Below are 72,089 nucleotides of genomic sequence, written 5' to 3'. Positions count from 1 at the left end.
TTGAGTCTTGGCCGTGGCCCTAAGCACTTTGTCTTCCAGTATTACCACCGGATACACAAATGCCACAGACACATAACTGGGTGAACCTTTTCAGATTGTGACTCAGCTTTGCTAGAGTCCCCAGTTAGTGGTGTCCAGAGCTCTTAAGCACACTCTTTTGCCTTGGATCACGACTTTAACCACTCAGTCTCAAGCTTTTCACTTGGACCTTCATGACACAAGCACATGGTTAGGGACAGCTTGATTTAGCCGCTTAGGCCTGGATTAAATTTCCTTGGGCCCTCCTATCCATTGATGCTCAAAGCCTTGGATCCTTTTTACCCTTGCCTTTTGGTTTTAAGGGCTATTGGCTTTTTCTACTGCTCCTTCTTTTTTTTTTTTTTTTCGCCATTTTTTCCCCTTTTTTTTTTTTTTTTTTTTTTCGCAAGCTTTCTTTTTCACTGCTTTTTCTTGCTTCAAGAATCAATTTCATGATTTTTCAGATCCTCAATAACATTTCTCTTTGTTCATCATTCTTTCAAGAACCAACAATTTTAACACTCATAAACAACAAGATCCAAAGACATATGCACTGTTCATTCATTCATTCAGAAAACAAAAGCATTGTCACCACATCAAAATAATTAAACTAAATTCAATAATAATTTCGAAAATTATGTACTTCTTGTTCTTTTGAATTAAAACATTTTTCTTTTAAGAGAGGTGAAGGACTAATGGAATTTATTTATAGCTTTAAGGCATGGTTACATACTAATGATCATGAAATAAAGACACAAAACATAGATAAACATAATAATTAAAAACCGAAAATAGAAAGAAATAAAGAACAAGGAATGAATCCACCTCTAGTGGCGTCTTCTTCTTGAAGGACCAATGATGTTCTTCAACTCTTCTATGTCCCTTCCTTGCCTTTGTTGCTCCTCCCTCATTGCTCTTTGATCTTCTCTTATTTCTTGAAGAGTGAGGGCGTGCTCATGGTGTTCCACCCTTAGTTGTTCCACATTATGGCTCAAATCTTCCAAGGAGGTGCTAAGTTGCTCCCAATAGTTGTTGGGAGGAAAGTGCATTCCATGAGGCATTTGTTGATGATGCACTTCCTCATGTTCTTCTTGAGGGCCGTGAGGAACTTCCCTTGTTTGCTCCATCCTTTTCTTGGTGATGGGCTTGTCTTCTTCAATGGAGACATCTCCATCTATGATAACTCCAGCTGAATAACATAGATGGCATATAAGGTGGGGGAATGCTAGCCGTGCCATGTATGAAGGTTTGTCAGCTATTTTGTAGAGTTCATTGGCTATGACTTCATGAATCTCTACTTCTTCACCAATCATGATGCTATGAACCATGATGGCCCGATCCATAGTAACTTCAGATCGGTTGCTTGTGGGGATGATGGATCTTTGAATGAACTCCAACCATCCTCTAGCTACAGACTTGAGGTCCAGTCTTCTTAGTTGGACTGGCTTGCCTTTGGAGTCAACTCTCCATTGGGCGCCTTCCACACAAATGTCCCTAAGGACTTGGTTCAACCTTTGATCAAAGTTGACCCTTCTAGTGTAGGGGTGTTCATCACCTTGCATCATAGGCAAATGAAACGCCAATCTCACATTCTCCGGACTAAAATCCAAGTATTTCCCCCTAACCATTGTGAGATAATTCTTTGGGCTTGGGTTCATACTTTGGTCATGGTTTCTAGTGATCCATGCATTGGCATAGAACTCTTGAACCATGAGAATTCCGACTTGTTGCATGGGGTTGGCTAAGACTTCCCAACCTCTTTTTGAATTTCAAGTCGGATTTCCGGATACTCATTCTTCTTGAGTTTGAAAGGGACCTCATGGATCACTTTCTTCTTTGCCACAACATCATAGAAGTGGTCTTGGTGGCTCTTGGAGATGAATCTCTCCTTCTCCCATGACTCGGAAGTGGAAGCTTTTGCCTTCCCTTTTCCTTTTCTTGAGGAAACTCCGGCCTTGGGTGCCATTGATGGTGAATGAAAAATAAAAAGCTTAGGCTTTTTACCACACCAAACTTAAAATTTGCTTGTCCCCAAGCAAAAAGAAAAGAAGAGTAGAAGAAGAAGAAGAAAATATGGAGAGAGGGAGAAGAGAGGGTTCGGTTATGTGGGAGAATGTGGGTTTGTGTTGTGTGAAAATGTAAAAGAAAAGAAGGGTATTTATAGGGAGGGGGGAGGGTATAGGTTCGGCCATGTTGGGTGGGAAAGGGTGGGAAATTGAATTTGAAAGTAGGGGGTAGGTGGGGTGTATGGGGAAGAGGGGTTGATGTGAATGGTGAATGGGGTAATTGGGAAGAGGAATTGAGGTGATAGGTGAAGGTTTTTGGGAAGTGTGACATTGAGAATGAGATTTGGATTAGAAGAGTGTGATTAGGATTAAAAGAAAAGTGGTAGGTGGGGATCCTGTGGGGTCCACAGATCCTAAGGTGAGGATCCTGTGGGGTCCACAGATCCTGAGGTGAAAACAAATACCATTCCTTCACCATATAGGCATGTAACATGCCTTGATGCATCATTCTGGCGTTCAAACGCCCCTTGATGCACGTTCTGGGCGTTAAACGCCCATGTTATGCATGTTTCTGGCGTTGAACGCCAGTTTCATGCTTGTTTCTGGCGTTCAGCGCCAGATTGTCCTCTGTGTGCGCATCCTGGCGTTAAACGCCAGGTTGTTGCTTGTTTTGGGCGTTCAACGCCAGAATGGTGCTCTGTTCTGGCGTTGAACGCCGGCCAGATGCACCTTCTGGGCGTTGAACGCCAGCCCGTGCGTCCCCAGGGTGAAAAATTTTTTTTTTTTTTTCTGTTTTTGACTCTGTTTTTAATTTTTTTGATTTTTTCGTGACTCCTTATGATCATGTACCTAATAAAACACAAAAATAACAAAGAAACAAAATAAAATAAAATTAGATGAATAAAATTGGGTTGCCTCCCAACAAGCGCTTCTTTAATGTCAATAGCTTGACAGTGGCTCTCATGGAGCCACATAGTGATCAGGTCAATTTAGTGTGTAGTGTTCCCAACACCAAACTTAGAGTTTGGATATGGGGTTTGAACACCAAACTTAGAGTTTGGTTGTGGCCTCACAACACCAAACTTAGAGTTTAACTGTGGAGGCTCTTCTTGACTCTGAACTGAGAGAAGCTCTTCATGCTTACTCTCTTTTGTCATAGAGGGATGGCCATGTGCTTGAAACACAAGGTAGTCCCCATTCAATTGAAGGACTAACTCACCTCTGTTGACATCTATCACAGCTCCTGCTGTGGCTAGGAAAGGTCTTCCTAGGATGATGCATTCATCATCTTCCTTCCTAGTATCTAGGATTATGAAATCAGTAGGGATGTAAAGGCCTTCAACCTTTACTAGCACGTCCTCTACTAATCCATAAGCTTGTCTTATGGACTTATCTGTCAATTGTAATGAGAACAAGGCAGGTTGTACCTCAATGATCCCCATCTTCTCCATTACAGAGAGTGGCATAAGATTTATCCCTGACCCCAGATCACATAGAGCTTTTTCAAAGCTCATGGTGCCAATGGTACAAGGTATTAAGAACTTGCCAGGATCTTGTTTCTTTTGAGGTAGAGTTTTCTGAATCCAAGTGTCTAGTTCACTAATGAGTAAGGGAGGTTTACTTTCCCAAGTCTCATTACCAAACAGTTTGGCATTCAGCTTCATGATAGCTCCTAAATATAGAGCAGCTTGCTCTCCAATCACATCTTCATCCTCTTCAGAGGATGAATATTCTTCAGAGCTCATGAATGGCAGAAGGAGATTTAATGGGATCTCTATGGTCTCTAGATGAGCCTCAGATTCCTCTGGATCCTTAATAGGAAACTCCTTCATGCTTGAAGGACGTCCCAGGAGGTCTTTCTCCTTAGGATTTTCGTCCTCCTCCTCCCTAGTGCATTCGGTCACTTTGATTAAATCAATGGCCTTGCACTCTCCTTTTGGATTCTCTTCTGTATTGCTTGGGAGAATACTGGGAGGAGTTTCAATAACTTTCTTACTCAGCTGGCCCACTTGTGCTTCCAGATTTCTAATGGAAGATCTGGTTTCATTCATGAAACTGAAAGTGGCCTTTGACAGATCAGAGACTATGTTGGCTAAATTAGAATTGTTTTGTTCAGAGTTCTCTGTCTGTTGCTGAGAAGATGATGGGTATGGCTTACTATTATTCAGCCTTGCACGTCCACCATTGTTAAAACCTTGATGGGGTTTTTGTTGATCCTTCCAGGAGAAATTTGGATGATTTCTCCATGTTGGGTTATAGGTGTTTCCATAAGGTTCACCTAAGTAATTAACCTCTGCCATGGCAGGGTTTTCAGGATCATAAGCTTCTTCAGAAGCTGCCTCTCTATTACTGTTGGATGCATGTTGCAATCCATTCAGATTCTGAGAGATCATGTTGACCTGTTGAGTCAACACTTTGTTCTGAGCCAATATGGCATTCAGAGCATCAATTTCAAGAACTCCTTTCTTCTGAGGTACCCCATTGTTCATGGAATTCCTCTCAGAAGTATACATGAACTGGTTGTTTGCAACCATGTCAATGAGTTCTTGAGCCTCTTCAGGCGTTTTCTTCAGGTGAATAGATCCACCTGCAGAATGGTCCAATGACATTTTCGAAAATTCAGAGAGACCATAATAGAATATATCTAATATGGTCCATTCAGAAAACATGTCAGATGGACATCTCTTTGTCAGCTGCTTGTATCTTTCCCAAGCTTCATAGAGGGATTCACCATCTTTTTGTTTGAAGGTTTGAACATCCACTCTCAGCTTGCTCAGCTTTTGAGGAGGAAAGAACTTATCTAAGAATGCAGTGACAAGCTTATCCCATGAGTCCAGGCTATCCTTGGGTTGAGAATCCAACCATACTCTAGCTCTGTCTCTTACAGCAAAAGGGAAAAGCAAGAGTCTGTAGACTTCTGGATTAACTCCATTTGTCTTTACAGTGTCACAGATCTGCAAGAACTCAGTTAAAAACTGGTAAGGATCTTCAGATGGAAGTCCATAAAACTTGCAGTTTTGTTGCATTAATGCAACTAGTTGAGGCTTAAGCTCAAAGTTATTGGCTCCAATGGCAGGAATGGAGATGCTTCTTCCATCAAACTTGGATGTTGGCTTTGTGAAGTCACCAAGCATTCTCCTTGCATTATCATTATTATTTTCGGCCATCTCTTCCTCTTGTTCGAAATTTTCTGAAAGGTTGCTTCTGGATTGTTGTAATTTAGCTTCTTTTAATTTTCTCTTCAGAGTCCTTTCAGGTTCTGGATCAACTTCAACAAGAGTGCCTTTGTCCCTGTTCCTGCTCATATGAAAGAAAAGGGAACACAAAAAAAAGAAAGAAGGAATCCTCTATGTCACAGTATAGAGATTCCTTTATGTTAGTAGAAAAAGAAAGGGGTAGAAGAAGAGGAATGGATTCGGATTTTTGATGAAGAGGGGTGAAGAGAAGTGTTAGTAATTAAATAATTAAATAGAAGAGGAAGAGAGAAGAGAAATTTCGAAAATAATTTTGAAAAGGAGTTAGTGATTTTCGAAAATTAGAGATAAAATGTAATTAAAATTAAAACATGAAATAATTAATTAATTAAAAAGAACTTTTTGAAAAAGAGAGAGATATTTTCGAAAATAGAAGAGGAAAAAGTAGTTAGGTGGTTTTGAAAAAGATAAGAAACAAACAAAAAGTTAGTTAGTTGATTGAAAAAGATTTGAAATCAAAATTTAAAAAGATAAGAAGATAGTAAGTTGGATAAGATATTTTAAAATCAAATTTTGAAAAAGATAAAATTTTTGAAAAAGATAAAATTTTTTTTTTTGAAAAAGATAAGATAAAAGATAAAAAGATTTAATTCAGAAAAATTTTGAAATTATTTACTTTACTAACAAGAAACTACAAGATAAGATTCTAGAACTTAAAGATTGAACCTTTCTTAACAAGAAAGTAACAAACTTCAAATTTTTGAACCAATCACATTAATTATTAGTGAATTTTCGAAAATTACATATAAAGATAAGAAAAGAATTTGAAAATATTTGAAAAATATTTTTGAAATTTTCGAAAATAAATAAAAAATTTTGAAAAAGATATAATTTTGAAAAAGATTTTGAAAAGATAAGATTTTTAAAATTGAAATTTTGACTTGACTTGTAAGAAACAACTAATTTTAAAAATCTTTTGACCAAGTCAACCCAAAATTTCGAAATTGTGGAGGGAAATAAGGAAAAAATATTTTTGATTTTTGAATTTTTAAGGAAAAACACAAAAATGACCCAAAACATGGAAATTTTGGATCAAGACACAAGATGCATGCAAGAATGCTATGAATGTCAAGATGAACACCAAGAACACTTTGAAGATCATGATGAACATCAAGAACATATTTTTGAAAAATTTTGATGCAAAGAAAGTATGCAAGACACCAAACTTAGAAATCTTTAATGCATGGAAAATATGAATGCAAAAATGCACATGAAAAACAACAAACAATACAAAACAAGAAATCATCAAGATCAAACAAGAGGACTTATCAAGAACAACTTGAAGATCATGAAGAACACTATGAATGCATGGATTTTCGAAAAAAATGCAAGAAAAATTTTAAAAGCATGCAATTGACACCAAACTTAAAAATTGACTCAAGACTCAAACAAGAAACACAAAATATTTTTTATTTTTATGATTTTCTAATTTTTTTTGGATTTTTATTAATTATTTTCGAAAATAAAGTTTTGAAAAACGAAAAATAAAAGAAAAATTTTTGAAAAAGATTTTTGAAAAGAAAATTACCTAATCTGAGCAACAAGATGAACCGTCAGTTGTCCATACTCGAACAATCCCCGGCAACGGCGCCAAAAACTTGGTGGACGAAATTGTGATCACATGTTCTTTGATTTGATTCATTGTAATTGGATTTTAGAAATTGGCACTGAGTGAAAGCACAACTCCGTTCAACTAACCAGCAAGTGTACTGGGTCGTCCAAGTAATAACCTTACGTGAGTAAGGGTCGAATCCACAGAGATTGTTGGTATGAAGCAAGCTATGGTCACCTTGCAAATCTCAGTTAGGCAGATTAAATCTGTTTATGGTGAGTTCGAATATTAATAATAAAATAAATAATAAAAAGGGATAGAATACTTATGCAGATTCATTGGTAGGAATTTCAGATAAGCGGAATGGAGGTGCTGTAGAGCTCTAGGACGCCTGCTCTCCTATTCCTTCTACCCAATCCTTCTTACTCCTCTCCATGGCAAGCTTTGTATAGGGGTTCACTATCAGCTGTGGCTACTTTCATTCCTCTCGGGGAAATAACCTGCACGGCTGTCACTCGCACAGCTAACCAGTCTGGAGGCATCACCCATGGTTGATAGCTGCATCCCATCCTCGCAGTGAAAGCTAATGCACGCACTCTGTCACAGTGCGGCCAATCACCGGTTGGTTCCCGCTCCTACTGGAATAGAATCCCTCTTTTGCGTTTGTCACTAACGCCCAGCAGGTTAAAGTTTGAAGCACGTCACAGTCATTCATGAACGGAATCCTACTCGGAATACCACAGACAAGGTGAGACTTTCCGGATTCCCAGGATCCTACTCGGAACACCACAGACAAGGTTGGACTTTCCGGATCCAGATGAATGCCGCCATCTATCTAACTTATACCACGAAGATTCTGTTGGGGAATCTAAGAGATACACATTCAAGCTTGTGTTGCATGTAGAACGTAAGTGGTTGTCAATCACGCGCGTTCATGAGTGAGAATGATGGTGAGGGTTATCTAACTCATCATCACTCATCATGTTCTTGAGTACGAATGAATATCTTGGAATATGGATAAAGTGGAGTATTGAATAAAAGAAAATAGAACTTCATTAATCTCTGAGGTACAGCAGAGCTCCACACCCTTGATCTATGGTGTGCAGAAACTCCACCGTTGAAAATACATAAGTGAAAGAAGGTCAGGCATGGCCGAATGGCCAGCCCCCTTAAACGTGATCAATGATCTCCTAAGATGAAGAATAAAACAGAACTGAGACCAAAGATGATTGATACATTAGTAAATCATCCTATTTATAATAAACTAGCTCCTAGGGTTTACATGAGTAAGTAATTGATGCATAAATCCACTTCTGGGGCCCACTTGGTGTATGCTTGGGCTGAGCTTGATCTATCCACGAGCTGAGGCTTCTCTTGGAGTTGAATTTCGAGTTATGATGTGCTTTGGGCGTTCAACTCCGGATTATGACGTTTTTCTGGCGTTTAACTCCAGAAAGGAGCGTGTACTTGGCGTTCAACGCCAGTTTGCGTCGTCATTCTTCGAATAAAGTATGGACTATTATATATTGCTGGAAAGCCCTGGATGTCTACTTTCCAACGCCGTTGAGAGCGCGCCATTTAGAGTTCTGTAGCTCCAGAAAATCCATTTCGAGTGCAGGGAGGTCAGAATCCAACAGCATCAGCAGTCCTTTTGTCAGCCTTTTTCAGAGTTTTGCTCAAATCCCTCAATTTCAGTCAGAATTTACCTGAAATCACAGAAAAACACACAAACTCATAGTAAAGTCCAGAAATGTGAATTTAACATAAAAACTAATGAAAACATCCCTAAAAGTAGCTCAAACTTACTAAAAACTATATAAAAACAATGCCAAAAAGCGTATAAATTATCCGCTCATCAACGTGCCTTGGGAGGATGCCGATGAGAGGCCACCGACTGCAGACTGCAGGAAGATTATTCCTCACAGTAGGAACTTTCTAGATTTGGGCTACAGAGCCCCACCCTTCACTGCTACTGATGAGATAGCCACACCTTTCGCTGGTCCTTCTTCCTCCACAGCTACCCCTGCTACCACTACTGCACCTCCACCTGCCTCAGAGCCAATTTATCACCTAGTGCACCGCTTGTTTCAGCAGCTAGACAGGTGATGCAGGTGGAAATTGTCTCTCAACAAATTTCCTTCGGCAAGTGTACCAAATTTGTCGTCAAGTAAAAACTCACAATAGAGTGAGGTCGAATCCCACAGGGATTGATTGATTAAGCAACTTTAAATAGAAGAATGTTCTAGTTGAGCGAATTCAGAATTTGGGTTGAGATTTGCAGAAAATAAAATGGCGGGAATGTAAATGACGGAAAAAGTAAATGCTAGAATTAAAGGGCTGAAAGTAAATGACTGAAAGTAAATTGCAGAATTGTAAATGGGATGGGGTGTTTGCTCATCAAAGTAAACGCAGAAATTAAAGAGAATGGGTGAGATCAGAATTGGGGAGTTCATTGGGCACAAGAGATGTTGCAATTCTCCGGATCAAGTTCATTTTCATCTCTTCCTCAATCAATGCACTCATTGATCTCCTTGGCAATCTTAATTGATTGAATTACAATTTCTTACAATTCAATCTCTCAAATCTTGATCAATAGCCAATTCCTTGGTCAATTGCTCATGAGAAGAGATGAAGTGTGGTCACTAATTATACCACATGCATTTCCCAAATCAAGTATTGAGAGGATTATAGTCACATATCCATCCAACCCCAATTTGGTCCAGCATGAGAAAGCATTTCTAGCTTGATCTCTTCATTCCTCTTTCAAGGCTCAGAAGAGATCCAAGTTTGAATAGTTTCTTTTCCAAGATAACTACCCAATGGGATGAAGATCGAAAGCTTTCAAGTAAAATCAAGAGAGAAGATAGAAGAAGAATAATGAAAACTAGTATTGATCCATCAAATTACAACAGAGCTCCCTAACCCAATGAAAGGGGTTTAGTTATTTATAGCTCTAGAAAATGAAAACAAAGATGGAGAATACATCATGGAACTAGAAGAGCAGAGAAAGTAAAATACAGAGAGTAGTGTTATTTTCCAACTTCCAGAACTCCTTCATAATTCAAAGCTACTCCTATATATACTACTCTTCTCAGCTTCTAGTTGGTTCTTCAAGTCTTGGGCCTTTGATCTTGAGTTTGAAGCAGTTCTCTTCTTCATTTGGGCTTGGTTTTACTTGCAGAGAGAAAGTGTGAAGTGGGCAGATACTCTAGCTCAGGACGTTAGGGGTGTTAACGTTTAGTGAAAGTATGAGTTCGAGAACGTTAGTGACACTCAACATTGTCACTAACGTTCCAATGCACCCCTTTGCCTCACGTTAAAGCCCCACATTAACTAGGTTAACGTGGCTTCTAACGTGGCCTTGCCAACCTTCGAGAACGTTAGTGACACTCAACATTGTCACTAACGTTCCAATGTGCCCCTATGTCTCACGTTAGAGTCCACGTTAACTAGGTTAACGTGGCTTCTAACGTGGCCTTGCCAACCTTCGAGAACGTTAGTGACACTCAACATTGTCACTAACGTTCCAATGTGCCCCTATGTCTCACGTTAGAGTCCACGTTAACTAGGTTAACGTGGCTTCTAACGTTGCCATTCTTAGCCATCCCCAATGTTAGTGACAATGTTGAGTGTCACTAACGTTGGCTTATCTTTCACTCATCAACGTTAGCTTCCACGTTAACTAAGTTAACGTGGAAGTTAACGTGGCTCCTTGGGGGTTTTGTGGGTGCTTCTAATGTTAGTGACAATGTTGGGTGTCACTAACGTTGTCGACCTCCTTTGCCTCTTACGATAGCTCCCACGTTAACTTGAGTTAACGTGGTACATTTCACCTTAGGCCAACGTTAGTGACAATATTGAGTGTCACTAATGTTGGCTTCCTTCCCCCTTTTAACGTTAGAGGCCACGTTAACTAAGTTAATGTGGACTCTAACGTGGCCACTTATGATCATTGGCCAACGTTAGTGATAATATTAAGTGTCACTAACGTTTGCTCAAAGTCCCTTCTTCACGTTAGAGTTCACGTTAACTTAGTTAACGTGACTCTTAACGTGGACAATGATGGCTTCGAGAGCGTTATTGGCAATCACTTTTCTCATTAACTTTGCAAGTTACCTCCCATTCCACGTTAGTGGTCACGTTAATTAGATTAATGTGACTGCTAAGTGGTTCTTCCTTGCTTTTTTTGGTCCTGAAATCAAGCAATAGAGTGCATCAAAGTTCTAGTCCAAGTCATGGGTAATGCAACATACAATTTGTCACTAAATTCATGCAAAATCCTCATGAAATCATGTAAAATGCACAATGTATGCTTGAATCAAGGTATAAGTGAATATCTACCCAAAACTAGCTTATTTCCTAAGGAAATGCATGAAACTACCCTAAAAACAGTAAAGAAAGGGTCAGCGAAACTGGCCAAGATGCCCTGGCATCAACAAGATGGAGCGCCGCAACCGGCGCCGGTATGAGAGATCTGAGCGTCGCAGCCGGCGATGTTATGAGCACCTGAAGCTGTTGATACGATCTGGCGGCGACATCCCCTCCGAGCCGGACACTCTATCAGAGCCATCTGAGGAGGAGGCAGATAAGCACGAGGAGGAGACCCATCCTCAGAGAGAGGCTGCGTAGGCAGGCTCAGAGCAGACTGCATCCCAGCAGGAGGACCCACCTCAGATTCAGGCTGCAGATCCCGAGATCCCTATACAGTTAGCACCTCCTCTGCAGCAGCCGGATCCTCAGACCACCACCACAGAGACTCCAGCTACCCATCCTTCCAGAGCTGACACTCTTTCACACCTAGCCTGAGTGAGCATCGAGGACGATGCTTTATTTTAAGTGTGGGGAGGTCGACATCTCTGGCATACTATTTTCGTGAACCACTACAGACCCTTCTTTTTTTTATTTTGGCTATTTTTCTGTATTTTTCTCTTTATTTTTTATTTTTATTTTCTGAGTACTTATACATTGCTACTTTCATGTATTTTTACTCTATTTCTGCATTTTGCACTTTAGTTCATATTTTAGCCATTTAGTTTAGTTTGTAGTTCTAACTTATTAGCTATAGAGTATGTGGATTAATTAGTATAGTTTACCCTTTTGGCATATAATAGTTTAATTTGATCAAAATAAAAGGAGTAGACGACGAAATTTAAACAAGATCAAAACAATCCACACACTTTGTATATAAAGTATTACATCATGCAGTTAAGTTAACAACATTTCATCAAGGAGGAACACTAAAACTTTAGCCATCCAATATATTTTACATTGAGAATAATGGGAATTTTTAACTAAACCTCCATGACATATATGAATGATATATGATTTATGAGTTTGAGAACATACAGCCTGTGAGTTTTGAGCTTAATTGTATGGTTACATTTAAACCATAATATTTTATTCCTGTGTATTCCATCCTTCTTTTTTATTCTGGTGTTCTTTGCTTTGTTTCAATCTATATGTCCAAATATAGAATATAGGTACATACCAAGAGAGTGATTGAGGCCTTGTTTGATTTTAACTCACTTATCCCAAATAAAGCCTACCTTTTACATCACCCTTGTCAGCCCCCTTGAGCTTTAATTCCCTTGTCTTATAACCACATTACTAGCCTTAAGCAGAAAAACAAATTAAAAAAAAATTCCAAGTTGAATCCTTGGTTAGCTTAAGATAGAAATTGTGTAATTGTTTAAGTGTGGGAAAAACTTTATGGGAACATGGATGATAGAAACAAAGGTAGAAGAGTTGAAAAGAATAATGATGTTTTGGGAAGCATGCTCATGTAAAATTAAAATAATTAATTACCATGTGCATTTAAAAAAAATGCAAATTAAAGCAAGTGTACATGGAGCAAAAAAAATATAAATAAAATATGAGCATGTAATATCAAAAGTGGGAGAAATATGGGAAAACAGGTAAAGAAGCTTTACTTTAGAAATTATGTATGTTAGGTGAGATCTTAGACTAATTAAGGATTCACTTATTAGCTCACTTAGCCTTATACTTATACCCTTACCTTTACCTTGGCCCCATTACAACCTTAATAAAAGACCTCATGATTCTTGTATGTCTATATTTTATAATTGTTGATTGGTTAGATGAGGAACAAAGTTATAGAAAGTAAGGATAAAAAGAAGAATAGAGTGATTAACCCAATAAACACTGAGTGATTAGAGAGTAAACACAAAATCCAGTGAGGGTTCAATAACTCATCAACATATATCTATGCTTAATTTGTTAATTGTCTTGCAAGTTTATAAAATATTTTTCTTCCCATCTCAAGTGTAAAAGTGCTTTAACATTATCTAAGGTTGGCTATGTATATATGATTCCTTGAGAATGTGAAATGATTTAACTACATGTAAGCCTTATATATGAGTGAATAAAATTAGAATTGCATCATGCATTTAGTTAGTTGCATTTAGATTAGAATTGCATTGCATGGCATTCAACCACTTCAACCTTACTTTTTACCTTTGACATAGCATGGGGACATGCTATTACTTAAGTGTGGGGAGGTTGATAAACCCATATTTTATGATATATTTTGTGCTTAGTTTAAGTGATTTATTCAATCCTTCACCCACTTATTCATATTAATTACATGGTTTTACTTTCCCTTCCTTATTATGTGATGTATGTGAAAAACATGTTTCCTATGCTTTAAGATTAATTATTTTAATTACCTTTATTTCCATTCGATGTCGTGATTAGTGTGTTGAGTAGTTTCAGATCTTCTAAAGCAGGAATGACTTAAAGGATGGAAAAGGAAACATACAAAAATGGAAGGAAAGCGTAAAACGGAGTTTTGGAGAAACTGGCATCCACGCGACTGCATGGACGACGTGACCGCGTGCCAAGCGCGAAGAAGCAGCGACGCGGCCGCATGACTGACACGACCGTGCGCCTAAAGAAGAACACCTATGACGCTACCGCATGACTGACGCGACCGCGCGACAAAGAAAACTCCAATCGACGTGACCGCGTGACCCACGCGGACGCGTGACAGAGGCCACGCACCAGAAATTGCAGAAAATGCTCATAGCGGATTCTGAAGCCCTTTTTGGCCCAAATCCAAGTCCAGAAGGCATAGACCAGAGGTTATGAAGTGTGAGAATGCATCCATTCAGGGGGAGTCTCCGAATTTTTAGTCACTTTCCATGATTTAGGTTTAGTTGGAGGGAGGTTCTCTTCTCTCTCTTTAGGATTAGGATTTAAGACTTCTCTTAGTTTTAGGAGTTACTCTCGATCCCAGGTTCAATGTTCTTTTACTTTATATTTATCTCTTATTCTCAGATACTTTAATGCTTATATTAGTTATGTTGCCTGTTTGGCTTATGCCACATTCATGATGATTTCCTTATTTAATATTCTTTGAGGTATTTCAGTTTAATATTGCCTTCTTTTATTTATGCCATTGATTTTTCCCAATCTGAAGACATTTTCATTCCAGTAGAATTAATTTACTTTTCCCTTTTTGGTCTTGGTTAAGAAATCAGTAACTCAGGAGTTATCTTAGCTCAACATAATTGATAACTGTTATCTTTGCTAATTGAACTGAACTTCAATAATCCCAACCTTTTCTTAGGAAATAAATAGGATTCAAAGGTCAACTAATTAGTCCCTTGACTTTCCTTTGCTTTAGCAAAGGTTAACTAAGTGGAATTAAGATTCAACTTTTATTATTATTGATAAGAATAACTAAGTCTGGACTTCCAATTTCTCATACCTTGCCAAAAGGTTTGCTTTACAGTATTTATTTATTTTAATTGCCATTTAAATTATCTGCCATATTCATTCCTCACTCTCAACCCCAAAATACACTTTTTCATAACCAATAATAAGAACATATCTCCCTGCAATTCCTTGAGAAGACGACCCGAGGTTTAAATACTCGGTTATCAATTTATTTAGGGGTTTGTTACTTGTGACAACCAAAACGTTTGTACGAAGGGATTTCTGTTGGTTCAGAATCTATACTTACAACGCAACTTTATTTCTTTACTAGCAAAAATCCTAACATCAAAATGGCGCCGTTGCTGAGGAATTGCAAATGTGTGCCTTATTATTGGTTATTGTAAATATTTTTCAAATATATATATATATTTTCTTTTACTTGTTTATTTGTTTCTCCTTTATCCCCCTTATTTCTGATAATTACTATGAATTCTCACCCCTCTCGCTTTGAGTTTAGTTCTAACTTTGTTGAAGGAAATAGAAACCATAGCAGGAATATGCATCAAGGTCAGACCAATCAAGGATGGATGGAGCCAAGAGGATTTAATCAACCCTTTAGGCAACAACACTGGTGCGCGAAATTGTGATCACTACACAACTTTGCACAACTAACCAGCAAGTGCACTGGGTCGTCCAAGTAATACCTTGCGTGAGCAAGGGTCGATCCCACGGAGATTGTCGGTATGAAGCAAGCAATGGTCACCTTGTAAATCTTAGTCAGGCAGACTCAAATGGGTATTGTGATATACGAATAAAGCATAAAGATAAAGATAGAGGTACTTATGTAATTCATTGGTAGGAACTTCAGATAAGCGTATGAAGATGCCTTCCCTTCCGTCTCTCTACTTTCCTACTGTCTTCATCCAATCCTTCTTACTCCTTTCCATGGCAAGCTTATGTAGGGTTTCACCGTTGTCAGTGGCTACCTCCCATCCTCTCAGTGAAAATGTTCCTATGCTCTGTCACAGCATATGGCTAATCAACTGTCGGTTCTCGGTCAGGCCGGAATAGAATCCAGTGATTCTTTTGCGTCTGTCACTAACGCCCCGCCTGCTAGGAGTTTGAAGCACGTCACAGTCATTCAATCATTGAATCCTACTCAGAATACCACAGACAAGGTTAGACCTTCCGGATTCTCTTGAATGCCGCCATCAGTTCTTGCCTATACCACGAAGACTCTGATCTCACGGAATGGCTGGCTCGTTTGTCAGGCGAGCACTCGGTTGTCAGGCGATCAACCATGCATCGTGTATCAGGAATCCAAGAGATATTCACTAGAGCCTTGATTGCTTGTAGAACAAAAGTGGTTGTCAGTCACCTTGTTCATAGGTGAGAATGATGATGAGTGTCACGGATCATCACATTCATCAAGTTGAAGAACAAGTGATATCTTGGACAAAGAACAAGCGGAATTGAATAGAAGAACAATAGTAATTGCATTAATACTCGAGGTACAGCAGAGCTCCACACCTTAATCTATGGTGTGTAGAAACTCCACCATTGAAAATACATAAGAACAAGGTCTAGGCATGGCCGAATGGCCAGCCTCCCAATGATCTAAGAACTAGATGTCCAAAGATGAAAATACAATAGTAAGAGGTCCTATTTATAAGAAACTAGTAGCCTAGGGTGTACAGAGATGAGTAAATGACATAAAAATCCACTTCCGGGCCCACTTGGTGTGTGCTTGGGCTGAGCAATGAAGCAATTTCGTGTAGAGACTCTTCTTGGAGTTAAACGCCAGCTTTTATGCTAGTTTGGGCGTTTAACTCCCATTTAGGTGCCAGTTCCGGCGTTTAACGCTGGAATTTCTGAGGGTGACTTTGAACGCCGGTTTGGGCCATCAAATCCTGGGCAAAGTATGGACTATCATATATTGCTGGAAAGCCCAGGATGTCTACTTTCCAACGCCGTTGAGAGCGCGCTAATTGGGCTTCTGTAGCTCCAGAAAATCCACTTCGAGTGCAGGGAGGTCAGAATCCAACAGCATCTGCAGTCCTTTTCAGTCTCTGGATCAGATTTTTGCTCAGGTCCCTCAATTTCAGCCAGAAAATACCTGAAATCACAGAAAAACACACAAACTCATAGTAAAGTCCAGAAAAGTGAATTTTAACTAAAAACTAATAAAAATATACTAAAAACTAACTAGATCATACTAAAAACATACTAAAAACAATGCCAAAAAGGGTACAAATTATCCGCTCATCACAACACCAAACTTAAATTGTTGCTTGTCCCCAAGCAACTGAAAATCAAATAAGATAAAAAGAAGAGAATATACTATAGACTCCAAATTATCAATGAAACTTAGCTCCAAATTAGATGAGCGGGACTAGTAGCTTTTTGCCTCCAAACAGTTTTGGCATCTCACTTTATCCTTTGAAATTCAGAATGATTGGCTTCTTTAGGAACTCAGAATCCAGATAATGTTATTGATTCACCTAGTTAAGTATGATGATTCTTGAACACAGCTACTTATTGAGTCTTGGCCGTGGCCCAAAGCACTCTGTCTTCCAGTATTACCACCGGATACATACATGCCACAGACACATAATTGGGTGAACCTTTTCAGATTGTGACTCAGCTTTGCTAAAGTCCCCAATTAGAGGTGTCCAGGGTTCTTAAGCACACTCTTTTTGCCTTGGATCACAACTTTATTTCTTTCTTTTTCTTTCTTTTTCTCTTTCTCCTCTTTTTTTTCGTTTTTTTTTTTTGTATTCACTGCTTTTTCTTGCTTCAAGAATCATTTTTATGATTTTTCAGATCCTCAGTAACATGTCTCCTTTTTCATCATTCTTTCAAGAGCCAACAATTTTAACATTCATGAACAACAAATTCAAAAGACATATGCACTGTTCAAGCATACATTCAGAAAACAAAAAGTATTGTCACCACATCAAACTAATTAAGCTAGTTTTAAAGATGAATTCAAAATCCTGTACTTCTTGTTCTTTTGTAATAAAAACAGTTTTCATTTAAGAAAGGTGATGGATTCATAGGTCATTCATAACTTTAAGGCATAGACACTAAGACACTAATAAGACACAAACATGGACAAACATAAGCATTAATTTTCGAAAAACAGGAATTAAAGAACAAGGAGATTAAAGAACGGGTCCACCTTAGTGATGGCGGCTCTTTCTTCCTCTTGAAGATCCTATGGAGTGCTTGAGCTCCTCAATGTCTCTTCCTTGTCTTTGTTGCTCCTCTCTCATGATTCTTTGATCTTCTCTAATTTCATGGAGGATGATGGAGTGTTCTTGATGCTCCACCCTTAGTTGTCCCATGTTGGAACTCAGTTCTCCTAGGGAGGTGTTCAGTTGCTCCCAATAGTTTTGTGGAGGAAAGTGCATCCCTTGAGGCATCTCAGGGATCTCATGATGAGTGGGGTCTCTTGTGTGCTCCATCCTTTTCTTAGTGATGGGCTTATCCTCATCAAAGGGGATGTCTCCCTCTATGTCAACTCCAACTGAATAACAGAGGTGACAAATGAGATGAGGAAAGGCTAACCTTGCTAAGGTAGAGGACTTGTCCACCACCTTATAGAGTTCTTGGGCTATAACCTCATGAACTTCCACTTCTTCTTCAATCATGATGCTATGAATCATGATGGCCCGGTCTAGAGTAACTTCGGACCGGTTGCTAGTGGGAATGATTGAGCGTTGGATAAACTCCAACCATCCTCTAGCCACGGGTTTGAGGTCATGCCTTCTCAATTGAACCGGCTTGCCTCTTGAATCTCTCTTCCATTGAGCGCCCTCTTCACAAATGTCTGTGAGGACTTGGTCCAACCTTTGATCAAAGTTGACCCTTCTAGTGTAAGGATGTTCATCTCCTTGCATCATGGGTAAATTGAATGCCAACCTTACACTTTCCGGACTAAAATCCAAGTATTTCCCCCGAACCATAGTGTTCATACCCTGACCGAGCTCTCCAAACTCGGGAAGTTCGCAGAAAGTCCGACCTCGTCCCAAAGGCCCACGCCTAAGGTCGGACCTCGGACAAATAAAGAAGAAGGCCCATCAAAAGGAACGAAGCCCAAAACCTAAAGGCCGAAAAAGGCCTAGGAAAGGCGGTTCCACAAAAGATAGAGATAAGACTCCCAAAGATAAGATAAGATAAGAATATCTTATCTAGGGAAGATCACGACCAACCACTATAAATACACTGGAGCACCCAGGTATAACTCATACTCTAATTCTACTCAATATCTGCTTGGACCCATGCTAACTTAAGCATCGGAGTGTCATTGCAGGTACAACCCCCAGCCGCTCAGCACACCAAGCTCGGGTCACGGAACCCCTACCTCGGGTCTTGCCAGACGACCGAGCTACACGTTTCAGGTAACCCTCGGAACATTGGCGCTGTTGCCGGGGACCCTGGAAGTCATCCCTTTACCATGGCGGACGACCCTCCCAACAATAACCACGCTACATCAGAACAAGAAGAGGAAATTGACACCGGAGAACGACCGGACAGCCCTCTATCACCACGCACTCCAGGAGGAAACAAACAGAATCGCCCAAAGACATCACTTCCACAAAATCCCGAAAAAGAAGAGAGCTCAGAAATTCTAGAAGCAGTACGGGCACAGCAAAACCGACTGAAACAACTCGAAGAGGACATAAAAAAGCAGAAAGAAACTGAACAAGATTTGAGAAGGGAAGCTCGCAAGCGCAGAGAGTTAGAAGAAAAGCTGCGGAAGATAGAGGCCGAGTTGAAAGACCGGACGGAACGCGGCACCACCCCCGAAAACAACCATGATCCCTTCACGCAAGAGATCATGAAGGAGAAGGTACCGCGAAACTTCAAACCACCTGATATGGATCTCTACGACGGCACCACCGACCCAAGTCACCACCTCAGCAACTTCCGAAGCAGAATGTACCTGGTCGACGCCTCCGACGCGATTCGGTGCAAAGCCTTCCCCACCACTCTCACCAAGTCGGCCATGAAGTGGTTCGACAACCTGCCACCAGGATCAATCTCCAGCTTCGAGGACCTAACCAAAAAATTCCTAACAAGGTTCTCTATTCAAAAGGACAAGGCAAAACATGCCCCCAGTCTACTCGGGATCAAACAGGGTAACCAAGAAACTCTCCGAGAATACATGGAGCGATTCAACAAAGCCTGCCTGGACATACAACACTTGCCCACTGAAGCAGCCATCATGGGACTAGCAAACGGCCTAAAAGAAGGACCATTTAGCCAATCCCTATCCAAACGATACCCGACCTCCTTATACGAGGTGCAAGAGCGGGCAGAAAAATATATCAACATGGAGGAAACCTCCCAGCTAAGAGACTCTTCTAGGAAGGAATCAACCTACCCACTCCGAGACCGAGATCGAGAACAGAAAAAGAAAGAAGAGTCCAACTCGGACAAACCACGGAAGTACCATAGCTACACTCCCCTCCGAGTTTCCCTGGTAGACGTCTACAGAGAAGTATGCCACACCGAAAAAATCCCACCGCCCCGACCTTTAAAACACAAGAGAGCGGGGAGAGATCGGTCCGAATACTGTGAATACCACAAGCTCTACGGTCATTCTACTAATGACTGCCACGACCTGAAGAATGTTATAGAAAAGCTAGCCAGAGAAGGAAAACTCGACAGATACATAGCGGAAAAAGGAGAAGAGACCAAAAAGAGAAGGAGGGGAGATAACGAGGATCGGGCCGAACAGACCCTGCGAACCCCTGAAAGGCACATACACATGATAAACGGAGGTTTTGCAGGCGGAGGAACATCCAGATCCTCGCGAAAAAGACACCTCAAAGAGATCTATCATGTCCGAGAAGACAATCCCCTGCCCGAGCTGCCAACCATCTCATTTACCCAAGAAGATGCTCAGGGGATAATACCGGCCACGACGATCCTATGGTGATCACCATTATCCTAGCAAACGCCAACTTACATCGAACCCTGATTGACCAAGGAAGCTCAGCAGATATCCTGTTCAAAGCGGCCTTCGACAAGCTCGGACTTGAAGAAAAAGAGCTAAAGGCCTATCCCTCCGACCTATTTGGGCTAGGGGACACCCCGATCCACCCCTTAGGATACATCTCGCTACACACTACCTTCGGAAGAGGCGAGCAATCTAAAACGTTAAGCATCGACTACATTATAGTCGACGTTACCTCAGCATACAATGCCCTCATTGGGCGACCAACCCTAAACAGACTGGCATCTGTGGTCTCAACCCCACACCTCTGTATGAAGTTCCCTACCGCAAAGGGAATCGCCACCCTAAAAGGCGACCAAAAATTAGCACGGCGATGCTACAACGAAAGTCTAAGCCTAAAAGGGAAAGAAGTCAACACAATAGAACTCGGGCGAGTTCAAACCCGAGAAGACCTTCGGCCACAACCGGAGGGAGAAACCGAAAGGATCCAAATCGGGAACACACCTGAAAAAGTAACAAACATTGGAGCAAACCTCGAAGCAGGCCTAAAGGAGGAACTCATAACCCTCTTAAGGGAGAATTCCGACCTCTTCGCCTGGAAGGCCTCCGACATGCCAGGCATAAGTCCCGACCTGATGTGCCATAAGCTATCAGTATACCCGGGATCCAGACCCGTCCAACAGAGACGCCGGAAGCTCGGACCCGAGCGCATGCAGGCAATAGAAGAACAGGTACAAGCACTGCTAGATGCAGGATTCATTAGGGAAGTAAAATATCCCCTATGGCTCGCAAACGTGGTCCTGGTAAAAAAGCCCAACGGAAAATGGAGGATGTGCGTCGATTACACGGATCTCAATAAAGCCTGCCCCAAAGACCCATATCCACTACCAAACATCGACGCCTTAGTCGACGCAGCCTCAGGCTACAGATATCTCTCCTTCATGGATGCATACTCGGGATACAATCAAATCCCGATGTACGGACCCGACCAAGAAAAGACCTCGTTCATAACCCCAAGGGCAAACTACTGCTACGTAGTAATGCCCTTCGGGCTGAAGAACGCCGGGGCAACCTACCAGAGGCTAATGAACAAAGTATTCTCAGAGCACATCGGGCTACAGCTAGAAGTGTACGTCGACGATATGCTGGTAAAGACACAAGAAGACAGAAACTTGGTTCCTGACCTCACAAGTGTCTTCGGCACCCTCAGGAAACACAACATGAGACTTAACCCGACCAAGTGCACCTTCGCCGCAGAAGCCGGAAAGTTCTTAGGCTTCATGCTGACTCAAAGAGGCATCGAAGCAAACCCGGACAAATGCAAAGCGATACTCAAAATGAAGAGCCCGACGTGTGTCAAAGAAGTACAACAACTAAATGGAAGGCTAGCCGCCCTATCAAGATTCTTGGCAGGATCAGCGATAAAATCACTACCTCTCTACTCACTCCTAAAGAAAGGGAAACCCTTCTCATGGACCCCGGAGTGCGAAAAAGCCTTCCAAGAATTCAAGGAATTCCTCGGGCAGCCACCAATCCTAACCCGACCTTTAAAAGGGGAAGAGCTCGTATTATACCTCTCGGTCGGACATCGGGCAGTTGCTTCAGCATTAATACGAGAAAATGACCAAGGACAACACCCCATATACTTCGTAAGCAAGGCACTACAAGGGGCCGAATTAAACTATCAGAAAATAGAGAAATTCGCCTACGCCCTAGTATTCACGGCTCGGAGGCTCCGTCCCTACTTTCAAGCCCACACCATCAAAGTCTGGACGAACCAACCCATGAGACACATCCTACAAAAAACAGACATGGCAGGACGAATCCTACAATGGGCGGTGGAACTGTCCGAGTTCGACCTCCACTATGAAGCCCGGACTGCCATAAAATCTCAATATCTAGCCGACTTCATCGCAGAATATACTGAGACCCCGGGAACCCCACTCTCGTGGAATCTGTATGTCGACGGGTCCTCAAACAAAACAGGAAGCGGAGCCGGTGTTATACTCGAAAGCGACCAAGGAACACGGATAGAGCTATCCTTAAAATTTGAGTTCCAGGCTTCAAACAACCAAGCCGAATACGAGGCCCTACTAGCAGGACTAAAGCTAGCCGAAGAGGTCGGAGCCCAGAGAATCACGATCTTCAGCGACTCCCAGGTCGTCACATCACAAGTAAATGGAAGTTACCAGGCCAAAGACCCTACTATGAAAAAATACCTGGACCAAACACAGGCACAATTACGACACTTCCCGGAAATACAAATCCAGCACATACCTCGGGAACAAAATGCCCGGGCAGACGCCCTCTCGAAGCTCGCTAGCACCAAGCCCGGAGGCAACAACAGAAGTCTTCTCCAAGAAACCCTACAATCTCCCTCCGTGCTAAGAGAGGAAGAAACGTTAAATATATCCAACCAACAGCAAGGATGGATGACCCCCATACTCAACTACCTGAAGTCAGGAACTCTCCCCATAGAAAGAAAAGAAGCTAAAAGGCTTACAAAGGACGCCCAGAATTATACGCTAATTCACGACGTATTATACAGAAGAGGATTCTCAAACCCCCTCCTTAGGTGCGTTCCGACCTCAGAAACAAAGGGCGTCCTCGAAGAAGTCCACGAAGGCATGTGTAGGAACCATCTCGGAGCTCGGGCACTATCCAAGAAAGTAGTCAGGGCCGGGTTCTACTGGCCGACCTTACAAAGAGACGCGACAGAGTTTGTGAAAATATGCCCCCCTGCCAAAAACACGCCAATTTTCACAAGGCACCGCCCGAAGACCTTATCAGCATCACTGCGCCATGGCCCTTCGCAAAATGGGGACTCGACCTACTCGGCCCGTTTCCACAAGGACCGGGGCAAGTCAAATACCTCATAGTAGGGGTCGACTACTTCACAAAGTGGATCGAAGCCGAACCCTTAGCCACTATTACGGCTCAGAAAAGCCGTAAATTCCCATACAAAAACATCGTCACGAGGTTCGGAGTCCCCTACTCCATCACAACAGACAATGGAACACAGTTCACGGACACAAGTTTTCAGAACTTGGTGGCCGAACTAAAAATCAAACAGCAATTCACATCGGTCGAGCACCCACAAGCCAATGGACAAGCAGAGGCTGCAAATAAAGTCATCTTGGCCGGGTTAAAGCGAAGACTCCAAGAGGCCAAAGGGGCGTGGGCCGACGAACTCCCCCAGGTACTATGGGCATATCGGACAACCCCGCACTCTACAACGGGAGAATCCCCATTCCGGCTAGCTTACGGGATGGAGGCAATGATTCCTATCGAAATAGATGAAGGGTCGCCCAGAGTCATCTTCTACAACGAAAGAGGCAACCCACAGGCACAAAGGGAAGAACTCGACCTCCTCCCCGAGGTCCGAGAAAGAGCCCGAATCCGAGAAGAAGCCTTAAAACGGCGAACGGCCCTCAGATACAATCAAAAGGTAATAAAGCGAAGCTTCTCCAGTCACGACCTGATTCTAATCCGAAATGACATCGGAACACAAAAGTCGGGAGAAGGAAAGCTAGCCGCAAATTGGAAAGGGCCCTACAAGGTAACAGAAGTCTTAGGGACAGGCTACTACAAAATATCCGACCTAGAAGGCAATGAGCTGCCCAGGACCTGGCACGCCTGTAATCTAAGACGGTACTACAGCTAGAAAAACTTAACCCGAGGTGTACTCTTTTTCCCTACAAGGGTTTTTTAATGAGACACCCGGTTAAGTAGGATACCCGACCTAAAGGGTAAACACTTTGTAAATATTCTTTCTTTTAATACTAATCAAATTTCTCTATTTTCTCTTCCTCATGATGAAGCAAATCCTAGAAAGTACCCCACCAAGGCGCATTAATTTATGCTCGGCAAAACGCAAAAAATCATTTGCCAAGAGACCATACAAGGTCGGCAAAGATAAAGCGACGAGGTTCAAATTAATGTGAGAAGTTATAAAGTAACTCTGAAATGGCTCGAAAAGCCAAATAAAAAAGAGGTTACAAAAATAACTTAAAAAGGCCGACCAAACGACGAAGTCGGACCCAACAAAGGGAAAAGTTATAAAGTAACTCTAAAATGGCTCAAAAAGCCAAATAAAAAGAGATTACAGAAATAACTCAAAAGAACCGACCAACGACAAAGTCGGACCTAACAAAAAGGAGGTACTCGAGCACCCGATGTCCGAGAAAAAGCTCGGCCAGAGAAAGAAGCCTTAAAACGGCAAGAACCAGGATTTCGAAAAACGCTTACTAAAAAGTTGCTTTACAAAAAGCAACTAAAAAGTACAAAGCGAAAAGAACGAAATCGAAAGAAGTTTCAAAACGCTAGCTAAAAAGTTGTTATCCGAAAAACAACTAAAAAGCATGAAAGCGGAGACATAAAAAACGCTAGCTAAAAAGTTGTTATCCGAAAAACAACTAAAAAGCACGAAAGCGGAGACATAAAAAACGCTAGCTAAAAAGTTGTTATCCGAAAAACAACTAAAAAGCACGGAAGCGGAAACATAAAGACAAAACGCTAGCTAAAAAGTTGTTATCCGAAAAACAACTAAAAAGCACGAAAGCGGAAACATAAAGTCAAAACGCTAGCTAAAAAGTTGTTATCCGAAAAACAACTAAAAAGCACGAAGGCAGAAACCAAAGGTCAAAACACAAACACCGCATAATAAAGTCACCACAAGTGGCTAAATAAAAGCAAAAGGTGTCCAAAAGTGTTCACAAAAGCCATCCAACAAAAAGCCCACAGGCCGGGCAAACCACTAAAAAGATCACAGAGGATCAAGGTCCTTTCCGGTCTCCGCATCAACAGAAGGCTGCGGAGGGAACATCGAAATCGGGACTGCATCGACAGCACCATCATCCCGGCTTGAAACCTCCACACCAGATCTATCCTCAGCCAAAGGTGAAGTCGGGTTCACAACCGGAACCTCGGGGTCGGACACCGGAGCCTTGTGGTCGGACACCGGAACCTCATCCTCGGCAGGAGCAGGAACAATCTTTCCCTCCACAACAATGTTTTCCGTACTGAATAAGCTCAGATCCAGGTCGGGAGCAAGAACCCGGACCTGATCCCTCAAATTCACAAATATAGCATCCATACCCTTGGCCACATTATCTTCCAGCTCGTAAAAATCATCCCGAGCAGACTGCAACTTCTCCTTCGTCTCCACAAGCTCGGCATACAGCTTAGTATAGTTCTCCGTTGCCACCCTCGCCATCTCCTCAGATGTCTTCGCCGCCGCCACAGCCGCGGTGGCCCTAGTTTTCTCTTCCTCCAAAGAGGCCTCCAGCTCAGTAATCCTGGCAGCCTTCAGTTGACTAATCTTATCAAGCTCGGACCGTGCCTTCTCAAGTCGGGAGCTGGTCGCCCCAAGGGGAGCTTTCTTGAACTCCCGAGCAATAGCGGCATGAAGACTAGCCATCCGAACACAGCTCCGCGCCATATACTGAAAGTGATGCTCCATAGACGCATCATCAGTAGAAATAAAGGTCTAGGGGAGAATGTGCTGCTCAATCCAACCAAGAGCGTCAAAATCCTTATCATTGAAACCGGCAAGCTCTTGAGAGGTCTTCTGTTTCTTGGGGGGAGGACCCGAGGTCGAAGACGGGGAAAGGTGACCGGGTCCGGAGGTCGGAGGATCTTGAGTTATAGCTCGGAACTGAGGAGTCGGAATGGTCTTCGACCGAGTCTGAACACCCACGGTAGTCTTCTGCGGAGAAGATCGGGCAGAAGCATCAGCCTCGATATTCCGAGCAGCCGCAGACTTCTTCGACCGACGAAGGAACTTCATGGAATCAGCCTGAGAAGACATCTCTGCAGAAACAAAAGAAAGGGATTATCACAACAGAAAAACCTCCAAAACGAAGCCAAAATACTAAGATGAAATCTCAAAGAGGTCGGGAACTACCTAACTCGGAACGGAGAAGGCTTGGATCTCCCAACATTTTCTTCGTATCCAAGTGAGGTGCCCGACCCCATAAACTGCTCAACACACCCACAAAAGCCTGCTCCACCTCATCTAGACTCTCAAAAGTATACTTAACCGACACTACATTCTCCTGCCAACAAAGAGGAAAAGAAGGCTCCCCACTCTCATCTAGAAAGAAAGGTCGGACATCTCCAGCAGCCCGGACCTTGAAATAGTAGTTCTTGAAATCATGAAACGACTCATCATACAAGGTACAAAACTTCTTTCCCTGGTTAGCCCTAAAAGAGACCCAGGACACCTTCCCAGCACCCGACCCCGGCTTCGTCAACACGAACAGATAGGAAAAAAGAGAAACAGAAGGGGAGACGCCCAAAAACTGACACAAAAGTTGAAACAGCTTTAAAAACGCCCAAGAATTTGGATGGAGTTGCGTAGGGGCAAGGTTACAAGACCAAAGGACCTCAGACTCCAAGTCGGTAAAAGGAAGTCGTACACCCAGCTTAGAGAAAAAACAATCGTAAGCATAAAAGAATAGCTTCTCGGAACTTTCTAAAGGCGGGAAGCACACTCTCTCCTCGGACTCCGGGGCTACTAGCTCATAATCCCGCTCAGACTCCCTGTTCTCACAAATACTACACTCCCTACGGAACCTAACTAGATACTCAGAATCTACAACAGAAGGGACCCTTAGAGGAACAGGATCTACCCAACCAAGACCACTCGGAATCTTGGTCGACATTGCTTGAAACACCTTTCGAGACATAAAAAATCTTGCCTACAAAGAAGAATACAACAGCAAGCCAAAAATCACATAATAGGCAGACAGCAAAAAACCCATTCAGCAGAAGCAAGAAAACAAAAGTTCTTTTAGAAGAAAAAATGCAGTAACCCGAAAACAAAGTACCAAGAGAAAAGAGCCCCCCCCCCCCACATACAAACAACTAAAACAATGGCGGCGCCTCTTTTCGGGGCAACCCCAGCATAGAAGAAAAAGAAACAAAAGCATATGTGCACAGCGAAAGAAAAGACGAGAAACAAACCTGGAAGAAAGGAAGAAGACGACGAGCTCCGATGCAAGAAGAACGAAAATAGCGGCGCAGAGGAAACCCCGAAAAACAACGCACAGAAAGAATCGGAGAAGAAGAACAGAGAGAAAGAAGGAAGATGCTCGAAAGAGAGGTGGCGAAAAACCCAGAAAAAGGGAAAGGGAACAGAATAAACAAAGAAAATGAGGAAAGGGGCAAATAAATAATACCTTCACAGAGCCCGAACGGAAATCGAGGAGAAACGGTAAAAAGCAATAAATGCTGAAACGGCCATTTTCAAATTTTGAAAAGACGACTATGCCCGAGCTCGACCTCTCAAAAGGACAAACTCGGACAGGGGCACTGTTCATACCCTGACCGAGCTCTCCAAACTCGGGAAGTTCGCAGAAAGTCCGACCTCGTCCCAAAGGCCCACGCCTAAGGTCGGACCTCGGACAAATAAAGAAGAAGGCCCATCAAAAGGAACGAAGCCCAAAACCTAAAGGCCGAAAAAGGCCTAGGAAAGGCGGTTCCACAAAAGATAGAGATAAGACTCCCAAAGATAAGATAAGATAAGAATATCTTATCCAGGGAAGATCACGACCAACCACTATAAATACACTGGAGCACCCAGGTATAACTCATACTCTAATTCTACTCAATATCTGCTTGGACCCATGCTAACTTAAGCATCGGAGTGTCATTGCAGGTACAACCCCCAGCCGCTCAGCACACCAAGCTCGGGTCACGGAACCCCTACCTCGGGTCTTGCCAGACGACCGAGCTACACGTTTCAGGTAACCCTCGGAACACATAGTAAGATAATTCTTTGGATTCGGGTTCCCATTTTGATCATGGTTCTTGGTGATCCATGCATTGGCATAGAACTCTTGAACCATCAAGATTCCGACTTGTTGAATGGGGTTGGTAAGAACTTCCTAACCTCTTCTTCGGATCTCATGTCGAATCTCCAGATATTCACCCTTTTTGAGTGAAAAAGGGACCTCGGGGATCACCTTCTTCAAGGCCACAACTTCATAGAAGTGGTCTTGATGCACCCTTGAGATGAATCTTTCCATCTCCCATGACTCGGAGGTAGAAGCTTTTGCCTTCCCTTTCCTCTTTCTAGAGGTTTCTCCGGCCTTGGATGCCATAAATGGTTATGGAAAAACGAAAAAGCAACGCTTTTACCACACCAAACTTAAAAGGTTTGCTCGTCCTCGAGCAAAAGAAGAAAGAAGAGAGTAGAAGAAGAAGAAATGAGGAAGAAGGGAATGGCTTTGTGTTCGGCCAAAGAGGGGGAGAAGTGGTGTTTAGGTTGTGTGAAAATGAAGGGGTGAAGAAGGGTATATATAGGAGAGGGGGGTCATGGTTCGGTCAAGTGAGGGTGGGTTTGGGTGGGAAAGTGGTTTGAATTTGAATGGTGAGGTAGGTGGGGTTTTATGAAGGATGGATGTGAGTGGTGAAGAGGAAGAAGGGATTTGATAGGTGAAGGGTTTTTAGGGAAGAGGAGTTGAGGTGATTGGTGAATGGGTGAAGAAGAGAGAGAGAGTGGTGGGGTTGGTGGGGATCCTGTGGGGTCCACAGATCCTGTGGTGTCAAGGAAAAGTCATCCCTGCACCAAATGGCATTCAAAATCACGTTTTGAGCCATTTCTGGCGTTAAACGCCGGGCTGGTGCCCATTCCTGGCGTTTAACGCCAGGTTCTTGCCCTTTTCTGGCGTTTAACGCCAGTCTGGTGCCCCTTTCTGGCGTTAAACGCCCAGAATGGTGCCAGACTGGGCGTTAAACGCCCACCTGCTAGCCTTACTGGCGTTTAAACGCCAGTAAGTTCTTCCTCCAGGGTGTGCTATTTTTCTTCCTGTTTTTCATTCTGTTTTTGCTTTTTCAATTGATTTTGTGACTTCTCATGATCATCAACCTACAAAAAACATAAAATAACAAAAGAAAATAGATAAAATATAACATTGGGTTGCCTCCCAACAAGCGCTTCTTTAATGTCAGTAGCTTGACAGATGGCTCTCATGGAGCCTCACATTTTCTCAGAGCAATGTTGGAACCTCCCAACACCAAACTTAGAGTTTGAATGTGGGGTTCAACACCAAACTTAGAGTTTGGTTGTGGCCTCCCAACACCAAACTTAGAGTTTGACTGTGGGGGCTCTGTTTGACTCTGATTTGAGAGAAGCTCTTCATGCTTCCTCTCCATGATGACAGAGGGATATCCTTGAGCCTTAAACACCAAGGATTATTCATTCACTTGAATGATCAACTCTCCTCTATCAACATCAATCACAGCCTTTGCTGTGGCCAGGAAGGGTCTGCCAAGGATGATGGTTTCATCCATGCACTTCCCAGTCTCTAGGATTATGAAATCCGCAGGGATGTAATGGTTTTCAATCTTCACCAAAACATCCTCTACAAGTCCATGAGCTTGTTTTCTTGAGTTGTCTGCCATCTCTAATGAGATTCTTGCAGCTTGCACCTCAAAGATCCCTAGCTTCTCCATTACAGAGAGAGGCATGAGGTTTACACTTGACCCTAAGTCACACAGAGCCTTCTTGAAGGTCATGTTGCCTATGGTACAAGGTATTGAAAACTTCCCAGGATCTTGTCTCTTTTGAGGTAATTTCTGCCTAGACAAGTCATCCAGTTCTTTGGTGAGCAAAGGAGGTTCATTCTCCCAAGTCTCATTTCCAAATAACTTGTCATTTAGCTTCATGATTGCTCCAAGGTATTTAGCAACTTGCTCTTCAGTGACATACTCATCCTCTTCAGAGGAAGAATACTCATCAGAGCTCATGAAAGGCAGAAGTAAGTCCCATGGAATCTCTATGGTCTCATTTTGAGCCTCAGATTCCCATGGTTCCTCATTGGGGAACTCAATGGAGGTCAGTGCACGCCCACTGAGATCTTCCTCAGTGGCGTTCACTTCCTCTCCTTCCTCTCCAAATTCGGCCATGTTGATGGCCTTGCACTCTCCTTTTGGATTTTCTTCTGTGTTGCTTGGGAGAGTACTAGGAGGGAGTTCAGTAACTTTCTTGCTCAGCTGTCCCACTTGTGCCTCCAAATTCCTAATGGAGGACCTTGTTTCAGTCATGAAACTTTGAGTGGTTTTGATTAGATCAGAGACCATAGTTGCTAAGTCAGAGGGGTTCTGCTTAGAATTCTCTGTCTGTTGCTGAGAAGATGATGGAAAAGGCTTGCCATTGCTAAACCTGTTTCTTCCACCATTATTGTTGTTAAAACCTTGTTGAGGTCTTTCTTGATTCTTCCATGAGAAATTTGGGTGATTTCTCCATGAAGAATTATAGGTGTTTCCATAGGGTTTTCCTAGGTAATTCACCTCTTCCATTGAAGGGTTCTCAGGATCATAGGCTTCTTCTTTAGATGAAGCATCCTTAGTACTGCTTGGTGCACTTTGCATTCCAGACAGACTTTGAGAAATCAAATTGACTTGTTGAGTCAATATCTTGTTCTGAGCCAAAATGGCATTCAGAGTATCAATCTCAAGAACTCCTTTCTTCTGATTGGTCCCATTGTTCATAGGATTTCTTTCAGAAGTGTACATGAATTGGTTATTTGCAACCATTTCAATTAGCTCTTGAGCTTCTGTAGGCGTCTTCTTCAAATGAAGAGATCCTCCAGCAGAGCTATCCAAAGACATCTTGGATAGTTCAGAGAGACCATCATAGAAAATACCTATGATGCTCCATTCAGAAAGCATGTCAGAAGGACATTTTCTGATCAATTGTTTGTATCTTTCCCAAGCTTCATAGAGGGATTCTCCATCCTTCTGTCTGAAGGTTTGGACTTCCACTCTAAGCTTACTCAATTTTTGAGGTGGAAAGAACTTTGCCAAAAAGGCATTGACTAGCTTTTCCCATGAGTCCAGGCTTTCTTTAGGTTGTGAGTCTAACCATGTCCTAGCTCTGTCTCTTACAGCAAAAGGGAATAGCATAAGTCTGTAGACCTCAGGGTCTACCCCATTAGTCTTGACAGTGTCACAGATTTGCAAGAATTCAGCTAAAAACTGATGAGGATCTTCCAATGGAAGTCCATGAAACTTGCAATTCTGTTGCATTAGAGAAACTAATTGAGGCTTAAGCTCAAAGTTGTTTGCTCTAATGGCAGGGATAGAGATGCTTCTCCCATAGAAGTCGGGAGTAGGTGCAGTAAAGTCACCCAGCACCTTCCTTGCATTGTTTGCATTGTTGTTGTTTTCGGCTGCCATGGGTTCTTCTTCTTTGAAGATTTCTGTTAGGTCCTCTATAGAGAATTGTGCCTTAGCTTCTCTTAGCTTTCGCTTCAAGGTCCTTTCAGGTTCAGGGTCAGCTTCAACAAGAATGCCTTTGTCTCTGCTCCTGCTCATATGAAAGAGAAGAAAACAAGAAAATGTGGAATCCTCTATGTCACAGTATAGAGATTCCTTGAGGTGTCAGAGGAAAAGAAAAATAGAAGACAGAGGTAGAAAATTCGAACTTATCAAAGAAGATGGAGTTCGAATTTTGCATTAAGGAATAGTGTTAGTCCATAAATAGAAGGATGTGAGAAGAAGGGAAGTAATATTCGAAAATCAAGTGAAATATTTTGAAAAACACTAATTAGTTTTCGAAAATAAGAGTGGGAAAGAAATCAAGTGATTTTTGAAAAAGATTTTGAAATTAGAAGTCAAAAAGATTTGATTAAAAACTATTTTGAAAAAGATGAGGTTAAGAAGATATGATTGGTTTTAAAAAGATGTGATTGAGAAAATATGATTTGAAAACAATTTTTAAAAAAAATTTGAAAAAAAATTAATGACTTGCCTAACAAGAAAAGATATGATTCAAACATTAAACCTTTCTCAACAGAAAAGGCAACATACTTGAAATGTTCAATCAAATCATTAATTGTTAGCAAGTATCTTTGAAAAAGGAAAGAAATTGATTTTGAAAACATTTGATTGAAAAGATATGATTTGAAAAAGATTTGATTTTGAAAAACTTTGAAAACTTGAAAAAAAATTGATTTGAAAACAAAATCCTCCCCCTTGTGCCATCCTGGCGTTAAACGCCCAGAATGGTGCATATTCTGGCGTTTAACGCCCAAAACTATACCCTTTTGGGCGTTAAACGCCCAACCAGGTACCCTGGCTGGCGTTTAAACGCCAGTCTGTCCTTCTTCACTGGGCGTTTTGAACGCCCAGCTTTTTCTGTGTAATTCCTCTGCTGCATGTTCTGAATCTTCAATTCCTTGTATTATTGACTTGAAAAGACACAAATTAAAAATATTTTTGGAATTTTTTATATTCAAAATGCAACTAAAATCAAATAACAATGCATGCAAGACACCAAACTTAGCAGTTTGTATACTACTGACACTAATGAGAATGCATATGAGACACACAAAACACTTAAGTCCAGAGAATTCAAAGATCAGAGTAAGAAATAATCAAGAATTACTTGAAGATCCTTAAGACACATGAATGAATGCATGCAATTGACACCAAACTTAAGATGAGACACTAGACTCAAACAAGAAACATAAAATATTTTTGGTTTTTATGATTTTGTAATTTTTTTGTCCTTTTTTTTTCGAAAATTATATGGAAAAGAAAATAAAGGTATCAAAATTCTTAATGAGAATTCCAGGAATCATGCAATGTTAGTCTAAAGCTTTAGTCTAAAGGAATTAGACATGGCTAGCCAAGCTTCAGCAGGACATTGCATTCAAGAGCTAAATTGATGAAGATCAATCAGCTTTGTTGATGATAAGAACATCACCTTGAAACACTAGAATTCATTCTTAAGAACTCTGAAGAAAAATACCTAATCTAAGCAACAAGATGAACCGTCAGTTGTCTATACACAAAACAATCCCCGGCAACGGCGCCAAAAACTTGGTGCGCGAAATTGTGATCACTACACAACTTTGCACAACTAACCAGCAAGTGCACTGGGTCGTCCAAGTAATACCTTGCGTGAGCAAGGGTCGATCCCACGGAGATTGTCGGTATGAAGCAAGCAATGGTCACCTTGTAAATCTTAGTCAGGCAGACTCAAATGGGTATTGTGATATACGAATAAAGCATAAAGATAAAGATAGAGGTACTTATGTAATTCATTGGTAGGAACTTCAGATAAGCGTATGAAGATGCCTTCCCTTCCGTCTCTCTACTTTCCTACTGTCTTCATCCAATCCTTCTTACTCCTTTCCATGGCAAGCTTATGTAGGGTTTCACCGTTGTCAGTGGCTACCTCCCATCCTCTCAGTGAAAATGTTCCTATGCTCTGTCACAGCATATGGCTAATCAACTGTCGGTTCTCGGTCAGGCCGGAATAGAATCCAGTGATTCTTTTGCGTCTGTCACTAACGCCCCGCCTGCTAGGAGTTTGAAGCACGTCACAGTCATTCAATCATTGAATCCTACTCAGAATACCACAGACAAGGTTAGACCTTCCGGATTCTCTTGAATGCCGCCATCAGTTCTTGCCTATACCACGAAGACTCTGATCTCACGGAATGGCTGGCTCGTTTGTCAGGCGAGCATCGGTTGTCAGGCGATCAACCATGCATCGTGTATCAGGAATCCAAGAGATATTCACTAGAGCCTTGATTGCTTGTAGAACAAAAGTGGTTGTCAGTCACCTTGTTCATAGGTGAGAATGATGATGAGTGTCACGGATCATCACATTCATCAAGTTGAAGAACAAGTGATATCTTGGACAAAGAACAAGCGGAATTGAATAGAAGAACAATAGTAATTGCATTAATACTCGAGGTACAGCAGAGCTCCACACCTTAATCTATGGTGTGTAGAAACTCCACCATTGAAAATACATAAGAACAAGGTCTAGGCATGGCCGAATGGCCAGCCTCCCAATGATCTAAGAACTAGATGTCCAAAGATGAAAATACAATAGTAAGAGGTCCTATTTATAAGAAACTAGTAGCCTAGGGTGTACAGAGATGAGTAAATGACATAAAAATCCACTTCCGGGCCCACTTGGTGTGTGCTTGGGCTGAGCAATGAAGCAATTTCGTGTAGAGACTCTTCTTGGAGTTAAACGCCAGCTTTTATGCCAGTTTGGGCGTTTAACTCCCATTTAGGTGCCAGTTCCGGCGTTTAACGCTGGAATTTCTGAGGGTGACTTTGAACGCCGGTTTGGGCCATCAAATCTTGGGCAAAGTATGGACTATCATATATTGCTGGAAAGCCCAGGATGTCTACTTTCCAACGCCGTTGAGAGCGCGCTTCTGTAGCTCCAGAAAATCCACTTCGAGTGCAGGGAGGTCAGAATCCAACAGCATCTGCAGTCCTTTTCAGTCTCTGGATCAGATTTTTGCTCAGGTCCCTCAATTTCAGCCAGAAAATACCTGAAATCACAGAAAAACACACAAACTCATAGTAAAGTCCAGAAAAGTGAATTTTAACTAAAAACTAATAAAAATATACTAAAAACTAACTAGATCATACTAAAAACATACTAAAAACAATGCCAAAAAGGGTACAAATTATCCGCTCATCAAACACCCTCCAAGATATCATGGACAACGACCATTCTACAATGCATACCCAGCTGAAAGATTTGGTAGACCGCCTAGTAGCTACCAACAAGCCCCACCCTGTGCTCAGAGACCATCTTCTCGACATAACTTCGAACCACCACACTCACAAGCTTCTTTTCACCATTCACTACCACATGATCCTTATCCACCCCAACACCAATCCAATTACTCCCAAGAACCACCACTCCCCCATACATCATGCCCATATCCATCAAAGCCAGAATCATAGGTTCGCCTCGAAGAATCAATAAACCAATTTAATGCAACCCTTCATCAACTGGAGCAAGCAATAAATCAATTATCTTCCAGACGTTCGGACACTCAACAGAATCCCATGGTTTCATGTGGAGAATCTAATGAAGAATGTGTTGTGGAGAAGACACGAGAAGCTCCAGTGGACAGCATAAAGCCTAACTTCATACTAGGACAAGTAGAGGATGCTGTCATTATAGAAGAGGAAGAGTTGTGATGACAGGTCATCATATACCCATTTTTCAAGCTAATTTCACTTGTTTTACTAGTCTTTATGCACTTTCTTGCATCCTAAGTAAGCAATTTGGAATGAAAATGGATAACTTCTTTAAATCAAACAACCACCATTAAATTGATGCTAAATCATGAGGTTTGAGCTAAAATTAATTGATTTTTAATGAATTATAAACCTTATGAGTTTAGAGATACTTTGATTGGTTGTTTTGGTTTCTTGTAGGTGAAGAAAGGAAGAAAAGAAGAAAAATGTGGCTTAAGAAGTGTGGCCAAGAAATGAGAAGTGTGGTGCAACATAGAAGGAGGAGGCAAACACTGCCCTCCACAAGAGCACAATGCCCTCCAGGAGAGCAGCATAATGAACCAAGCCTTGAAAAGCATCACTGCCTTGCCCACAACAAGGGCGGAGCACAATTTGATGCCAAGGACCAAAGGATGTAAAAACTCTGCCCTGCCCTCCTCAAGAGCAATAATAGAATCCATTGATTCTTTTGCGTCTGTCACTAACGCCCAGCCTTCAGGAGTTTGAAGCTCGTCACAGTCATTCAATCATTGAATCCTACTCAGAATACCACAGACAAGGTTTAGACCTTCCAGATTCTCTTGAATGCCGCCATCAACTCTAGCTTATACCACGAAGATTCCGATTAAGGGATCCAAGAGATAAACATTCAAGCTTTGTTTGCTTGTAGAACGGGAGTGGTTGTCAGGCACGCGTTCATAAGTGAGAATGATGATGAGCGTCACAAAATCATAACATTCATCATGTTCTTGGGTGCAAATGAATATCTTAGAACAAGAATGAGCTTAATTGAATAGAAGAACAATAGTAATTGCATTAATACTCGAGGTACAGCAGAGCTCCACACCTTAATCTATGGTGTGTAGAAACTCCACCGTTGAAAATACATAAGAACAAGGTCTAGGCATGGCCGTGAGGCCAGCCCCATGATCTAAGATAGCATAAGACTAAAGATAGCTACCAAGATGATCTAAGGACTAGACGTCCAGAGATGAAAATACAATAGTAAAAGGTCCTATTTGTAGAGAACTAGTAGCTTAGGGTTTACAGAAATGAGTAAATGACATAAAAATCCACTTCCGGGCCCACTTGGTGTGTGCTTGGGCTGAGCATTGAAGCTTTCATGTGTAGAGACTTTTCTTGGAGTTAAACGCCAGCTTTTGTGCCAGTTTGGGCGTTTAACTCCCATTCTTGTGCCAGTTCCGGCGTTTAACACCGGGCAGTTTTGAGCTGATTTGGAACGCCAGTTTGGGCCATCAAATCTCGGGCAAAGTATGGACTATTATACATTGCTGGAAAGCACAGGATGTCTACTTTCCAACATAGTTGAGAGCGAGCCGATTGGGCTTCTGTAGCTACAGAAAATCCACTTCGAGTGCAGGGAGGTCAGAATCCAACAGCATCTGCAGTCCATTTCAGCCTCTGAATCAGATTTTTGCTCAGGTCCCTCAATTTCAGCCAGAAAATACCTGAAATCACAGAAAAACACACAAACTCATAGTAAAGTCCAGAAAAGTGAATTTTAACTAAAAACTAATAAAAATATAATAAAAACTAACTAAAACAAACTAAAAACATACTAAAAACAATGCCAAAAAGCGTATAAATTATCCGCTCATCACAACACCAAACTTAAATTGTTGCTTGTCCCCAAGCAACTGAAAATCAAATAAGATAAAAAGAAGAGAATATGCAGTGAATTCCAAAAACATCTATGAAGATCAGTATTAATTAGATGAGCGGGGCTTTTAGCTTTTTGCCTCTGAATAATTTTGGCATCTCACCCTATCCTTTGAAATTCAGAATGATTGGCTTCTATGGGAACTCAGAATCCAGATAGTGTTATTGATTCTCTTAGTTAAGTATGATGATTCTTGAACACAGCTACTTTGTGAGTCTTGGCCGTGGCCCAAAGCACTCTGTCTTCCAGTATTACCACCGGATACATACATGCCACAGACACATAATTGGGTGAACCTTTTCAGATTGTGACTCAGCTTTGCTAGAGTCCCCAATTAGAGGTTTCCAGGGTTCTTAAGCACACTCTTTTTGCCTTGGATCACGACTTTATTATTTTTTTTCTTTTTCCTTCCTCTTTTTTTTTCTTTTTTTCGTTTTTCTTTTTTTTTTGTGTTCACTGCTTTTTCTTGCTTCAAGAATCATTTTTATGATTTTTCAGATCCTCAGTAACATGTCTCCTTTTTCATCATTCTTTCAAGAGCTAACATTCATGAACAACAAATTCAAAAGACTTATGCACTGTTCAAGCATACATTCAGAAACCAAAGTATTGCCACCACATCAAAATAATTAATCTGTTATAAAATTCAAAATTCATGCAATTCTTCTCTTTTTCAAGTAAGAACATTTTTCATTTAAGAAAGGTGATGGATTCATAGGACATTCATAACTTTAAGGCATAGACACTAAGACACTAATGATCATAAGACACAAACATAGATAAACATAAGCCTAAAAATTTGAAAAACAGGAAAATAAAGAACAAGGAGATTAAAGAACGGGTCCACCTTAGTGATGGCGGCTTGTTCTTCCTCTTGAAGATCTTATGGAGTGCTTGAGCTCCTCAATGTCTCTTACTTGCCTTTGTTGCTCCTCTCTCATGATTCTTTGGTCTTCTCTAATTTCATGGAGGAGGATGGAATGTTCTTGGTGCTCCACCCTTAGTTGTCCCATGTTGGAACTCAATTATCCTAGGGAGGTGTTGATTTGCTCCCAATAGTTTTGTGGAGGAAAGTGCATCCCTTAAGGCATCTCAGGGATTTCATGATGAGTGGGATCTCTTGTTTGCTCCATCCTTTTCTTAATGATGGGCTTGTCCTCATCAATGAGGATGTCTCCCTCTATGTCAATTCCAACTGAATAACAGAGGTGACAAATGAGATAAGAAAAGGCTAACCTTGCCAAGGTAGAGGACTTGTCCGCCGCCTTATAAAGTTCTTGGGCTATAACCTCATGAACTTCTACTTCCTCTCCAATCATGATGCTATGAATCATGATGGCCCGGTCTATAGTAACTTCAGACCGGTTGCTAGTGGGAATGATTGAGCATTGGATAAACTCCAACCATCCCCTAGCCACGGGCTTGAGGTCATGCCTTCTCAGTTGAACCGGCTTCCCTCTTGAATCTCTCTTCCATTGAGCGCCCTCTTCACAAATGTCTATGAGGACTTGGTCCAACCTTTGATCAAAGTTGACCCTTCTAGTGTAAGGGTGTTCATCTCCTTGCATCATAGGCAAGTTGAATGCCAACCTTACATTTTCCGGACTAAAATCTAAGCATTTCCCCCGAACCATTGTAAGCCAATTCTTTGGGTTCGGGTTCACACTTTGATCATGGTTCTTGGTGATCCATGCATTGGCATAGAACTCTTGAACCATTAAGATTCCGACTTGTTGAATGGGGTTGGTAAGAACTTCCCAACCTCTTCTTCGGATCTCCGGATATTCACCCTTTTTGAGTTTGAAAGGGACCTCGGGGATCACCTTCTTCATGGCCACAACTTCATAGAAGTGGTCTTGATGCACCTTTGAGATGAATCTCTCCATCTCTCATGACTCGGAGGTGGAAGCTTTTGCCTTTCCTATCCTCTTTCTAGAGGTTTCTCCGGCCTTGGATGCCATAAATGGTTATGGAAAAACAAAAAGCAATGCTTTTACCACACCAAACTTAGAAGGTTTGCTCGTCCTCGAGCAAAAGAAGAAAGAAGAGAGTAGAAGAAGAAGAAATAGAGGAGATGGAGGCGGCTTTGTGGTTCGGCCAAGTGGGAGAAGTAGTGATTAAGTTGTGTGAAAATGAAGGAGTGAAGATGGGTTTATATAGGGGTGGAGAGAGGGGTAGGGTTCGGCCATTATGAGTGGGTTTGGGAGGGAAAGTGGTTTGAATTTGAATGGTGAGGTAGGTGGGATTTTATGAAGGATGGATGTGAGTGGTAAAGAGAATAGTGGGATTTGATAGGTGAGGGGATTTTGGGGAAGAGGTGTTAAGGTGATTGGTGAATGGGTGAAGAAGATAGAGAGTGGTGGGGTAGGTGGGGATCCTGTGGGGTCCACAGATCCTGAGGTGTCAAGGATAATTCATCCCTGCACCAAATGGTGAGCAAAAATACTCTTTATGCCAATTCTGGCGTTAAACGCCGGGCTGGTGCCCATTTCTGGCGTTTAACGCCAGCTTCTTGCCCTTTCCTGGCGTTTAACGCCAGTCTGGTGCCCCTTTCTGGTGTTAAACGCCCAGAATGGTGCCAGACTGGGCGTTAAACGCCCATTTGCTGCCCTTACTGGCGTTTAAACGCCAGCAAGGTTTTTCTCCTGGGTGTGCTTTTTTCTTTCTGTTTTTCATTCTGTTTTTGCTTTTTCAATTGATTTTGTGACTTTCCATGATCATCAACCTACATAAAATATAAAATAACAAAGGAAAATAGATAAATATAACATTGGGTTGCCTCAAGCGCTTCTTTAATGTCAATAGCTTGACAATGGGCTCTCATGGATCCTCACAGATACTCAGAGCAATGTTGGAACCTCCCAACACCAAACTTAGAGTTTGAATGTGGGGGTTCAACACCAAACTTAGAAGTTGGTTGTGGCCTCCCAACACCAAACTTAGAGTTTGACTGTGGGGGCTCTGTTTGACTCTGTTTTGAGAGAAGCTCTTCATGCTTCCTTTCCATGGTAACAGAGGGATATCCTTGAGCCTTAAACACAAAGGATTCTTCATTCATTTGAATGATCAGTTCACCTCTGTCCACATCAATCACAACCTTTGCTGTGGCTAGGAAGGGTCTGCCAAGGATGATGGATTCATCCATGCACTTCCCAGTCTCTAGGACTATGAAATCAGCAGGAATGTAATGGTCTTCAATCTTTACCAGAACATCCTCTACAAGTCCATAAGCTTGTTTTCATGAGTTGTCTGCCATTTCTAGTGAGATTCTTGCAGCTTGTACCTCAAAGATCCCTAGCTTCTCCATTACAGAGAGAGGCATGAGGTTTATGCTTGACCCTAAGTCACACAGAGCCTTCTTAAAGGTCATGGTGCCTATGGTACAAGGTATTGAAAACTTCCTAGGCTCCTGTCTCTTTTGAGGTAATCTCTGCCTAGTCAAGTCATCCAGTTCTTTGGTGAGCAAAGGGGGTTCATCTTCCCATGTCTCATTACCAAATAACTTGTCATTTAGCTTCATGATTGCTCCAAGGTATTTAGCAACTTGCTCTTCAGTGACATATTCATCCTCTTCAGAGGAAGAATACTCATCAGAGCTCATGAATGGCAGAGGTAAATCCAATGGAATCTCTATGGTCTCATTGTGAGCCTCAGATTCCCATGGTTCCTTATTAGGGAACTCATTGGAGGCCAGTGGGCGTCCATTGAGGTCTTCCTCAGTGGTGTTCACTGCCTCTTCCTCCTCTCCTAGTTCGGCCATGTGGATCATGTTAATGGCCTTGCATTCTCCTTTTGGATTCTCTTCTGTATTGCTTGGAAGAGTACTAGGAGGAAGTTCAGTAACTTTCTTACTCAGCTGACCCACTTGTGCCTCTAAATTCCTAATGGAGGACCTTATTTCAGTCATGAAACTTTGAGTGGTTTTGATTAGATCAGAGACCATGGTTGCTAAGTCAGAGTGGATCTGCTTAGAATTCTCTGTCTGTTGCTGAGAAGATGATGGAAAAGGCTTACCATTGCTAAACCTATTTCTTCCACCATTATTGTTGTTGAAACCTTATTGAGGTCTCTGTTGATCCTTCCATGAGAGATTTGGATGATTTCTCCATGAAGGATTATAGGTGTTTCCATAGGGTTCTCCCATGTAATTCACCTCTTCCATTGAAGGGTTCTCAAGATCATAAGCTTCTTCTTCAGATGAAGCATCCTTAGTACTGCTTGGTGCAGCTTGCATTCCAGACAGACTTTGAGAAATCATATTGACTTGTTGAGTCAATATTTTGTTCTGAGCCAATATGGCATTCAGAGTATCAATCTCAAGAACTCTTTTCTTCTGATTCGTCCCATTGTTCACAGGATTCCTTTCAGAAGTGTACATGAATTGGTTATTTGCAACCATTTCAATGAGTTCTTGAGCTTCTGCAGGCGTCTTCTTCAGATGAAGAGATCCTCCAGCAGAGCTATCCAATGACATCTTGGACAGTTCAGTCAGACCATCATAGAAGATACCTATGATGCTCCATTCAGTAAGCATGTCAGAAGGACACTTTTTGATCAATTGTTTGTATCTTTCCCAAGCTTCATAGAGGGATTCACCTTCCTTCTGTCTGAAGGTTTGGACTTCCACTCTAAGCTTACTCAATTTTTGAGGTGGAAAGAACTTTGCCAAGAAGGCATTGAGTAGCTTTTCCCAAGAGTTCAGGCTTTCTTTAGGTTGTGAGTCCAACTATATCCTAGCTTTGTCTCTTACAGCAAAAGGGAATAGCATAAGTCTGTAGACCTCAGGGTCAACCCCATTGGTCTTGACAGTGTCACAGATTTGCAAGAACTCAGCTAAAAATTGATGAGGATCTTCCAATGGAAGTCTGTGGAACTTGCAATTCTGTTGCATTAGAGAAACTAATTGAGGCTTAAGATAAAAGTTGTTTGCTCCAATGGCAGGGATAGAGATGCTTCTCCCCTAGAAGTCGGGAGTAGGTGCAGTAAAGTCACCCAGCACCTTCCTTGCATTGTTGGCATTGTTGTTGTTTTCGGCTGCCATGTCTTCTTTTTCTTTGAAGATTTCTGGTAGGTCCTCTACAGATAGTTGTGCTTTAACTTCTCTTAGCTTTCGCTTCAAGGTCCTTTCAGGTTCAGGGTCAGCCTCAACAAGAATGCTTTTGTCTTTGTTCCTGCTCATATGAAAGAGAAGAGAACAAGAAAGTATGGAATCCTCTATGTCATAGTATAGAGATTCCTTGAAGTGTCAGAGGAAAAGAAAAATAGAAGGAAGGGGTAGAAGGATTCGAACTTATCAAGAAAGATAGAGTTCGAATTGTGCATTGAGGAGGAGTGTTAGTCCATAAATAGAAGGATGTGAGAAGAGGAGAAGAAATTTTCGAAAATAAATTAAAAAAATTTTAAAAACATTTTAAAAAATTGATTAATGATTTTCGAAAACTAAGAGTGGGAAAGAAATAAAGTGATTTTGAAAAAGATTTTGAAATTAGAAATCAAAAAGATATGATTGAAGACTATTTTGAAAAAAAGATGTGATTAAAAAGATATGATTAAAAAGTTATGGTTTTTAAAAAGATATGATTGAGAAGATATGATTTGAAAAACAATTTAAAAATATTTGATTTTAAAAATTAATAACCTGCCTAACAAGAAATATATGATTCAGACATTAAACCTTTCTCAACAGAAAAGGCAACATACTTGAAATGTTGAATCAAATCATTAATTGATAGCAAGTATTTTTGAAAAAGAAAGAAATTGATTATGATTGAAAATATATGATTTGAAAAAAGATTTGATTTTGAAAAATTTTGAAAACTTGAAAAAAATTTGAGTTAAAAACAAAATCTTCCCTCTTGTGCCATCCTAGCGTTAAACGCCCAGAATGGATACCATTATGGCGTTTAATGCCCAAAACACTACCCTTTTGGGCGTTAAACGCCCAACCAGGCACCCTGGCTGGCGTTTAAACGCCAGTTTTCCTTCTTCACTGGGCGTTTTGAACGCCCAGCCTTTTCTGTGTAATTCCTCTGCTGAATGTTCTGAATCTTCAATTCTCTGTATTATTGACTTGAAAAAAACACAAATTAAAATTTTTTTTGGATTTTTAATAATGAGGAATAATCAAAATGCAACTAAAATCAAATAAACAATGCATGCAAGACACCAAACTTAGAAGTTTGTATACTATTGACACTAACAAAATGAGAATGTATATGAGAAACAACAAAACACACAAGACAAGAGAATTTAAAGATCAGAACAAGGAAATCATCAAGAACAACTTGAAGATTAATGAAGACACATGAATGAATTCGAAAAATGCAAGAAGAAAGGAAACATGCAATTGACACCAAACTTAAAATGAGACACTAGACTCAACAAGCAACACAAAATATTTTTGGTTTTTATGATTTTGTAATTTTTTTTGGTTTTTTCGAAAATTAAGTGGAACAGAAAAATAAAGATATCAAAATTCTTAATGAGAATTCCAGGAATCATGCAATGTTAGTCTAAAGCTTTAGTCTAAAGAAATTAGACATGGCTAGCCAAGCTTCAGCAGGACATTACATTCAAGAGCTAAATTTATGAGAACCAATCAACTTTGGTGATGATAAGAACATCACCTTGAAACACTAGAATTCATTCTTAAGAACTCTGAAGAAAGATACCTAATCTAAGAAACAAGATGAACCGTCAGTTGTCCAAACTCATAACAATCCCCGGCAACGGCGCCAAAAACTCGGTGCACGAAATTGTGATCAGCAATGGCGCCATCAACATGGTACGCTCAATTGCAATCTCAACTCTTTATCACAACTTCGCACAACTAACCAGCAAGTGCACTGGGTCGTCCAAGTAATAAACCTTACGCGAGTAAGGGTCGATCCCATGGAAATTGTTGGTATGAAGCAAGCTATGGTCATCTTGTAAATCTCAGTCAGGCAGATTCAAATGGTTATGGAGGATTGATAATTAAAAGGTGAATAAAACATAAAATAAAGATAGAGATACTTATGTAATTCATTGGTGAGAATTTCAGATAAGCGTATGGAGATGCTTTGTCCCTTCTGTCTCTCTGCTTTTCTACTGTCTTCATCCAATCCTTCTTACTCCTTTCCATGGCAAGCTGTATGTTGGGCATCACCATTGTCAGTGGCTACAGTTCCGTCCTCTCAGTGAAAATGTTCAACGCGCTCTGTCACAGCATGGCTAATCATCTGTCGGTTCTCAATCAGGTTGGAATAGAATCCATTGATTCTTTTGCGTCTGTCACTAACGCCCAGCCTTCAGGAGTTTGAAGCTCGTCACAGTCATTCAATCATTGAATCCTACTCAGAATACCACAGACAAGGTTTAGACCTTCCGGATTCTCTTGAATGCCGCCATCAACTCTAGCTTATACCACGAAGATTCCGATTAAGGGATCCAAGAGATAAACATTCAAGCCTTGTTTGCTTGTAGAACGGGAGTGGTTGTCAGGCACGCGTTCATAAGTGAGAATGATGATGAGCGTCACATAATCATCACATTCATCATATTCTTGGGTGCAAATGAATATCTTAGAACAAGAATGAGCTGAATTGAATATAAGAACAATAGTAATTGCATTAATACTCGAGGTACAGCAGAGCTCCACACCTTAATCTATGGTGTGTAGAAACTCCACCGTTGAAAATACATAAGAACAAGGTCTAGGCATGGTGGTGTCCTGACCCATGACTCATGGAACAGTCGGGTCAAGGGCTATCCTTGCCTTGATTGCATCCCAATCAAACCTCATGAAGCGCATGTCCTCCTCAGCCTTGTGGTAACCGTCAGGCTGATCGGACTTTGGTGGAAGGTGCAGAATATCCTCAATGACCTCTTCAGTGACCAGTATCTGTTTCCCTCTGAGATGCACGGCATCCATGGAAGTCTTGAAGTAATTACAGTAAAACTCTCTTACCCAGGAAGCATTTACCTCAGTCAAGTTTCGCTCTAAGAAGAACCAGCCTCTCTGTTTGATCTGATCGGAGGTGTACTGCTGTAGTTCTTCTGGGATTTTCAAGGTCCTCTCCAGGTACAGATTTCTGGAGGTAGCAAACTTAGGAAACTTCAGCTCACAGTACCGGTTTGCAAACTTAATGGAATCATTGGCAGGGAGGAGTTAGTCAGTCTTCTCTTGCGCGGTAAAGTGCTTGTCCCGCCAGGAGTCATCATGCAGAAGTTCCATGAGAGAGATAGAGGATTCACCTCTTTTCTGTTTGCCAGTAGTTGCCTTTCATTTTCCCTTTCTTTGGGTTTCAGACATCCTGAAAGACAGAAATCAAGGATATAATGGGAATAGGAAAACAGGTAGGCAAATAATAAAATAAGCACATAGTGGTAAAGGGGCAATAAAAGATTGAAAATTGAGTTAAGCAATGTGCATCAAAGATTGTATAGGAATTGAAATCCTAGAAAACATATGCACCATGCATAATGTATTTAGAATTCATGTTATTTAGGAAAAATGATCATCATGCCATGGTTAGAAGGTTAAAAGGTTATGTTTGGTTAGAATTGAAAAAGAGTTTATGAAGTTAAAATTAGTGAGTTAGTGAAAAATGGGTTAAGGTAAGTGGCATAAGGATAAGTTTCTAAGTAACAAGCATTCATAATTAGAAGCTACAGGTAACTCATAACCAAACAAGGAAAACAGGTTGATGTGGATTCAGATAGATATAGAAATAGCAAAAATTGGAATCAAACATCAAAAATGCAATTTATGAACCAGGAGATCAAAGAGAATAAGAATGCGTGCCCTGGCATTCATGAATTGGTTTGGGGGAATCTAAGGAAAGCACAGTTGAAAATGCCAAAACCAAGACAAAAATGGAAACATTTTTGGTGGACGAAATTGTGATTTATGCATGAATTGTTGTTCGAAATTAATTCTCCAGTAATGGCTCCAAAAAACTTGGTGCTCAATACCATGGTCTAAATATAACCTCACAACTTCGCTCAACTAACCAGCAAGTGTATTGGGTCGTCCAAGTAATGCCTTACGTGAGTAAGGGTCGATCCCACAGAGATTGTTGGTATGAAGCAAGCTATGGTCATCTTGTAAATTTCAGTCATGCGGATAATAATTGATTATTGGGTTTTCAAAAATATAAAGAGATAATTAATTTATTAATAAAGGATAGAAATACTTATGTAATTTCATTGGTAGGAATTTCAGATAAGTGTATGGAGATGCTGTATTCCTTTTGAATCTCTGCTTTCCTACTGCATCCATCCAATCCTTCTTACTCCTTTCCATGGCAAGCTGTATGTAGGGCATCACCGTTGTTAATGGCTACATCCCATCCTCTCAGTGAAAAAGGTCCAAATGCTCTGTCACGGCACGGCTAATCATCTGTTGGTTCTCGGTCATGTTGGAATAGAATCCCTTGATTCTTTTGCGTTTGTCATCACGCCCAGCAATCGCGAGTTTGAAGCTCGTCACAGTTATTCAATCCCAGAATCCTACTCGGAATACCACAGACAAGGTTTAGACTTTCCGAATTCTCATGAATGCCGCCATCAATTCTAGCTTATACCACGAAGATTCTGATTAAGGAATCCAAGAGATACGCACTCTATCTTTCGCTTGTAGAACGGAAGTGGTTGTCAGGCACGCGTTCATACGGATGAATGATGATGAGTGTCACGGATCATCACATCCATCAGGTTGAAGTACGAATGGTATCTTAGAACAGGAATAAATCGAATTGAATAGAAAATAATAGTAATTGCATTAAAACTTGAGGTACAGCAGAGCTCCACACCCTTAATCTATGGTGTGTAGAAACTCCACCGTTGAAAATACATAAGTGATGAAGGTTCAGGCATGGCCCAGAGGCCAGCCCCCAAGGTCTAAGAACTAAACGTTCAAAGATGTTTAATACACTAGTAAAAAGTCCTTTTTATAATAAACTAGCTGCTAGGGTTTACAGAAGTAAGTAATTGATACATAAATCCACTTCCGGGGACCACTTGGTATATGTTTGGGCTGAGCTTGAATGTTACACGAGCTGAGGCTTATCTTGGAGTTGAACGCCAAGTTGTAACGTGTTTTGGGCGTTCAACTCTGGTTCGTGACGTGTTTCTGGCGTTTGACTCCAGAATGCAGCATGGAACTGGCGTTGAGCGCCAGTTTACGTCATCAATTCCCGAATAAATTATAGACTATTATATATTGCTAGAAAGCTCGGGATGTCTACTTTCCAACACCGTTGAGAGCGTGGCATTTGGAGTTCTATAGCTCCAGAAAATCTATTTCGAGTGCAAGGAGGTCAGATTCCAACATCATCAGCAGTCCTTTGTCAGCCTTTTATCAGAGTTTTGCTCAGGTCCCTCAATTTCAGCTAGAAAATATCTGAAATCACAGAAAAACACACAAACTCATAGTAAAGTCCAGAAATGTGAATTTAGCATAAAAACTAATGAAAACATCCCTAAAAGTGGCTTGATCATACTAAAAACTACCTAAAAACAATGCCAAAAAGCGTATAAATTATCCGCTCATCAATTTTACAGAAATTTGGGCAGCATTCCGGCTAAAATTGGATTGTCCCGGAAAATAAACAGCAACAAAATAGTTCATATGAATGAAAATTAAAACATAGCTGCAATCACATATAAGGAGTATGAACATGAAAGGCAATGTAAAAAGCAGCATGAAACAAGAAAGTACAGCATATGAACAATAGCAACATCACAGAAACATCAGAATTGCGAAAATCATAAAGCAAGAAACACGAACAGTGCAATTATCAGGCCTAAATCCACTAACCACATCCTAGGCTACCTAACAACCTAGAATCCACTACAACATGCATATCTAACTAGCCTAATGATAAACATAAACAGAAAAACTATGGAATGAACTAAGAATGATAGAAGGGTGGCGTTCTGCGGAACCTGGTAGGCGAATTAAGGAGAGTGGGGCAGAGAGGTGACTGGGAGATAGTGGTGGTGGCGTCTGGCGCGGCGGAGGGTGGCGCGGCGGCGGTGGCTGCTGTTTGGGGGCAGGGAGGGAAAGGTAGGGGTAATGGGGGTATGGGGGGGTATAGTTGGGACGGGGGTGGAGGGTGGTGGTTGTGGGTGGATAGGGGTGCGGCGGTGATGGCGGCGCGGTGGGTGGCGATCGCGGAGGGGGGTCAGCGGCGGTGGAGGGAGAAGGGGAAAGAAGAAGAAGAAAGAGGGGGAAGGAGGAAGGGAGTTGGCGTGGTGGTGGCTTCTGGGTGGTCGTCGGGTGTTGCGATGGCCGGTGGTGGTTGCTGGAGGTTGTGGGTGGTGGCTGATAAACCACTATTTTATGATTTACAATGTGTTTAATTGTGTGGTTTTATCATGATCTTTACCCACTTATTCAAGTATTTAGCATGTCTTTACATTTCCTTCCTAAAATTATTACATGATTGAAAACATGCTTCTTTGGTCTTAATTTAGCATATCTTAATTCTCTCTTATTACTATTCGATGCCTTGATCTGTGTGTTAAGTGTTTCAGGCTTCATAAGGCAGGAATGGATTAGAGGATGAAGAGGAACTGTGCAAAGATGGAAGGAACACAAGGAATCGAGGAGGTGACCAGCGAGAAGTCACGCGGTCGTATGGCTCACGCGACCGCGTGAAATGGAAAAAATCGGAGTGACGCGACCGCGCGGATTGGAAGCTGCATATACGACGCGAATGCGTGGACGACGCGGACGGGTGATACGAAAAACACTGAGTGACGCGGTCGCGTGGACGACGCGGACGCGTGACATGCGCGATCTGCAGAATTACAAAAGTCGCTGGCAGAGATTCTGGGCCACATTTCAACCCAGTTTTCGGCCCAGAAACACAGATTAAAGTCAGGGAACTTGCAGAGACTCATGAAGCACTCATAATTCACTTTTCATGTTTTAGATGTAGTTTTAGAGAGAGAGGTTCTCTCCTCTCTCTTAGGATTAGGATTTAGGACTTCTCTTAGTTTTAGGAGTGACTCTAAATCCCAGGTTCAATGTTCCCTTAAAGTATTTTCTACTTTTATTTATTTTATTTTATTACTCCATTTCTTATTTACATCTCAATTGGCTTATGGCTTTCATGTTATGATTTTCTTTGAATTAATATTATTTGAGGTTTTTCAGTTATTATTGCTTTCTTTTATTTACATGATTATTGCTTCCCATCTGAAGGCATTTTTATTCCAGTAGCTTCAATTTCCTTTTCTTTTGGTTTTTGTTAAGAAATCAGTAACTCATGAAGTTATCCAACTCAACAGCATAATTGATAATTGTTATCTCGTAAAATTGAATTGAACTTCAATAATCCCAATCTTTTCTTAGGAATTAACTCGGATTTGAAGATCAAACTAATTAGTCACTTGACCTTCCTCTGCTTTAAGTAAGGGCTAACTAAGTGATATTAAGATTCAATTTTTATTATCATTGATAAGGATAATTCGGTCTGGACTTCCAATTTCTTATACCTTGCCAAGAGATTTTATTGTTATTATTTTATTTTATTTTATTTGTCATTCAACATATTCCCTCCTTACCTCCTAAACCCCAATTTACAATTCATAACCAATAATAAGAACATACCTCCCTGCAATTCCTTGAGAAGACGACCCGAGGTTTAAATACTCGGTTAACAATTTTTAAGGGGTTTGTTACTTGTGACAACCAAAACGTTTGTACGAAGGGATTTCTGTCGGTTTAGAGACTATATCTACAACGCGACTGTTTTTATGAAATTCTTTAATGGCAAAAATCCCAACGTCAAAATGGCGCCGTTGCCAGAGAATTGCAAACGTGTGCCTTATTATTGGTTATTGTAAATATATTATTTTTGCTTGTTTATTTGTTTTTATTTTTGCTTTTTCGTAAATTAAGAGGTTATTGGTTTTTATTTTAAAATTTTTATCTTATCTTATCTTATTTCAAAAAATCAAATTTCAAAATTCAATATTTAAATTTCAATTTTCAAAATTTCAAAATTCAAAGTTTCAAAAAAATTTTAAAATTCAAAATTTCAAATTTTAGATTTCAAAATTTAATTTTCAAAATTTCAAAATTTAATTTTCAAATTTAAAAAAATTAAAATAACCTTTTAATTTCAATTTGTTTTTATTTTTGTTTTTAATTTTTGTTTGCTACTATGAACTCTCACCCCTTTGGCTATGAGTCTGGTTACAATTATGTTGCAGGAAGAAGAAATTACAATGAGAACAGGCATCAAGGTTGGAACAATCAAAGATGGAAGGAGCCACAAGGTTTTGATCAACCCCCGTGGCAACAACCACCTCCAATGAACTATCAACAACCACCACCATATGCCTATAAACCCTCTCCTCAACACAACTTTGAACCACTACACTCACAAGCCAACTACCACCATTCACCTCCATATGACCCTAACCCTCAACCACCATACCAACCACCTTATGAGCCATATGAACCATATATAGAACCACCCCAATTCCAACCCAATTACTCACAAAAACCACCACTTCAATATTCACCATCTCCATATCCATCAATCCAAGAGCATTATGATCCTATTTATGAAAGCCGAGTACATCAAGAGACAAAGGATCATTTCAAGGAAATGGTGGATCGATTTCAGGCAACCATTCATCAATTGGGGCAAGCAATAATGAGTCAATTAGCTTCCCGACGTTCGGACACTCAAGGAACCCCCATGGCTTCATGTGAACAATCTAATGAAGAACGTAGTATGAAGGAGATACTAGAAATCCAGTGAACAGTATGGAGCATGACTTTGTACTGGAACAAGTAGAGGAAGCCGAATTATTGAAGAAGAAGAATTGGTTGAAGACTTAGGAGATGCTGAACATCCATGGGAAAGTCAAAACATAGAGCCTCCTTCCAAGACGGTTGCAGTTGATGTTGAGGAGGGTGTACAACCTCCAAGGCATATCACAGTTGAAGACTTGGAAGAGGTTGATCAAGAGATGGAGATTCAAGAAGAAGAAGCACAACCTCCCATGCCCTTGGAAAGCAATGAAGAGAAGATTGAATTTGAAGAAAGCTACCAAGAGGAAGAGGTTGAAATTAAAGAAGCTTGCAAAGAGGTGGTAATTATCAGAAAAGAGCACAAGGGAGTGGAGCTTGCAATTTCATTGAAGATACCTCCCCCTAAGTTGCCATCATCCTTCACAACATTCAAGTGGGTAAAATTCATATCCCTTAGCTTTCTAATTCCACTTGAATATGGGCTACTGGAGACGGATGGTTAACTTAGAGCTCTTTGTGACATTAAGAGTAAGAGGAAGATGGCCAGTGGTCAGACTTGCCCTGCAAGGTTCATTATGATTGGAAGCTTTAAGTTTAAACACAAAGGTTGGTATAAAGCTCAACTGAATGGGTCTAGGAAGTTGTTTGGTAGCTGCAGTGAGAATTCAAATTACTTATCACCCAGTTGGAAAAATACAGATCCCGACAAGGATGGGTGTAAAGGTAAGGTTTGGGATCCTGGAATTTGTTCTGACATTTGTCACCCCGGGAGCCTAAGAATCTGTTTGAAGCTTCGTAAGGGCTTTACGTGCTTAGTCTGGGACCCCGGAGGTTACTGGAGATACAAACATTGGTGGAGATTCCTGGATCAGTACAAGCATAAGCCACCATGACAAGGAGCTCACCAAAGGTCCAACTTAAGGACTTTAACTAAAAGTGCTAGGTGGGAAACAACCCACCATGGTATGATCGTTCCTTTTTCATTTTTATTTAGTTTTATTTGTTTTCGAGTTTTATTTTATTTTATTATATTGAATCTGGAATTTTGCATCACATTCATATTAACACTACATTCTGCATTTTTTATTTTTCAGATATAAAAAAATGGATTTTTGCACGCGACGCGACAGCGTCGTCGACGCGTCCGCGTCGTATGTGTGTTTGGAAGAAAATAAGGTTGAACAGAGAGTCACGCGAGAGCGTGGCTGGAGGCATGCCCGTGGCATAAATCATCCCACGGCGACCGCGTTGCTGACGCGTCCGCGTCGAGCGTGAACTTTGGCCTCCCACGCGACCGCGTCACCCACGCGGCCGCGTGCCTCAAATTCGACGTAAAAATGGTGTTGGCCGAAAGTTGAGCTGGAATTGGACTGGACTCATGCTAGAAGCCCGAGCCCTCCCACGCGAACGCGTGCCCCACTTGCCCGCGTCGTATTTTAAAAATGGCCATCCACGCGATCGCGTCACCCATGCGACCGCGTCACCCAGATTTTTGGCAAAATGCAATTCAAACAGAGAGTTGTGCGAATGCGAGGCTGCACTCGTGCCACTAGCACAAATCAAGTGACGCGATCGCGTGACCCACGCGTCCGCGTCGCCTGACCTTATTGAGCACCACGCGGCCGCGTCATCCACGCGACCGCGTCGCCAGCGTCGCACACCTTAACCTAATATGCCAAAATATTTTATCTTTTCTTCCCCAATCCTAATTTTCCCTCCCTCCTTTCTTACTTACTTCTTCATCCCTTCTTTCCCTCCTCATTCTTCTTATCTTTCATTTTCTTTTACTTAATTGCATACTTTCATTTATTGCATTTTTTCTCTTTTAATTAATGTTGGAAATTTATTTGGGTCATTGTGGATTGTTGCAAAATTGTTTGGCAATTATATATTTATTTTTAAAAGGGTTGCTTGCATGTTCAATTTATTATTTTCATTAGATTATTTACCATGCATGCTATGTATTTGTGAAAATGCCCGTATAGCATTGTGCGCTGCTTTTCAGTATCTTTTATCCTGCTACTTTGAATGCTTGCTTTTCACAAAACCCTTTTTATATTTTATTAATTAAATATAATTGTTATTACAAACAGGTTGCTAGTTTGAAAGACTTGGTAATCTAACTTAGACATTGAATTCTTGATCTATGCTACTCATGCCTTTGCCAGCATGCCAATAAACATCTTGCATTCAATTGTCATTACATGCACTTGCTATATTTCCATTGATGACTTTTCACGTGTAGTCATGACCATGTGTTGACGTCATTCTTCTTTACTGTGCATTGATTATCACCTTTCCCGTTCTCTTCCTTGCTCTAACCCTTAGCTTTCAAAGTTACTTTCTTTTTCCCTTTTCAAGATGGCCACCAAAAAGAGTACAGAGAAAGTGACTCCCGCACCACCGGCAAGGAAGGGAACAAAAAAAAAGAGCACCAGCTGAAGAACCACAACCCCCGCCCACCTGTACAGTTTTTCATGCACCGAGGACGGTGCACTCTTTAAGTGTGGGGAGGTCGATACCGATCTCCACGGGTTAGTTAGTCCCTTCTCAACACCAATTTTTATTTTTCATTATTGCATTTGCATATCTGATTGCATATTTTCTTGAATTTGTGCATATTTTACCACTTGGTTGAAGTAATATTATCTTTTTCAAGAAATTCTTATAGTATTTCACTAATTTGAATAAAACTTTTTGAAAAACTTGTAAGAAAGAAATATTATTTTGGAACATGGTTTAAAGCTTGAACACACAAAACCAGTGAGATTTTGAGCCTATTTGATTGGTTGCATTTTATCAACCAATATTTTATTTTTGTGTGTGTTATTCTCTCTAAAATTGTGATCTTTGTCTTGCTTGATTCTATATTTCAATTATTTGATGTATACATGCACTTATATGATTGAGGCCTTGTTTCACTGAGCTTACATACCCATATGGCCTTCCCTTCCATTATCCTTTGCAAACCAATTTGAGCCTAATACACCCATTTGTTCTTTACTTTAGCACATTACTAACTCTGAGCGAAAAACAATAATGTCCTTAATTTGAATCCTTAGTTAGCTTAGATTAGTAAAAGTGCCCATGATTTAAGTGTGGGGAAGTTGGGTTTGGAAATATTTGGTTTGAATAATTGGGTGCTGTATATTTTAGTGAAAATGTGCAAAATAATGGTTGAGCACATGTTATTGCATTCAATACTTTAATCATATGCATTGAAAAAAAAAGGGTGAAAAAGAAAAGAAAAAAAAAGCAATTAAGAAAAGGGGACAAAATGCCCCAAAATAAATAGTGAGATCAATGCATATGAGCTGTACTCAAAACTTAGAATGCATAAATATGTAGTAAATACAGTTAATGGGAGGTTAGATTTTGTATTTTAATTAAATGGATTGTCTTAAGTTAGGTGGAAAGTTTATGTTAATTAAGGATTCAAATTTTAGTCCACTTGGCCAAATACAATCCTACCTTGACCCTAACCCCATTACAGCCCTTGAAAGACCTCTTGATTTGTGTATTGGTGCATTAAAATTTTGTTGATTGTTAGATGAAGAGCAAGCTATAGAAAGCAAGATTAGCAGAGAATTGAGAGAATTGACCCTAGACACTTGAGAGTTATAATGATATACACTACCAGTAAGGGTTCAGTGCTAAATTCTATGTTCCCTGCTTTCATGAGCTATCTTTTTCTTGCAAGTTATTTATATTGTATTTTGTGATTTGAATTAGTAAAATCCAGTTCATACTTGTTCTTGAAAGAATTATTTGCTTTTTCACCAAGAAGGTAGAATCATCTTTGCATGTAGTTGAATTCACATTCATAGGTTGCATTGCATGAATCTTGCCTTTCCCTACTCATTTATTTGGTCTCCTTGAGTTTAGCATGAGGACATGCTAATGTTTAAGTGTGGGGAGGTTGATAAACCACTATTTTATGGTTTACAATGTGTTTAATTGTGAGGTTTTATCATGATCTTTACCCACTTATTCATGTATTTAGCATGTATTTATATTTCCTTCCTAAAATTATTACATGATTGAAAACATGCATCTTTGGTCTTAATTTAGCTAATCTTAATTCTCTCTTATTACTATTCGATGTCTTGATCTATGTGTTAAGTGTTTCAGGCTTCATAGGGCAGGAATGGATTAGAGGATGAAGAGGAAGTGTGCAAAAATGGAAGGAACACAAGGAATCGAGGAGGTGACCAGCGAGAAATCACGCGGTCACATGGCTCACGTGACCGCGTGAAATGGAAGAAATCGGAGTGACGCGATCGAGTGCCTGACGCGACCGCGCGGATTGGAAGTTGCATATACGACGCGAATGCGTGGACGACGCGGACGCGTGATACGAAAAATGCTGAGTGACGCGGTCGCATGGACGAGCGGACGCGTGACATGCGCGATCTGCAGAATTACAAAAGTCGCTGGCAGAGATTCTGGGCCGTATTTCAACCCAATTTTCGGCCCAGAAACACAGATTAAAGTCAGGGAACTTGCAGAGACTCATGAAGCTCTCATAATTCACTTTTCATGTTTTAGGTGTAGTTTTAGAGAGAGAGGTTCTCTCTTCTCTCTTAGGATTAGGATTTAGGACTTCTCTTAGTTTTAGGAGTGACTCTAAATCCCAGGTTCAATGTTCCCTTAAAGTATTTTCTACTTTTATTTATTTTATTTTATTACTCCATTTCTTATTTACATCTCAATTGGCTTATGGCTTTCATGTTATGATTTTCTTTAAATTAATATTATTTGAGGTATTTCAGTTATTATTGCTTTCTTATATTTACATGATTATTGCTTCCCATCTGAAGGCATTTTTATTCCAGTAGCTTCAATTTCCTTTCCTTTTGGTTTTGGTTAAGAAATCAGTAACTCAGGAAGTTATCCAACTCAACAGCATAATTGATAATTGTTAACTCCTCTAATTGAATTGAACTTCAATAATCCCAATCTTTTCTTAGGAATTAACTCGGATTTGAAGATCAAACTAATTAGTCACTTGATCTTCCTCTGCTTTAAGTAAGGGTTAACTAAGTGAAATTAAGATTCAATTTTTATTATCATTGATAAGGATAATTCGGTCTGGACTTCTAATTTCTTATACCTTGCCAAGAGATTTTATTGTTATTATTTTATTTTATTTTATTTGTCATTCAACATATTCCCTCCTTACCTCCTAAACCCCAATTTACAACTCATAACCAATAATAAGAACATACCTCCCTGCAATTCCTTGAGAAGCGACCCGAGGATTAAATACTCGGTTAACAATTTTTAAGGGGTTTGTTACTTGTGACAACCAATACATTTGTACGAAGGGATTTCTGTCGGTTTAGAGACTATATCTACAACGCGACTATTTTTATGAAATTCTTTACTGGCAAAAATCCCAACGTCAGTGGCTGTGGAGAGAAGAGAGGAAGGAGAAGGGTGGGGGTGACGCGAATGGGTAGGGTTTGCGTGACTGGGGGTTAGTAAATTTGAATCCACGCGATCGCGTGGGGCACGCAGTCGCATGGCCGGGGTGAAATGGGGGTTGATGCGATTGCTTGGCTGACGCGATCGTATAGGATTGGAAAATAATGAATGGCGCGATCGCGTAGGCGACGCGATCGCATCGCTGGAAATCGTGCGAAATGCACAATTCCAGCGTTGCTTCAGCGCAACTCTTTGTCTCCTTTGGGGTGGTGTGCTATCCACGCGACGCAATCGCGTCGCTCACGCTGTTGCGTGGGATTAGTGTTTGTGCATGTGACACGATCGCGTCAAGGATGCGACCGCGTGGTGCATTTTGAGTGAAACGCACAATGGCCACACGATTCCAGCCCAACTTTCTAGGCGTTGGATCTTTACGCCGATTTCCAGGTCACGCGACCACGTGGATGACGCAGACTCGTGGAAGGTGTTTTGTCGCAACTGACGCGATCGCATGATCGATGCGGTCGCGTCGCACGCCCTTTTTTTCTCTCCCTCTTTTTTTTAAACTGACTGTAGAATGCAATGCTTAATGTGAATGCTATGCAAGATTCCAGGTTCAATAAAATAAAATAAAACTCAAAAACAAACAAAACTAAATAAAATTAAAATTGCAAAAGGAATGATCATACCATGGTGGGTTGTCTCCCACCTAGCACTTTTAGTTAAAGTCCTTAAGTTGGACACTGGAGGAGCTTCCTGTTATGGCGGCTTATGTTTAAATTCATCCAAAAATCTCCACCAATGCTTGGAATGCCAAAAGCATCCGGGGTCCCAAACTAGGCATATGAAGCTTCTGAGCAGCTTCAAACAGATTTTCAGGCACACGGGGTGATGAATATCATAATGTTTTCCAGCATCCCAAACTTTGGTTCCAAATCCACTTTCATTTTGATCTATACTTTTCCATCCGAGCGGTTTGGAAATTAGATTCTCACCAAGATGACCAAATGTTTTCTGAGATCCATTCGATTGAACATGATACCAATCCGTGCACTTTGAGTTGAAGCATGGAACCTTATTGAACCTTGTATACCAGCTCTGAGTGTGAGCCATTTCCCTCTTACTCTTAAAGCCACAGAGAGCTCTAAGCTGGCCATCTGTTTCAAGCAAACCATATTCAATTGGAAAAATAAAGCTAAGGGTTAAGGATTGTACCCACTTGAAGCTTGTATTGGGTGGTAGTGGCCTCAGGATAGGTGGTTCCAGTGGTTCTGTAAGTTTTACTCCCTTGTGCTCTTCTGTGAATTTCTCCACTTCATTGCAAATTTCTTCCACTTCAACCATATCTTGATCAGAGTCTTCAATTTCTCCCTCATCATCGCTCAAGTCATATATTGGAGGTTGAGAAAAATCTACCTCAGCATCATCTTCATATTCACTCGGGGAAGATTCTTCTGTCTCAAAGAATTCACTTGCGGATGTAAGTTCGTCACTAAGAGAACAGGACTCGTGATCATCATCATCAAGGAAACCTGCATCTTGGGTTATTCCGTTCAGTTCTTCATAAGATATTTGTATTCGAGGCGGTGCAAAATCCTCCTTAGCATCAATTGTAACATCTTTGACGGAATTCTCCACAACTCTGGATTCAGGTGGTGGTTCGGCATCTCCTAAATCCTCAACCAACTCTTCTTCTTCTACAATGACAGCTTCCTCTATTTGTTCCAGTACGAAGTTATACTCTATGCTATCCACTGGAGTTTCTTGTGTCTTCTTCGTGCTGCATTCTTCATTGGATTCTCCACATAAAGCCATGGGAGTCTGTTGAGGGGCTGAACGTCTGGAAGATAGTTGATTTTTTGCTTGCTCCGGTTGATGAAGGGTTGCATTAAATTGATTTACTGATTCTTCGAGGCGAACCTATGGTTTTGGGCTTGATGAATATGGACATGGTGCATAGGTTTGTGGTGGTTCTTGGGAGTAGTTGGATTGGCGTTGGGGTGGATAAGGATCATATGGTGGTGAGTATGGTGAAAAGAAGCTTGTGAGTATGGTGGATTGGGGCTGTGTTGAAGGGATGGTCTCTGAGCATAGGGTGGGGCTTGTTGGTAGCTACAAGGCGGTCCACCGAATCTATCAGTTGGGTATGCATTGTAGAATGGTCTTTGTCCATGATATCTAGGAGGACGTTGTTGCCTAAAGGGTGATCAGATCCTTGTGGCTCCATCCATCTTTGATTGCTTAGACCTTGATACATAGTCCTGTTATAGCTTCCATTCCTTGCAACAAAATTAGAACCAAACTCAAAGCGAGAGTGGTGAGAATTCATAATAGATATCAGAAATAAGAGGGAAGAGAGAAAACAAAGAAACAAGTAAAAGAAAAATATATTTTTTTTGAAAAATATTTACAATAATCAATAATAAGGCACACATTTGCAATTCCCCGGCAACGGCGCCATCTTGAAGAACTGAAGATTGATGGTTTAGAGGTTATAGTAAACTCTCAAGGAATTGCAGGGAGTATTTAAACCTCGGGTCGTCTTCTCAAGGAATTGTAGGGAGGTATGTTCTTATTATTGGTTATGAAGATTGTAAATCGGGGTTTTTAAAGATGAGGAACAAGTAATTTAAATGGCAGGTAAAATAAATAAATAACTGTAAAATAAAATTTTGGCAAGGTATGAGAAATTGGAAGTCCAGTCTTAGTTATCCTTATCAATGATAATGAAAATTGAATCTTAATTCCACTTTGTTAACCCTTACTAAGGCAAGGGAAGGTCAAGGGATTAATTAGTCTGATCTTCGAATCCTATTTATTTTCTAAAAAGAGATTGGGATTATTGAAGTTCAATTCAATTAGCAAAGATAACAATTGTCAATTGTGTTGAATTGGATAATTCCTGAGTTACTGATTTCCTAACTAAGACCAAAAGGGGAAAAGTAAATCTACTGGAATAAAAATGCCTTCAGATGGGAAGCAATAATCATGTAAATAAAAGAAAGCAATAATAACTGAAATACCTCAAATAATATTAATTCAAAGAAAATCATAACATGAATGTAGCATAAGCCAAATAGGCAACATAACTAATATAAGCATTAAAGTATCTGAAAATAAGAGATACATATAAAGTAAAAGAACATTGAACCTGGGATTGAGAGTCACTCCTAAAACCTAAGAGAAATCCTAAATCCTAATCCTAAGAGAGAGAGGAGAGAACCTCTCTCCATAACTAAATTTAAATCATGGAAAAGTGACTAAAATTGGAGACTCCCCCTTGAATGGATGCATTCCCTCACTTCATAACCTCTGGTCTATGCCTTATGGACCTGGATTTGGGCCAAAAAGGGCTTCAGAATTTGCTATGAGCATTTTCTGCAATTTCTGGTGTGCGGCCTCTGTTACGCGTCCGCGTGGGTCATGCGGTCACGTCAATTGGAGTTTTCCTTGTCGCGCGGTCGCGTCAATCATGCGGCCGCGTCGCTGCTTCTTCACGCTTAGCATGCGGCCGCGTCGTCCATGCAATCGCGTCGCTGTCAGTTTCTTCACAAACTCCATTTTATGCTTTCCTTCCATTTTTGTATGTTTCCTTTCCATCCTTTAAGCCGTTCCTGCCTTAGGAGATCTAGAACAACTCAACACACCAATCACGGCATTGAATGATAATAAAGGGTAATTAAAATAATTAATTCAAAGCATAGGAAACATGTTTTTCACAAATATCACATAATAAGGAAGGGAAAGTAAAACCATGCAATTTACATGAATAAGTGGGTGAAGGATTGAATAAATCACTCAAATTAAGTATAGAATATATCATAAAATATGGGTTTATCAGATTGTCTACGTGTTTATAATCTGTTATTTGTTATAATTGTTATCTGTACTACTTGTAAACTACTTGTATTTTCCTTGTTTTGCTTATTTGTCTGCGCAATTCTTAGGAGACGGAGGAAAGGTAGGAAAATTTAGTGTATAGGTTAAGTTTAGTTAAATTGAGAATCTTTAGACAACCACTTATTTATGGCTTCTATTTAGTTCCTTAAGCTTTAACTCTGAGTGTCGGTGTTCTAGGATTGCCTCTGGCATTCACAGGACCGTATATCTTATATGCGTGGCACCTTTACCATACTAAGAAACTCCGGTTCTCATTCTATACTGTGTTGTTATTTTTCATATACAAGTCGAGAGGCACCTTGGTAGGCGTCTGGAGCTTTTACAGCGAAGTGGTTTCCATTTGGGGTTTCCTTGTTCTTTTAATATTTTGATATGTATGTGTGTGTGTGTGTGTGTGTGTATGTGTGTGTGTGTGTGTCTGTGTGTGTTAGACTCTCCTGATGTGTATATTACTACTTTGCTATTGTACCACCTAGATGTTTTATGGAGAACTATGGATTTTAAACAAGTTTCTCTGGGCTTAAGGTTGTACATTTGTATGTAAATATTTCTCCGGCCAACCTTAGCTTCACAGGATGAGTTAAGAACTTGTTATTTTGTATCCTTGACTCCCTGCTCTTACTTTCTATATATTTAGGTTTATGAACCTTAGTTTTCTTCATACGCAAGTTTTTCGTTTATGTGAGCGTTACGACTTTTGTTTTAAAATTTTCTTCACAGGATCCTCAATATAAATTCCTTTCACTTATTATTATTATATATTTATACATTTTTTTTTACTTTTAGAGGTCGTAATACCTTGCCACCTCATCTTTATGATTTAAGCATAAGACTCTGTGTGGTAGGGTATTACAAAATGAACTGAGTTGCTTTGAATAAATGTAATTGCTTTCCTGGTTGGTTGTTGTTGAAGTGGTCACTTGATGGCTATATTGGTTTCTTGATTGCATTAGAGTCATTAAGAATTCTTACTGATTAATTTAATTTGTTAAATTAGTGAATGCTGAAAAATTTTGAGATTTGTAAATGTTTTGATATTAGAATTGATTTTGTTGATTTATTGGAAATAATTTTGAGAATTGGAAATGATTTCATATTTGGAAGTTTGAATTTTTGTTTGATTTTGGAAAAGGATTTGAGATTTGGAAATGGTTTAGTTGGGACCCTTGAAAGGTGGCAAAAGTTTGAGTTTTAGAGGAGATGCTGGCAAAATTTTTATAAGAAAAGTTTTGAGATGTTTTAGGGAAGATGAAGTATTTGAATCTGATTTAGAGAAACAGAATCATTTCCAATCCTCTTGGGAATGTTTTAAATAAGAATGAATCTGAAATTTGTTTTGGTTTGAATGATTTCGTTTTGGTTTATAAGATTTGGTTTTGATTACGAATTGATTATGATTGACGGTGAATGTGAATGGAATGAGATTATGATGGATGTTGTGAGGATGGTGGTTTTGTCCCACTCACGGATTTAGCAAGTTGAGGATCAAGGACTCCCTTTCTTGTCGTGACGTGGGTGTGGGGAAGGTAGAAAGGCACATTCCTTTGTATTGTTTTGTCTCACATCTTTCTTTGGTTGTAAGGTGGAAAGGCACTCTCCTTTGTAATTTCTCCGGGAGAAGGTGGAAAGATACTCTCCTTCATTTGTGTTCTTCTTGGGATACGTAACCTAGAGACAATGTCCGAGTTAGCTACCGGATGTATCGGACTCTGGCGATTCAACCGACACATGAGCTCATGGCTAGTATGATAGGCACGCATCATACTACATTTTGTTTGATTTGTTTGGGTGTGCTTAAGTGTTTTGGTTTGCCTATCTGATGATTTCTATCTAATTGTTATTTGTTGTACTTGCTGTAATTGCTCTCTTATTGTGTTTGTCTTGCATTATTTGTGCTTGTGATTGATTATGATTTGTGATTGAGTTTTAATGGCGAATTATTTTGAATTGAGTTGTAGGCCGAGTTGATTTTATTTTGGGTCAAAGGCCGAGTTGATTTAATTTAGGTCAGTGGCTGAGTTAATTTAATTTGGGATAGAGGCCATGATTGGTTGGATCAGTGGTAAATTTTGGTTAAAATATTTTCTTAGTACACAGTGAAGTGTGTGGAATGTTATTTTGCATGAAATTTTTATAAGAAAAATATGAGTTTTAAATTTGGATAATGAACTGACGATCACTGCAATCGAAAATAGTTTTATTTAAAATATCTTCTTATAACAAGTCTTAAACCTTCTACTGAGAACTAGCGAGGACGATGTTCTCACTTCCTACAGACTTCTCTTTTCAGGTCCGACGAGGAAGCATACGGAATTTTCATTAAGTTCCTAGATACGCTGCTTCTGTTTGTATACATATGTTATAGATCTCCCTCGCCATTAATATTGTATCTTGTAAAGAGGGTTAGGAGTTTTGATGGTTGTGATTGATTTGTACATATGTATGTGCATTTTTCAAACAAAAATCATTTCCAGTTTTTAAAAGAATAGTTTATACAGGTCGACTTTTACAAAGGCTTCTATTTTATTCTTAAGTATGGAAGTCGTCGTAATACTCCTCACTATCAAAGTGGCGCAGCCGGAAGCGTGATATTCTGGCTGTAAGGGTATTACAATCTTTAGCCATATTCTGCTCAGATTGTTCTTCTTCTTTACTTTCCTCAACAATTCTCTTATCCCTGCCTTGTTTTCTTATTCTCCAAAGAGTTCGCTCAATCTCTGGGTCATATAAGAACAACTCTCCTTCTTGATCACCCTGCATGCACACACAATACCAATAGACAGAGTAAATGAGATCCTCTAAGTCAGAGTGAAAATAATGCTAAGTAATGCAATATCACAAACAAATAATAGACAGAAATTAAAGTGAATAAGTACAGTAAGTAATTAAATGGCATAAACAATAAAAATAAAACAAGTAAAAAAATAAAAGAAATGTCTAATCTAGGTAGCCAATTAACATCGTCATTGTCAATCACAATTAATTCCCGTCAACGGTGCCAAAAACTTGATACGGAATTTATAAATCGATATCTGCAAAACTACCGGCAAGTGCATCGGATCGCATCAAGTAATACCATGGTGAGTGGGTTATCATTTCCACGAGGATTAATGGATCAAGCAATAATAATCAATTGGCTATTCTAGTTAAACAAATTAAATTTAGGTGATGATCAGTCAAAGAACATAACATAAAACTAAATAACTTGGTATTAAAGTAAATGATTGTAATGTAAATGACTAAAAGTAGATGACAAGAATGTAAATAGCTTAAAGGTAATGACTAAAATTAATAAATGACAATAAAGCTCATAAATGAATTAAGAACATAAACAGTAAATAAATCTCAATTGCAGAATTGAAATAAAGCACTAAGTTGAAAGTAGTAAGCAAACAATTAAAAGATAATATGGAGAAGAACATTGAGGTTTAGATATGTTAACTCCCCAGGAATGATAGATCTCAACTCTATCTCAATCATATAATTATTGATCGCTGGCAAATCTTAAGTGATTGAACTCCAATTCCTTGGTAATTCAACCTCTCTTGACTTAATCAATTGCCAATTCATGGATCAATTGCTCATGAGAAGAGATAAAGCACATATCCTGATTTCTAAACCACACAACTCTTAAGATATGATTTTAGTTGATTCAATGTCACATATCAAATTTAAATTCAAAATCAGAAGAATTGAGAGAGAGGATCTTCAATCCTAATTCCCATGACTCAATTTTTTAGTTGATCATGAAATCCAACCCAGATTCAAACCATTTTTCCAGTGAATTGGAATCATTAAAATGAAGAACGAAAATTCTCTCTTAGAAACAATAAGGATCAAAGATAGAGGATTAATAAATTCATTCCCTTAGAAATTAACAGAACTCTTCTCCTCAATCAAGAAGAGTTAGTAACTCATGTCTCAGAGAAATTACAAGAATGAAAAATGGCCCAAGGTCCCTTCTCAGTTCTCTCTCTCTTCCCCTTATATACTTCCTTCCGAAGTTGCCTTCAATTTCAAATTCCAATTCGCATCAAATTCAGGTCCAATTCAAGTTGGATTCAACTCCAATCCAATCTAATTCAAACCATGGGTTTTAACATGATTAATTCATCTCATAACTTCACCAAATTGATTGAGTAGTCAAGCTTCCAAGTGTTGGAACTGATTTTGTGAAAATTGCCATGGGACGCCAGGCTAATTGTCACTTTATTTTAGCCCAAAATACTCTCTGTTCACCCTTGTCGTGGCATGCCAAAATAAATCCGTAGAACGCCAAGCTTTCTTTCATTATTTTGGCCCAAAATATTCTTGCATGTGCCAGCCATTGTACGCTAAACATTAGCCGTGGGACGGCATACACTTTTGTTCCTAAATAGCCCAAAAAAATCAATCTGTGAAGGAACCAACCGTGTTATGCCAAGGAGATGGCATGGAACACTGATGCGTAAGCATCTTTTCTTTATTTTCTATTTATTTTAGGTACAAATTTATTGAGTTTTAATTAGATTTTAGTTTTTGAAGCCTATTTGGATGCTACTTTGAGTTGCTTTAGTGTTTTAATTATTTCAGGTGAAGTCGGTTTGGCAAAGTTTATGTGCAAGAAAAGAGAGGATTTTTGAATCTACCAAGCTAGCTCTAAACGCGGACCTGAGTGTTTAGCACTAGCTGCCTTGCAAAACGTACCAAGCCTCTGTCACTAGGGGCACTAAACGCCAAGCCTGGCATTTAGCGCCAGCAAGTCAAAAGCGAATGGAAGCTCTCTACCCATTAGGGCGCTAAACACCAATCCTAGCGTTTAGCGCCAGGAAGACAGAATTGAATAGGGAGCTTCTGCCCACTGGGGTGCTAAATGCCTAATCTGGCATTTAGCGCCAATTACACAAATCAACTTTCACCAAAGGAGCATCTTTAGTTGGATTTGGCTTTTAATTGTTATATTTTATTTTGTTTTAGTTATTTTTATTTACAAACAAAATCTTTTAGAGAATTTATTATTTTATTTTAATTTCAAATCAAATTAGGTTAGATATGAAAGAGAAAAGATTTAGCCCTTCGGGGGATCTTCTCTCTTGCGCACTTTCACATTTTCGGAACCCTAGTTTTCTCTCTGAGTGATGAGCCACTAAACTCCCTTGGTTAAGGTTAGGAGCTCTGTTTATTTCTATGAATTAATACCATTATCATTCTATTTTAATTAATGTATTGATTTAGTTTCAAGGATTACTTTCGTTCTTCATTTTATGCATCTGGGTATATCGGAGAATAAACCTTGTTCAATATATATTCTTGTTGATTCTTGGAAAGGTTATCTCACTTGAATACTAGCTTAAAAGTAAACTCCTCCTAAATTGCTAATTGCTTAGACTTAATAGGATACGTGACATATAATCCTCTTATATTTGGGTAATTAGGGTTTTTGTAGCTAATAAACTAGAATTGAACCTAACCTTCTAATCTACATTAAGTGATCAAGGAATTGGCAGTTGATCAGGTTAGCGGAGTAAGGAATTAGGATTTAGTCAATAACAGTTCGCCATGAAATGAATCTTGCATGATTAAAATAGTTGGTAAGAAAACTAAATCCGAAAGAATAAATAAATCTAAAACCTTCACTGTTTTCTCACATATGTTTCACATCAATTTCATTGTTTGCATGTCCCACTCTCTGCGTTAGTATTTTAATGCTTTTGAATCTCAAAACAACATTTTCTACCTGCCTGACTAAGTGATTCATTTGGCTATTATTGTTCAGTCCATCAATCCTCGTGGGATCGGGCCTCACTCACCTGAGGTATAACTTGGTATGACCCGATGCACTTGCCGGTTAGTTTGTGGACATTGAATTCCACACCAAGTTTTTGGCACCGTTATCGGGGATTGACTGTGATTGACAACTAACCATTGTTTGATTCCTTAGATTAGGTGTTTTGCTTTAGTTTTGTTTGATTTATTTCCTTAATATTTTCGAATTTAAGCTAGTTATTTTTCCTTAATTTCAGAAATTAAGTTTGGTGTCCCCTTAGTAATCTTATTTTATTTTTCCTGATTAATTTTCTTTTCATTAATTTCAAATTTAATGGTTTATTTTTCTTTGTTGATTTTCAAAATTGTTAGTGTTATTTATGCAGTTTATTTTATTTTATTTCTTTTACATAGGATACCTCACTGGGAATTCTCTACATTCTGACGTAGAGATTCCTACACTTTCTTTGTTTTCTGTTATTTATGAGCAGGAATAAGAACAAAGAACCTCTACTAGACTTTGATCCTGAATTTGAGAGGACTTTGAGAAGGCGTTTACAGCAAGCTAGGGCTTATAAAGCTGCTGAGAACCTCAGGAACAACTCTAATAAGGAAGTTGAAGAGTCTATGAAGAACGAAACTCTCGCGCGATCTAGAATTTTCACAAATATAATCACGTTGTAAGTATAGCTTATAGACCGACAAGAATTCCTTTCATACAAATGTTTTGGTTGTCACAAGTAACAAACCCAATAAAATTTATAAACCAAAGTATTCAAACCTCGGGTCGTCTTCTCAAGGAATTGCAGGGAAGTATAATTTATTATTGGTTATGGAAAACAGTATTTTTGGGTTTTTGAAATGTTTGAATAAGAGAAATAGATTGCAGGGAATTAATAAATTAATAACTAATAAGACTCTTGGCAAGGTATGAAAGCTGAAAGTCCTATCCTAATTATCCTTATCAATGGTGATGAGAATTATATTTTTGCTCCCACTAAGTCAACCTCTAACTATGAAAGTAAGTTAAGTGGACAAATTAATTTAACACCTAAAGTCCTAGTCAACTCCTGAGGAAAGACTAGAGTTATAGGAATCTAAATTAATCAGCAAAGATAGTAATTATCAATCACGATGAGTTTGACAACTCAAGAGTTACCAATTAATCAACCAAAGCCAAAAGGGAAAAATCTAAATTATTTATATAATAAATAGAAGAAAGTAATCATGAGTCTGAAATACCTCAAATTGAATTAATAAAGATATCAAATGTAACATGGGAGTTCATAAATTAAGTTGGAAAATAAATAAAAGGAACATTGAACCTGAGATAAAGAAGATGAAAATATTCCTAAATCCTTTAAGAGGAATCATATTCCTAAGAGAGAGGAGAGAGCCTCTCTCTCAAAAAACTACATCTAAATTATGAAAAGTGTGAATTATGAATGAATGTATGTTGTATGTTGTATATGATGAATGAATGGATTCCCCCACTTTATAGCCTCTAATCTGTGCTTTCTAGGCCAGAAACTGGGTCAGAAACAACCCAGAAATCGCCCCAGCGTTTTCAGGTACGTACAGGTCGCGGGAAAGTGACGCCGAGGCGTCGTCCACGCGTTTGCGTGGATTGAAATTCGTAGATGCGACGTGGGCGCGTCATCCACACGTTCGCGTCGCCTAACTTCGGGGCAGCTATGGCAAATTATATATCGTTGCGAAGCCCCAAATGTTAGCTTTCCAACGCAACTAAAACTACATCATTTGGACCTCTGTAGCTCAAGTTATAGTCGATTTATTACCAAGAGGTCAGGCTGGATAGCTTTAGCAGTTCCTTCAGTTCCTTGTATTCCTTCCAGTTTTGCATGCTTCCTTTCCATCCTTTAAGCCATTCCTGCCCTGTAATCTCTGAAATCACTTAACACACATATCAAGACACCGAATGGTAATAAGAGAGGATTAAACATAGCAAAATTAAGACCAAAGAAGTATGTTTTCAATGATAGCACAGAATCAGGAAGGAAAATGTAAAACATGCAAATCATATGAATAAGTGGGTAAAGAGTTGATAAAAACCACTCAATTGAGCACAAGATAAACCATAAAATAGTGGTTTATCAGTCTACTATGGAGCTCAACAATAACAACAATGCGATCAATGCCAATGTTGTTAATCATCCTAATATGCCTGAACAACCAAGGAGAACACTTGGCTCATACACTGCTCCTACCCCTAATTTCTATGGGAATAGCATTGTTGTACTCCCTGTTGTTGCTAACAACTTTGAGCTAAAACCTCAGTTGATCTATCTGGTGTAGTAGAATCGCCAGTTTCACAGACTCCCGTAGGAAGATCCAAACCTGTTTATTTCTAATTTCTAGTAGATTTGTGATACTGTGAAAAATAATGGAGTCCATCATGATGTCTACAAGATGCTTCTCTTTCCATTTGTTGTACGGGACCGAGCTAAACAGTGGTTTGACACTCAGTAAAGAGAGCTTGGACACTTGGGATAAGGTGGTCAACAGATTTCTGACAAAGTTCTTTCCACCTCAGAAGCTGATTAAGTCGAGGACAGAAGTTCAGACCTTCAGACAGAGAGGAGAGTCTCTTTATGAAGCCTGGGAGAGGTACAAGTTGATGCTCAGGAAGTGTCCTCCTGATATGTTCTCGGACTGGATTCAGTTACAAATATTTTATGATGGAATTTCTGAGACCGCCATAATGTCTATGGATAATTCTATAGGAGGATCACCCCACATGAAAAGGACTCCTGATGAAGCTATGGAGTTGATTGAGATGGTTGCCAATAACCAATATTTGTACTCTTCTGAGAGGACCATAGTGAAGAAGGGAGTCATGGAATTGGATGCCTTGGATGCTATTCTTGCCCAAAACAAGGCTATGTCTCAATAAATTAATGATATTACACAAAACTTGAGTGGAATGCAAGTTTTAGCCGTTGATGCTCGAGATACTTCCTATGTAATGAGTGGTTGCTTTTCTCAAGGTGATAATTATGGGTATGGCCAGTTTATCGCTGAACAAGTTAATTACATGGGTAATTCCTCTAGACTCTCCAACAATGATCATTTTTCTAAGACATATAATCAAGGGTGGAGGAATCATCCTAACTTTGGGTGGAAAGATCAACCTCAGAGGCAGCCAAATTTTAATAATAAATTTCAACACAATTTTAATCAGAATAACTTCAACAACTGTCAGTTTCAAGCCTCTTAGCCACAGTAAGCACCATCTCAGCCTCAGAATGACTCTAACTTAGCCTCCATAGTTGCAAAGCTCTCCAAGAGTACTTTTAGTTTTATGTAGGAAACCAAAGCTTTACTTAGGAACTTGGAGGTTCAGATGGGCCAAATAGCCACAAAGGTTACTGAGATTGATCAGAAGAACACCAATGCCCTTCCTAGTAACACAATTCCAAATCCAAGGGAGGAGTGCAAATCCATCTCTGTAGCGAGTAGACAAGTTGCAAATATGGAAGCACAGGTTACTGAGGAACCGGTTGAAAAAGAAACTCCGAAGAAGACTGAAGACACTATAGTACATACTCCTCCAAGGCATCCGGATAACCCCTTTCCGGTTGATCTTGAGAAGTATCCAACGTTAACTAAAGCACCTGAGTACAAGCCTAAGACGCCGTATTCTCAGAGGCTTCAAAAGGAGATCAAGGTCAAGCAGTTTTTAAAGTTCTTGAAAGTCTTCAGAAAGATACAAATCAATATTCCTTTTGCCGAGCTCTCTATGTCAAGTTCAAGAAAGAGCTTCTATCCAAGAAGAGGCCTTTAAAAGGAGATGAGACAGTGGTCTTGACCAAGGAATGTAGTGCCATAATTCAGAGTAATTTGCCAAGTAAGATGCCTGATCCTAAGAGCTTTCAAATACCATGTACCATTGGAAACATATCCTTTGAGAAAGCCTTATGTGATATGGGAGCAAGCATAAATTTAACGCCCTTGTCTATGATGAAGAAGCTACAAATCAAAGAGGAACAACCAACAAGAATAGCATTACAAATGGTAGATAAAACTTTGAAGCATGCACATGGAATAGTGGAGAATATCTTAGTGAAGGTGGGTAAGTTCTTCCTCCCAGTAGATTTTGTAATTCTTGACATGTGGGAGGATGAAAATGCCTCTATAATCCTAGGAAGACCATTTCCAACCACTGGGAGAGCTTTGATTAATGTGGAAGAAGGTGAATTAATGTTGAGGGTGCATGAGAAGCATTTGATCTTCAGGTCTTTAAATGCATACATCACACGGGTGAAGTAGGCAATTTCATGAAGATTGAGCTTATTGATCCAAATCTTCAAGAACCCCCTGATAATGCACAACAGCACTTGAGGTTCAAGCATCCTTTGGTGGGAATCAATACAATTCCCCCTGACATCAAACCTAAGTTTGGTGTTGGGTGTGCGTTATCCACTAAGGAGGAAGTTTTCAAGAAGAAAACACCCAGGGGATTGAGAAAGAAAAAGATCCCCACTGAAGATTTCTCACCAGGAATGAAAGTGGCGTTAACTCAAAGTCCTATGTTACCTTATACAGTGAACAGAATCATCTCTCTTGAGCATATTGAACTGCTTCATGGGAACACGGGGAGGAGATTTACAGTGAGAGGTGAGGAGTTAAAGCACTATGATCAACCCCCACCTTAGCAAGGAATCAACCGTCAAGCTAGTGATGTTAAAGAAGCGCTTGTTGGGAGGAAACCCAATCTTTACTTTGATTTTATGTTCATTTTGATCTTCATTTATTTATGAATTTTATTCATAGTTTTTCTTGGTTTATTCATGTTTGCGGTCATGCAAAGTGTTTAAAACAGGAACAGGAGGAATCTGAGGAAGAACAAAATACCCTGGAGAGGAGTTCATTCGGGTGCTCTGGCGCTAAATGCCAGGATAGGCGTTCAGCACCAGAAATGGCACCAACTTCAAGACAACTCTCTGTTGGGTGGTGCTAAACGCCAGGCTGGACATTTAGCACCGAGGAGCACGAATTTCGAGGAGTATTTACATCGATTCTAGCGCTAAACGCGGACCTGGGCTTTCAGCATTGAAGCCACTACCTCGCAGGGCGCTAAACGCCGGGGTGGGCGTTTAGTGCCAGAAATGGCATAAAAGATAAATTGCTTCTGTTGCTTGGCGCTAAATGCCATTAGCAGCGTGTAGTGCCCAAGATGGCATAATTTGGTGAAAGCTTTCTGTTTACTCGGCGCTAAACGCAAACCTGGGCGTTTAGTGCCGAGCCCTCACACTAAAAAAAAAATTCTCTTTCCCTTCTATCACTCTTATATTCTTCTGCATTATGTTTGTTTTTACTCATCCATGTGCTTTTTATATCCCTCCCCGTTTTGCAGTTTTTCTTTGCTTGTGGACAAGCAAAGTTTTAAATTTGGTGTTGTGTCGAGCAAGCTCTCTGTTTATTTCATTATCAATGGCACCGAAGAGAGATGAATCACCTTCACGGAAGAGACGACCACCAGGATGACTGAAGTGGTTGAGCTTCTTTTTATCTGCTATTTTCCTTATTTTCTATTTTTCAGTATTATGTCTTATTTTCTATTATCTGTTTGAAGCCTTTGCATGATTGGTAGTAGTATCTTTAGTTTTTCTAGTTCAGTTAATTAATTTGGTATTTTATGTTTACTTTGAAAATTGTCTAATGTATTTCTTAATGAGCTTGAAAAATCAAAAAAAAAAAGAAAAGAAATAGTAGAATGCATGAGACTTGAGTTATATATTCGGAGTTGTCTTGTTTACTTTGAGGTGGAGAAGAGGTGGCCTGGAGTGCTGGTAAACTGGAGAAGAAGAGGGTTGGAGCACAGCAGAACTGGAGCCGAGGAGGGTGGAGCACGGCAAAACTGGAGCCGAGGAGTGTAGAACGCAACCGAACTAGAGCATAGGAGGGTAGAGCGCGGCGGAACTGGAGCAAAGGAGGTTTGGACGGAGAAACCACATGAGACAACTTGCGACGGAGGAACAACAGTTGTGCGACGAATGAACGAGGTGAGATAAGCTCAATAAAGATAGTAGCTTCAAGTAGAAGCGATGTCGATAGTAACACAGATGTGGATGGACG

The 72,089-nt window shown here is 40.2% G+C and overlaps 2 non-coding genes across 2 annotated transcripts; both read left to right on the top strand.

The window, feature by feature from the left end:
* Positions 1 to 31,143: 31,143 nt before the first annotated feature.
* LOC130984837 (small nucleolar RNA R71) lies at positions 31,144 to 31,251 on the top strand. Its single transcript, XR_009088744.1, has one exon. It is a non-coding gene; the product is annotated as a small nucleolar RNA R71 (small nucleolar RNA).
* Positions 31,252 to 41,690: 10,439 nt separating this feature from the next.
* LOC130983336 (small nucleolar RNA R71) lies at positions 41,691 to 41,798 on the top strand. Its single transcript, XR_009087332.1, has one exon. It is a non-coding gene; the product is annotated as a small nucleolar RNA R71 (small nucleolar RNA).
* The last annotated feature ends 30,291 nt before the right edge of the window (positions 41,799 to 72,089 follow it).

Source organism: Arachis stenosperma, chromosome 5 (assembly GCF_014773155.1).
Source record: "Arachis stenosperma cultivar V10309 chromosome 5, arast.V10309.gnm1.PFL2, whole genome shotgun sequence".
Taxonomy (NCBI): domain Eukaryota; kingdom Viridiplantae; phylum Streptophyta; class Magnoliopsida; order Fabales; family Fabaceae; genus Arachis; species Arachis stenosperma.
The sequence above is the reverse complement of the archived record's forward strand: the minus strand, read 5'-3'. Positions and strand labels throughout refer to the sequence as shown.